Source organism: Macrobrachium rosenbergii, chromosome 9, assembly GCF_040412425.1.
Source record: "Macrobrachium rosenbergii isolate ZJJX-2024 chromosome 9, ASM4041242v1, whole genome shotgun sequence".
Classification (NCBI taxonomy): domain Eukaryota; kingdom Metazoa; phylum Arthropoda; class Malacostraca; order Decapoda; family Palaemonidae; genus Macrobrachium; species Macrobrachium rosenbergii.
In genome coordinates, this window is record NC_089749.1 from 14,623,812 (window position 1) to 14,695,900 (window position 72,089).

At 36.1% G+C, this 72,089-nt stretch overlaps 2 protein-coding genes and 2 long non-coding RNA genes across 6 annotated transcripts; 3 read left to right on the forward strand and 1 right to left on the reverse strand.

The window, feature by feature from the left end:
* Positions 1 to 5,273: 5,273 nt before the first annotated feature.
* LOC136842048 (uncharacterized) lies at positions 5,274 to 7,229 on the reverse strand. Its single transcript, XR_010854159.1, has 2 exons — positions 6,231 to 7,229; positions 5,274 to 5,888 (listed from the first exon to the last, which is right to left on the reverse strand). It is a non-coding gene; the product is annotated as an uncharacterized lncRNA (long non-coding RNA).
* A 7,530-nt stretch (positions 7,230 to 14,759) lies between these two features.
* Positions 14,760 to 17,452, forward strand: LOC136841479 (uncharacterized). Its single transcript, XR_010853961.1, has 4 exons — positions 14,760 to 15,063; positions 15,603 to 15,750; positions 16,033 to 16,204; positions 16,826 to 17,452. It is a non-coding gene; the product is annotated as an uncharacterized lncRNA (long non-coding RNA).
* Positions 17,453 to 32,515: 15,063 nt separating this feature from the next.
* On the forward strand, positions 32,516 to 35,015 carry LOC136841480 (uncharacterized). The gene is made up of 4 exons (XM_067108421.1): positions 32,516 to 32,696; positions 33,242 to 33,413; positions 33,812 to 33,953; positions 34,300 to 35,015. Exons 2-4 carry the CDS (start codon positions 33,243 to 33,245, stop codon positions 34,413 to 34,415), a joined length of 429 nt encoding a protein of 142 aa, XP_066964522.1. The 5' UTR covers positions 32,516 to 32,696; position 33,242; the 3' UTR covers positions 34,416 to 35,015.
* A 7,119-nt stretch (positions 35,016 to 42,134) lies between these two features.
* LOC136841482 (uncharacterized) lies at positions 42,135 to 46,808 on the forward strand. 3 transcript variants are annotated; one of them, XM_067108422.1, is made up of 4 exons: positions 42,135 to 42,501; positions 44,816 to 44,990; positions 45,581 to 45,734; positions 46,133 to 46,808. In XM_067108422.1, exons 2-4 carry the CDS (start codon positions 44,823 to 44,825, stop codon positions 46,216 to 46,218), a joined length of 408 nt encoding a protein of 135 aa, XP_066964523.1. In that variant the 5' UTR covers positions 42,135 to 42,501; positions 44,816 to 44,822; the 3' UTR covers positions 46,219 to 46,808. The 3 variants fall into 3 exon arrangements, with proteins under 3 accessions (XP_066964523.1, XP_066964525.1, XP_066964524.1); XM_067108424.1 differs by having other exon boundaries at positions 42,329 to 42,501; positions 46,136 to 46,808; XM_067108423.1 differs by having other exon boundaries at positions 42,491 to 42,600.
* Positions 46,809 to 72,089: the final 25,281 nt, after the last annotated feature.

A 72,089-nucleotide genomic window follows, 5' to 3' on the forward strand; every position in this document is an offset into this window, starting at 1 on the left:
AGCGAGATCGAAACGCTGTGTGACAGGGCTCTGGACAAAGCGTTCAAGAACATTACTTTCATGCTCTCAGTCATAGGCGACGACGTCAAGGAATACGTAAGAGATTATTACGGCGTCGAACCCCGGCAGAAAAGTAACAATAACTGCGATCAAACGGACCCTGATGAGACGAGTGACGACGACGCCGCTTCGAAATCTTTACTAGAACAGCCCGAGAGCTCTGACACGAGGTCTGACTCTCATTTCCAGCAGCCCGCCTCGGGCAGTTCTCCTTCAGTCGAGATAACCCGCACCAGCAGAGGCATCATCAGACAGAGAATTCTCCGTCGGCTTAACGGAGCAGCACGCAGGCATCGACCCTGTTTTCCTACGGGGGCCGCGGCATCAACCCGCCTCAGGCTGCAGAGAATGGTTATCGACAGGCTGTTGGAACGCGAGATTAGGAAGGCGCTCTTAGACAACCACAGTTCCTCTGAAGGAGGAAGCGTAGCGAGTATGAATACTCAGTTGTTGGGTCACCTAAGTCAGGTTGCTTTCAGACCGGGTCTTCGTTCCTCGGAGGGGGAGTACAGCGAGATCAAGAAGGCACTCCTAAACAGCCATAGTTCCTCTGTAGGCAAAGGAGGAGACGGAGTAGGAAGCATGAATGCAGAGTGTTCAGGTTACCAAGGTCAAGACGCTTCCCCACTGGATCTTAGTGCCTCTGAAGGGCAAGAGAAAGACTGCGGGCAACGTAATAGTGAAGAGAGGTCAGACTGTCGGTTTCAGAACACCTTCGTCCAGTCCTCTTCTCCTGAAGGTGGATCAGAGAACAGCAGAACAGGGGGCGCTGTTGCAAAACGGCCAGATTGCATGTTTCAGAAGATACCAAAACCGTTCAGCTCTCCCGAGAAAAGCACCACTACTGGGATTGCCAACTGGTTGCTTCCGCAGGATTCAAAGAGCGATGACAATTCTCCTGACGGTGACCCAGACAGAGTCATTGTGGAAAGGTTAAGTTACCCGTTCTAGAACGACACTTCACGGTACAGAAATCCGTGTCTATGAACCCTATAACGAGAGTAGTTGTCACTCACATTCTCCTGAAGGAAGGAGAGACATTCTCTTGAAGGAAAGAGATATAAAAAAAATTAAATTTTGAGCACCAAGGAGGTCCCATTTTCAATAGTTTTTTTTTTTATGAAGGAATGGGTCAGCAAAGGAAACAGGACGTCTAGAAGCTATAACGTTTCTATTATCTATCTGTAAATTATAATGTTTACACGACTCTGAAACTATTGTTTAACAGAAAAAAAAAGAAAGACGCGCTTATATTTTAAACTCATTTTTATGCAAGTTTTTTTTGTTTTGAAACCAACTAAGGCCCTTGAAAAACTTCTGAACATTTGTTATTTTGCCCTTTTTAAAGGTTAGAATTAAATTATAAACTATGAATATTCGGATTTATATCACTGTAGTATGAACAGATATTTTTTGATAAGAGCATGATATACCAAACCATTAAACGAATCCTCTGTTGAATTTTGGATCCAGCAGACGTAATTGCCAATGTAACTTGCCAATGTAACTCAACCAGTTCCACTATTAAACCTTTTACAGAAGTTAATTTGCATTTTGTCCTTTGATCCAAGGCCAATTGCAACATCGACTAGACCGAGCTGAGCATGGAAAAACTAACTTAGATTCTTTTAAAACAAGTTCACTCGTGGTAATGATTTTGTTCATGAAACTTGTAATTCGCGTGACCAAGAGCCTTAAAAAAAAAAAAGATTCAATTGTAATGTCCCAGACTCAGAACCTTAAAAAAATTTAATGTTCCAGACCAAGAACCTAAAAGCAAATAAAGTTTAAAAATTGTAATGTTCTAGAAAAAAAATTGTTGCAGATCTGACACTCATTAATGGCTGAGCGCCAAATTTTGTTTATATATTACTTTCCCCCTTATTATATTCTTCGGTTCTTGGCCAGAAAAGAAGTATGGATTATTTATTTATCTATCTATATATCTATCTGTATATAATTGTCTGTGTGAGTTAACAGGTGTCCGAAAAATGACACCTTTTCAGTAATTATGTGTATCCAAATATCAATCGTCAATACTATTGTATCGTGTATAAATAGTGAACGAAGCATATAATTATATAAAGTAATTTTGTGTGATATATATATATATATATATATATATATATATATATATATATATATATATATATATATTGCCTTTTCATGCCGTTAATCAAATCCTCGTTGTGATTAATCGGGACCGAATTAGAATTACTTGCTAGGAAAATATGTAATATTTCGTAACATTATCTTCGTAACATTATATATATCTGGTAATCTGTGCTCATATATATATAAAACATAATTATATCGTTATCCTTCTTACTACCCTACGAGATAACAGCAGTTGACTATAAGCGTAATCATGTTAACGCAATTGTCGCTAAAGCTGCAGTGTGTGTAATGTGTATATATATATATATATATATATATATATATATATATATATATATATATATACATATATATACATATACACTATTGATCGTCAATAAAATGACAGAGAGAGAGATTGTATACTGTAGGCTTGGCCTAGGCCAACCGGTAGGTAATATTATTTCATCTAACGTAAGCAGATTTCTTAGGCCTAGGCCTATCGGTGCAATACGATAAAGGTGTATTACAAACTAACCTAGTCAGCTAGTCACACTCGTTCAAGAGTACCGATTTGCTCATTTGTTCCTCGTAATTAGTTCAAGTGACTGTGGGTACGATATTTTAACACCAACACACCCACTTTCGGCTTCATCAGCCTAGCGAAACTAGCCTACCTAGTATTATCCCGCCATATGAAATTGCTTCATCCTAACATAACCGATGAACGTACAAACGTCAACTGTGCTCCATGAGATTACGAAAGTGGCTTATGGACCGTCTTCGTTTCAGAGCACGTAACGTCCATCCCCCAAGTTGCTGATAATTGATAAAATCACGTATTTTCCATGAACTGCTTAACAACGAACTATAAAGTTAACCAAGTCCTAGAACAGAAAATCTCTATCATCCATCATGCATAACTTTTTCAAATGCAAAGCAGGCCTCCGCGCATGCACGTCTTATAAAGGCTTAAAACCTTAAAATAAGAAAAATGATCAACTCACCTTGGGCACCATTGAGAGTCGATACGCCACGAGTGTCAATATTCGTGCAAGCATCAGTGTTTTTGAACCTTGACGAAGCACATTTTGATATATATTGATTCTCCAGTCCATTATGGAAGCGAAATAAGTACTCGGAAACTGGGAAATAACTCCCAACGCCGCACATTTTCACTAAAAAAGTCAAAACTGTGGAAACAGCGTAGACAACGACGTCAATAGAGCCACTCATACCCTCTCATGCCACGAGACTGCACCATTTCGAAGCTACTAAATAACAAGAATAATTTATAAATGTTATGAGATATCGCAGGAAAAAAATATGTCCTAGGTAAATTCTTGTATTGATAATCATTAACTTTCATTTTAAGGATCAGAAACAATACTGCAAAAACAGTTTTATTTAATACTCCATGTCTGAAAGTTCAACGGTTGACTCCGAGCCATCCTGAATCGAAAGCGTTGCTGTGGCGGCAATGATTTCCCGCCAAATAATGTGACGTCACAGGTTAAAAATGCAATTGCTTCGCTTTGTTTGTACAGCTTTTTTCGGGGCAAATTTATCGTTAAATTGGTATACAATACAAATGTAACCTTATGTAATTAAGTTTTAATGATTCTCTACTTTTTTAGAACAATTAATTTAAAGCTTCGTGTAGTCTACTTACACCCACGGCCTAGGTATATACCTAGACCGTGCTATAAAAATGCTCCTTAGTTTCTGTAAATACAACTTTCCTTCTATCGATTTGTTTTTCCTTGCGAAATTGACATACTTGAAGCTTGAGTCAGGATTCTGAGCATTTTCTCAAGCTAATAGGAAATTGTTTCATTTTCAAGGAAAAAGAAAACTTGCTTTCATCAACCAAATCAAAACTTAATACGGAACATCTCTGGTGATTCGAATAAAAATACTCTTTGGAGACGGTAATTCATTTTAAATGGTGGCTGAGGTATACTGAGGTATTCCTCAGCATACATGGGATATAACGTTATCAAACAACGTTTAAGTCTCCTGTCAGCGTTTCTTGTAGGAAAAAGTATTCAACAATAATATCAATAAGTAGTTACAGTGCCCCGTCTAAACAGGGACTCGAACACTGGCCATCTCGCAGTTGGAACAAAGACCAAGAAATATCATGTCATCAGTAGTACCAGTAATTTTTATTACAAGAAACGGTAGCACTGGTAGGTACTCCTTGCAAAACAAAGAAAAATAGCTGATACCAGATAATGAATGAATTAAAATATTCCACCGCTCGGACATGAATAGAACGCGGGATAATTGGAGTCTCGGGATGTTTCCCGGCTCTGCCACAGCAGCCTAAATTACAGAAGGCAAATGAATTTTTAGATGTTAGGGAAATGACTTCATGAGAGAGAGAGAGAGAGAGGAGGAAATAACAGTAATCCAATTTACTGTGGAAACCAAAGCAGCAAGAGCAAGATGCACTAGACCTATAATGTTATACGGCTTGCAGAGAGAGAGAGAGAGAGAGAGAGAGAGGATGGGGGAATTATTACAATGATATTGTGGAAACAAAAACAGAAAGAGCAAGATACGTTAGACCTATAATGTTACACGATTGAGAGAGAGCATAATTAACTAATTTGCTGAATTATCTTTCAGAGGAGGTTATTACGGTAATTCATTTTTGTGTGTGCTTGGGGGGGGGGAGAGAACGAGAGAGACCAAGATTAATTAATTAGGCTGAATTGCCTCAAGGAAGAGTTTATTCGCTCATTTCTATGGCCCAAATAAGAACTGACCTACAACAAGGTGCAAATGGAGGTTGACGTATTACTCTCCAAGATTAGAGAGGGGTCTCTGGATACGGTTTGGATTAAGCTGGCTTTGCCTTAGGCGGTAACGTATATCAGGGATTAGGAGGCCTGGTGGAACGTTTTCCTTGAGAATTTTCCGCTGAGCTTCAGTGTTTGTTTTCAACGGGATATATGTATATTATATATATGTATATATATCTACATATATATATGTATATATTATATATATAATGTCACTGTTCATTGATATATATCCGGTTTTTTCTTCAGTGGCGACTGTACTTTGCAAAGAAAGTTAACGGAAGACAAATTAATAAATAAAAAAACTTTCTACTCAAACTTTTTATTAATGTATAAATATAAAAAACTGACATTTTTCGACCTATCATCACAAGGTTTCGTGATTACAGCCTTATACCGAGAATTGTAAAAAAAAAAAAGATAAGCGAAGCGTAATAAATATAGATATTTGTGGTAGACCCAGACACAGGCACACACGAAACACGTGTACAGAAAGTAAGACTAGGTTTCCTTCTGACCAGAAATGTGCAACTAAAGTACCAAAGTAAGCGCAGAAGCAGTAAGTACAAATCAAATCTTAAATCAAAACACCTCAAGCAAGAACAGGGAATACAAACACTTTGAATGTCGTAACAGATAGACAGAGAGAATCATTTGACTAGTCTTAGCAGGTAAAAAGTTCAGTCATATTATGGCACTGAATTTGTACTTTGTAATCCTACTGTCATACACACATACACATTTTTTTCTACATCCCTGTTCCCAAATCCAGCCGGGTGAGACTAACGATTAAGAGAATATGTAGAGATGCTTCTGTAGGCTGACTTCAGACAGGTTCTGGTAGAGGCAAGCCCTTGATAAAGATGCCCTTATCTAATGTCAGATCGAGCACAACACAGTCTTCTGCCCGGTTCGATTCGTCTGAAAGTAATAATAATAATAATAATAATAATAATAATAATAATAATAATAATAATAATAATAATAATATTTTTAAATTCATAGACAATAAATAAAAAAAAATAATAGTAATGAAAATTAAAATAATGATAAATAAAAAATAATGACAAAAATTAAAAATTAAAAATAGAAATAATAATAATAATAATAACAATAATTCCTAGACAAGAATAATACTACTGTAGCATCAACAACTGCATCACATTAATGCAAAATATCTTCAAAAACATCAAAGCTAAATCGCTTTGACTGAGCTTTTAAATAAAACCCGCTTTGACAAAAAAAAAAAACAAAAAAACTTACCATTTGAAGCAGACTGCGACGCGGCGTCGGGAGTGCTTCCACCCCTGACTGCTCCCGCCAGAATCTCCTCTAGGCTTCCCAGATTGGCCGTTACTTGTTGCGATGTGACAGGCGCAGACGGCGCATGCGCAAGTGTGACGAGGGGAATGTGATTCTGTGGAAGGAACCGTAAATAATAATAATAATAATAATAATAATATGGTGAAGAAATCCACAGTTGTGTAAATGTAAATATATATTAGCAAGGTCTGTATTATTGGAAATATAGACTGAGAAGGAGACTCGTGCAGATTATCGAAAGTTCTCGTTTGCATATATATTTCTATAATATATGTTTACATTAGCGCCACTGTGGATGACCTCACCGTTTTAGTGACTCTTACTATTATGAGATATTTATGAATAATAATAATAATAATAATAATAATAATAATAAATCTTATTGTTGTTGTGTCTATAGGGGGAAATGTGAGAAACACATCGATAGTTTAGTTTGAACAATAACGATCACTGGACAATAATAGTCATTGCAACGTTTGCTTTCACTGTCAATCTGTCAAGTCTAGGTCGAGTATGGCTGATATGCATATAATTATATTTAAATCATAATAATAATTATTGACGGCAAATGCTTCACAATAGTTTAAATAATAATAATGGTGGGGAATAAATGTGAAAATAAATAAAAGAATGTAAATGAAAAATAAATGAAAATAAACAAATAAAATAAATAAATAGAAATAAACTAAATGAAAATAAATAAATGGAAATAAACTAAATAGAAGTAATGAATAAAAATAGATAACTAAATGAAAATAACTAATTAAAAATAGATAAAAAGAAATAGATAAATGAAAATAGACAAATAAATAAAAATATATATAAATAACAATGAAAAACTAAATGGCATTAAATCAATAAATAGATGAATAAACGAAAATAAATCCATTAAAATAAACGAATGAAAAAATAAATAGATTATAAACAAGCAGGTAAACGAAAAAAATATATACCAAGAAATAAAACAATAATATATATATATATATATATATATATATATATATAGCATATATATATATATATATATATATATATAATATATATGTGTGTGTGTGTATGTGTGTGTGTAAGTATATATGTAACATATAATAATAACCAATATCACTACCCAAAATATCGAATGTTTCTTGAACTGGGCCCGTGGTTCCTTCCTCTTAAACAGCCCCTTGCAGTGTTGCCATATGACGTGGAATAAATAGTACAGGGGGAAGATGGCGAGAAAGACGGAGAAAAAGACCAGAACCACCAACGCTGCGGAACTTCCTTCGGCCATCCTGGAACACAGAAGGAAATCACGATCAATTTCGTTATTATTATTATTATTATTATTATTATTAGTAGTAGTAGTAGTTCAAACAGAGTAGTAGTATGGAGTTCATATGAAATTCTTATTGATGTTGCGGCTCATATCACTCCGTATAGGTCATACAAAAAATAGACACAGAGACATACAGACAGACAGACAGAGAGAGAGAGAGAGAGAGAGAGAGAGGTCATGCAAAATGCAGAGGGAGAGAGAGAGAAGTCATGCAAAATAGAGACGGGCATAAAGAGAGAGAGAGAGAGAGAGAGAGAGAGGATCATGCGAATGCAAAATAGAGAGAAAGGGGGGCATAAAGAGAGAGAGAGAGGTCATGCAAAATAGACAGAGGGGTCATGTAAAATAGAGAGTGAGGGAGGTTCACGCAAAATAGAGATAGACATAGAGAGAGAAAGAGAAGGAGGGTCATGCAAAATAGAGAGAGAGGGGGGCGGGTCATGAAAATAAAGACCGACATAGAGAGAGAGACAGAGAGAGAGTGGGGGTCGCGGAAAATATAGACACACACACATGGGGGAGAGAGAGAGAGAGAGAGAGAGAAATACGGAAGCATTCGTTATTCGTAGGTAAATAACCACAATAATATTCACAAAATAATCCGCACGGATATTCTTATGTATGTCAACATTTGAGTGCGTCATCTATATAATATATTAAAAAATATGGATAAAAAGAAATAATGCATTCATAAATATGGATATACAGAAATCATAGAATAGAGAATAAACACAAGTTTCAAATATCAAGTTTTGAAATAAATCAGTTAGAAGAAATTTTCAGTTAAGCAAATTATAAAATTCACAAAGAAACTGTAATTTAATAAATAAAATCTAAAGTTTGTTTCAATAGAAATATTGTTCAGTCTGGTTAAACCACATATAATAAGAATAATAAAGTAAATATTACTAATTAACATTATCTAAGTCTAAAATGGCAATTATTTAAATATCAAACCGTGAACGCACAGTCTGGAAATGCTGCAATACTGTGACTGGGCTGCTATGTAGTTGGGGGCGATGCCCCCCTAAAGTCACTCGTGGTCCATAACGCAAATTCTTTAGCTACGTACTTGGAATCCAGAGGTCGAAGCAGACTAAGAAATGTAAGCCTGAGTCAGGCTCAAGTCTATGAAAAGCAACATTATTCACTTGACATAAAACGTCCAAACATCAACACCTATCTAGGCCAGGCTTGGAAAAAAACAAGTAAGGTCCGCCTCGACGATGTAAAAAGCGATAGGGACTAGAAATTCTTAAGAATAAGTAAAGTGTAAATCTGTAGAATTATTTAGAAAAGATACGAAATAAAATTTACTGACCTGGAGCACAAATTGGTACGCAGTAGCGACGATGAGTTTTCTCTCTTGTTTACAGAGAACAGCCACAGCTATCTCAGAATCGCACTTTTTTCTTGGGTTATAGCTTATGGCACACAGTCGCTATTCTTGTGAAATAACACTGGTAGATGACAATTCTTCCTGGAGATTCTTCTTCAGTGGGAAAATGGCCCTTTGCTGTAAAATCACTGGCAAGAGATCAAAGCCCTCAGAAACTTGTGTGAAAACTGTACAAGGGATACTCGTAGATCAGAACCAGCACAGACCTTTCAACACTTCACTCAACGAAAGAGGTCAGAGAACTGAATGCTTGTAACACATGACCGGGGCATTTATATAGCAGTGGGTACAGCCCCCTCCCCTGCGGCACTTTCCCATAATAAAATTTTTCTATCCGGTGTCCTAATCCCTTGTTTTAACCCTTCTCTGTACTTGTCCGCGGTGCAACCCATTTAAGGCGTTTCCCTTGATCCATTTCCTTTAATCTCCTGGGAAGGAACACAGAAGAGAAGTACGTATACCGGCACAAGGGCAGCTTAATCCGATAATTTTCTTTTCAAATATTGCCTCTACTCTTCTAGGGAACCATGACAGCTTATTCAGAAGCGGAGTGCAAATTTGGTGCTTTCTCACAAACAAATTATTATTTTTTGTTTCTTTGATGATTCTTGAATCATATTTAAGTTATATGGAAAGTTTCTTCGATATCTTTAAATCCAAATTATTACAGGAGTGAAATTTTAATTTTATCTAAAATACGCCCATCAAGTGAGAGAACTAAAAGTTCATTCACAGTGATTCAAAGCAAAGAAATATTCAAACTATTCCAGAATGCAGGAGTTGGTTTCACTTGGTTGCAGGAACAACAAAGAACAAAACGACGGCAGAAACAATAACACACACACACAGACATATATATATATATGTAAGATATATATATATATATATATATATAGATATATATATATATATATATATATATATATATATATATATATATATATCAATGCAGCATCAGAAGGAACACGTGAGAAGGTGAGTGAAAACCGGGACTTTGAACAAGTCCTTTCTTAGTTTATTCTACATTTTCAAGTTCACACTGAATACAAAAGAAATTGACAGAGATTTATATACAAAAACAGAAGGGGGGGCTGGGTTAATAATATTTTGAGAAATACACTAATTTAGAATAGCCCACCCAGTTCAAACAATATTGTATGCAGTATTCCCTTGCAAAGAATGTAATAAGATTTATATTGAATAAAACATCAAAAGGACTAAAAAGTAAGAAGCCATTTCAAGAGGCTTATCAAATAACGGCGTTGCGGATCATTGGCTTAAGACAGGCCATACGATGAACTGGGGTAAGTCAACGGTTATCTACAAGGTCAACGGCCATCGGAAAAGAAAAAGAAATCTGCCAGAGACTGTGTTCGTTGAAGCTACTTCCACCAGGAACGTTAATCTCCACCCTGGATTATCCCTTGACCCTTTGTCCCTGTCGTTTTTGTTTGAAGAACATGCTGCCCAGATTAACAAACTGTAACCTCCCTTCTGTTTTTGTATATAAATCTCTGTCAACTTCTTTTGTATTCAGTGTGAACTTGAAGATGTAGAATAAACCCCGGTCGAAAAAATAAATACCCACCACCACCCTCTTCAACTAATACTGAGGGAAAGTGTGTTTGTTTCAGTGTTTTGTATTGTTATTGCTGTTGAGTAGACGTGCAATTCTCCCTCTGACACTAGTGGATCCAGTGGGGGCCACCTGGGCATGTGAAATTTTTGAAAAATAATGAAACAAAATGATAATATTGTATTATTGAAGATTTACATAATAATGAGAAATATAAAAATGGGGAAAAATAAAAATCTATTATATATATGTATATATATATATATATATGTGTATGTATATATATATATATATATATATATGTGTGTGTGTGTGTGTATGTATATATATATATATATATATATATATATATATATATATATATATATATATATATATTTATATATATATTTATAATATGAAAATTAGTGACATGAAAAATTTTGAATCCGCTATGCCCTCTGATGATACTGATAATGATAATAAATACGTTCTTATAAACTAGCCAAAAGTTTGCCATTCCACAGAAGGAACTCCAGTTATATGATTGATCAAAAAGAAACAGAAATGGAAAAAAAAATTAGTTCTAGCACAAGACTTTGCTAAATAAATCAATAAATAAGCCAATCAATCAGTAAATGAATGAATTGAGTGCCCCAAATATCTGTTTATACATGCACATTAAATTATACATAACAATAATCCACACATATACACACACATATATATATATATATATATATATATATATATATATATATATATATATATATGTGTATATACCTCATTTAATAATAAAGTGTGTATAGATCCGAATGGCTTTGGCTTTTTTTTACTGAAACAAGTGAGATTTCTTAACATCTCTGCCACAATTCAATTATCCTATTCGTCCTCTCCCCTACGGGTGTATGGAAAACAACTATGCTTTAAAGAATGCCTTTGGAACATAATACCACGTTGTGAAAATTTACTGGAAACGTGTGAATATTGTGCTACCTAATCAGCTTAGTTTAATGAGTCAAGTAAAATCACACCAACTAAATGTATAACCAAGGTCCAAAGACCTTGTATTTAACTTTGTGTACCTTTAGGTAGATTCTAGTAATTTTTTTGTGTTTTTGTTTCTCAAAACTGAATAAAAAATTTTCTGTATTTGATATTTCCACAGTTGATGTTTGAAAAGCCTTTATTTCTCTCCCCAAGTGAGTTTTCGTTGAAAAGAAGTGAAGGAAAAGAGAGTAAGTGCCAAATTACATTACAATCCTGCTCAATCCTTCAGCTCCTCAGAAATAGTAGGAAAGGATCTTAGACCGTTGAAAGTAAAAGTTATAAAGCTCTGCGGGTGTTCAAGTTGAGAGTTCTCCCTGGTTAATGAGTCCCGAGGGCCAAACCAGTCATCCTAATCCCTTTCATACCTTACCATATTTTACGGCCAGCCTTAGGGCAAAGCCACGTGCCAACTTAATCCAGCTTAATCTAAACCGACCACCAACCCAAGGCTAAATGTCCCTTGGATTTTGAGCAAGAGATCCTGAGACCCGTTCTCTAATCTTGGAGAGTAAGGAGTTAAGCTTCATTTGCACCTTGGTCTAAATCAGTTTTCGTTTGGGCCATAATTTGGGTTGAGCTTGGAAAATGGTGACATACCTCGGAAGGCATAAATCTCTCTCTCTCTCTCTCTCTCTCTCTCTCTCTCTCTCTCTTCAAGTAGAGCACAGAAATGAATGAGGAAACTCTCCTTTGAGATAATTCAGCTAAATCTAATTAACCATGCTCTCTCTCTCTCTCCAAGAGTCATACACGTAAAGAACTTAATTAATAGCATCTCCTTTGAGTTAAACCAGCAAATTAGTTAATCATGGTTGTTCCCTCTCTCTCTCTCTCTCTCTCTCTCTCTCTCTCTCTCTCTCTCTCTCTCTCTCTCTCCAAGTCATGCAACAAAAATTAGCCTAATTTATTTCTCTTATCTATTACAACTCCGACAACAAAACATATTACTGTAATTTTGTTTCTCTCTCTCTCTCTCTCTCTCTCTCTCTCTCTCTCTCTCTCTCTCTCTCTCTCTCTCTCTCTCTCTCTCATTATAGCATTTCCCTAACAATCAAAAAGTTTAGTTGGCTTCTTTGTAATCTACACTGCCGTGACAGAACCCGGAAGTATCTGCGATTTCCAATTATTCCGGGTTCTTTTCATGTATAGAGCGGTGGAATTCTTTTGATTTATTATCACGTTTCAGCTATTTTCTATTTATTTTGTAGGGAGTATAGCCTATAACTATTAATACTATTACTTATCTAGAAGAATGGAATGGAAAATAAAATTTAAGCCAAAGCCAAGCACTGGGACCTAGGAGGCTAATCAGCTCTGAAAATAAGGATGAAAATTGTTAGGCGAAGGTGGAAAGTCAGAATAGAAATATGAACTAAGTTACATTAAAAGAAATGAAAGCGGCTGCAGTTACGGGCCAATCCAAGCATAAATTAGGTGAGTAACTGAAGAAAAAAATACAGTAAGTTAATTTCAGATATTAACAGAAACTACGAAAGATGCATGTATAGACTGCTATGCAATATTTGATCTTATAAAGGTTGATAATGATCAAAACTGAATTGCATAAGGTTGCAATTTTTTCAATAAGGGAGCCATTCGAGTCTACTGAAATAGCCTTTATTCTGCGAAACTAGTTCTACCTCGTATCATTTATTTCCTTGCTTATTTATTTGTTTATTCAGTCATTTAATTTTTATCTTTAGCAAAGGCTTGTGCTTAGATCATTTAATTATGCAGCCTTTGCTTCATTTTTTATTCATTTTCGTCTTTGATATAATGGGATTGGTTTCTGTGGAAGCGTTCTAAACCTCTGGGCTGTTCTGTAAGAACACATAATTATTATTATTATTATTATTATTATTATTATTATTATCATTATTATTATTATTATTAGGGGAGAATAACAAACCTGTATAACAACAATAATAGTACAAACACATTCAAACAAACACGCTTGCCATCACTAACCGTTCAAGGGGGTTGCTGGAGTATCTGTTTTGTCGCTTGGGGTCGATACTGGGCAAGCTCTGAGCCTGGGCAAGGACGTTAGACTGACCTTGTTCGATCCTGGGTCACTCGACCCTTGACGGAAATTAGGACCCTCCCACAAATCCATCGGCTATGTAATCCTCTTTTGTTAAGTCTCTGACCGTGTAGGTAAACAAACTTGCTGTAAATACCACAAGCTGTTCAGAGTATTACTGTAAAATCTCGCCTGCAATGAATATGGAACTGGAAAAAACCCATGAAGCATGTTTTGATACTGTGATATACTCTCTCTCTCTCTCTCTCTCTCTCTATATATATATATATATATATATATATATATATATATATATATATATATATATATATATATATATATATATATATCCTGTATATATGTATGTATATGTATAGATATATATATATATATATATATATATATATATATATATATATATATATATATATATATATATATGGCCTAGTGGACAGCGCCCTTGCCTTTCAACTGAAAGACTGGGTCTGATCCTGATGTGAGTCAGAAATTGATATATGTATATATATACACATATATGCGTGTGTGTGTGTGTGTGTGTGTATAAAACATGAACCCTAGATTTTCAGTCTTTGGTTCAGCAACCAAGTGAAACTAATCCCCGCATTCTGGAATAGTTTAAACACATATTTGAAATTCGTGCTATCATTTAATGGGTGTATTCGTGATAACATTTCCCATATGACGTTTTTGAATTTAAAGATATTAAGAACAGAATTTTACCTCTAAGTAAAATATCATTTCAGGAAATCAATTATCAAAAGGCAAAAATAACAAGTTACTTGTATGAGGAGGCAAGAAATTTGCACTCAGCCTGTGAGCAAGCTTTCAGTGTCTAGGTTCCCTAGGAGAGTAAAGGCAATTTTTGAGAGAAAATTATCTGATTAATCTGCCCTTGTGCCAGCATAAGTACTTGTCCCTTGTGTGTTCTTTTAGGAGATAAAAGGGATAAGCCAGCAAAAATTAGCCTTGAATGGGCTGCACCGCTGGCAAGTTCAGACAAGGTTAAAGCAAAGGATTAGAACATCTGTTAGGAATATTTTGTTATGGGAGCGTACCGCAGGGCAGGGAGCTGTACCCAGTGCTATATAAATGCCTTGGTCATGTATCACAAGTATTCAGTTCTCTGACCTCATTTGTCGAGTGAAGTTCTGAAGGACCAGTGTTGATTTTGACATCCGAGTGGACAGTCTTGTTCTGAACAGTTTTCACGCAGTAACTCTCTGTCTCTGCGGACTTGCCAGTGATATTTAAGCAAAGGGGCTATTTTCCCGTTAAAGGACAACTCTCTCAGAAGACTTCTGATTCACCGGTGTTATTTCACAAGGGTAGTTGTCCTGCGCAAGTGATAACTTCAGAAGCAAAAAGTGTAAATCTACGATAACTGTGGCTGGTCTCTTTGTACTCCAGGTCAGTAAATATTGTCATATTCACTTTCTTAATAATTCTACCGATTTGCGGTTTACCTATTCTTAAGGATTCCTACTCGTTTGAGAACTGATCTAAGGCGGATCTTACTTGCACTTTGGCTCAGCTAAAAAAAAATCTTTGCTAATAAAGGATAGCTACACCATTCCTAATTGAAGTCACTATTCCCTAGACACTTCATTTATCTACCTCGCAGGGTTTATAGATTCACTATCCCCTAGAAACTTCATTCATTTACCTCGCAGGGTTTATATTATAGACTTTCACATTGTAGATGGTTATATGATATTATCGAATCTAGCTGCCTGAAATTTCTCTCTCTCTCTCTCTCTCTCTCTCTCTCTCTCTCTCTCTCTCTCTCTCTCTCTCTCTCTCTCTACATTTTACATTTTACATGACCTATCAGAAGTGATGTCACCTATAACAGCAATAAGATTTTCAAACGACTTCTCTACTATTACTACTTCTAATAATAATAATATAATAATAATAATTGATCGTGATTTCCTTCTGTATTTCAGGATGTTGGTGTTTTTGCTCCTATTCTCCGCCTTCCTCGTCTTCTTCCCCCTGCGCTATTTATTTCACGTCGTATGGCAACAGTTTCAGGCTCACTGGAAGAGGAAGAATCCCGGGGCCCAGATCAAGAGGAACATTCAGGGTTTTGTGGTGGGTGCATTGGCTATTAGTATTATTTTATCTATTTCTTTATTTCTGCTTTTTCGTTTATCTGTTTATTTATAATTATTTATTTCAATTTATTTGTCAGTTTACATTTATTTATATATTTCTATTTTTTTTAATTTTTATTTGTTTATTTTTATTTCTTTACTTTTTCCTATTTGTTTATTTTCATTTATTTATTTATTTCTATTTGTTTATTTGCATTTATTTGTTTATATCCACTTATTTATTTTAAATCATTAATGTTATTTACTGCTCACTCAACAGAAGGACCTACCCCTTGCCACGCTTGCGCATGCGTCGTTTGTGACTACCACTTCGTCACGAGTCACCACCCAAGTTCTTGTCACAGCCAATACTGGAATCCTGGAAGAGACTGTGGCGGGAGCAGGCAGGGCTGGACTCTCTATCGACGCCGGGACGCAGACTGCTTCAAATAGTAAGTTTTCGTCAACGTGGATTTTACTTAAAAGCTGAATGAAAATTATTTGCTTTTGGTGCATTTTTAAAAGATATTTAGTATTAATATGATGCGCTTGTTGATGTCTGCTTCAAATAGTGAGTCTCATTTTGATTTTTTTCTTATTTTTTTATATTTTGCATATATGTGATGTAATTGTTGATGTCAATTATATAACGTTTGGTTCCTAAGTTTCTTTTTCGTGCTGGTATTATACTCGTCTGAGAATTATTGTTATTAATTATTTATTATTATTATTATTATTATTATTATTATTATTAAAAAGACTGCCCCTGTTTTAATGAAGTTCGCTGGAAAGAGTTTTCTGCCGAGATATTATTATTATTATATTGTTATTATTATTATTATTATTATTATTATTATTATTATTATTATTGTTATTATTTCTTTAAAAAGAATTGTTTTGAAAGAGCTTTTCCCGAGATATTATTATTATCAATTATTACTATTATTAAAAAGAATGGCCGTTTATTTAATAAAGTTTGTTTAATAGACGGCATTTCCCAAAATATTATTATTATTATTATTATTATTATTATTATTATTATTATTATTATTATTATTATCATATCCTTTCAGACCAACCGGACCGGACAGAAGGCTGCGTTGTGGTCGACGTCGCGCCTCAGGAGAAAAAAAGCATGAAATACTGACATCATCAAAGTCTTGCCTGTTCCAGAACCTGTCTCATGTCAGCCAGCGCAAACATCTACACAGATTCTCTCAATCGTCAGTCCCACCCAGCTGAAATTTGGGAACAGAATTAGAGAAAGTAGAAATAAGTTCTCTGAATCATCAGTCCACTTAGGTGTATTTGGGAAGAAACATATAGATAAAAAAAAAAGAAGTGTGTTTGTGTGACTGTGAGGGTATAGGAATACAAAGTACAAATTCAGTGCCATATTGTGACTTAAGTTGTTACCAGTTAAGAATTGCTGTATTAGAAAATGTTTGTAATTCATGTGCTTGCTTGAGATGTTTAGATGTAGGGTTTAATTAGTACGTAAGACTTATACTTTGATTTCGCCTTCTTTGTATGCGTGTGTAAATGTTTACCTAAGCATTTACACCTGTCTTTAGAACAATGGTTCATCTATGGTATGATTTTTTTTTGCCATTGACTGTATATAACACTGTAAACACGTCAGATCGAAAATTGTAAGTTGTCTATCACGTTCATTAATAAATTTGTTTGAGCTTTCATAATTCTGTTTTGATTTGTCTTCCATTCCTTGTATTTATCTTTTCGGGGAAAATCCTTAATATCTAATTGTTGACATAAATAACGAAATACTAAGCAAGTGAACTACTCAAATAAAGAATGCCAAAGTAAATATGACAATGAAAATAAAACGCGAGATTAACAAGTAAAAATTGGGCCGAAGTGCCTTCGGCGCAATCGTGTTTTCTGTACAGCCGCTACAGCGCATAATCAAGGCCACCGAAAATAGATCTATCTTTCGGTGGTCTCAATCGTCAACTGAGCCGCGGCCCATGAAATTTTAACCACGGCCCGGTGGTGGCATATCCCATATCGTTGCCAGAAGCGCGATTATGGCTAAAGCAAACATTACATAAAATACCACAAAACTGCATTGAGGCTAGGGCTGCAGTTTTGGCATGTTTGATGATTGGAGGATGGATGATCAACATACCAATTTGCAGCCTCTGGCCTCAGTAATTGAAAAATAAGATCTGAGGGCAGACGGATAGACAAAAGCCATCTCAATAGTTTTTTTTTACAGAAAACTAAAAATACAATTGCTGGTGCTATGGATAGTATACTCAGGTTATGGGAAATAAATAACTCTACGAGTTCAACAGTATACTTAAATATACATAGAAACTATAGAAACTACAATAATACATTCTCATGTCATTTAGTTATCTCATCATTTAAAGAAAAAAAATCTCCTTCCAACATTATCTCACAATATAAGCATTTTATCATTTGTCTTTCAAGGGTATCTTAACTATCTTCATTAATTGTTCTTTTCTTAATTCATTCAAATTGTATCTATTAATATTTTTTATTTGGAAAGGGAAGAATTTACAATTGTTCTCAATTTGGAGACTTTTATCCATCTTTCAATATATTGTTCATTCTTTCCGGATTTTTTTTATATTTATTCCCACCTTCCAACCACTTCCCCAACTATTTCAAATGAATAATAATTATACAACCCCCGAATACTTCCTCTTAACTTGAAGAATTTTACATTTTAATGACCATATTCTTCATTTCCATTCATCATTTGTTCAACAGGCCCTATTCATTTTCCATTCAGTACCTACTCCATTTATTTCCATTGGACAATAAGAAAATATAATCTTGAGGAATTTTACCTTTTCTTACGATATTCATCTTAACTTTCCTCAATGAAATTTTCCGTCTTCATTCATCCGAGTGGTATGTATAACCGAATCACGAAAATATGGAACGTGAGTGTATATAACTTGCCCGGGATGCCATGGCTTTACCAAGTTAAATACCCTTTACATACTAATGTATTCCATACCCGTTGCATACTAATGTATTAAAGTTAATAGATTTACTGCGCTACTACTATCTCACGCTCCGTAATCATGCATATTCATATTCATAATCCCCCACCGCCCCCACTTACCTCACGATTAGAAGGATCTTTCCTTCTCCTCTCCTTCGTTCCGTTTCTTGGTCTGAATTCGCTGTAGTTGTGTTCTTTAATAATCATTTTAGTGACAGAATAGAATATGGAATTTAGTCCTAAGGCCAAGCTCTGGGGCCTATGAGGTCATTCAGCGCTGAAAGGGAAACTGACAGTAAGGATTTTTGAAAGGCGTAGCTGGAGGTAAACCTCGCAGCTGCACTATGAAACAGTTGTTAAAGCGGGTGGAAAGTCAAATGGCAGAAATCATGAACGGAGGTACAGTAAAAGGAATGAAAGGGGTTGCAGCTAGGCGCCGAAGGGACGCTGCAAAGACCCTTAAGTAATGCCTACAGTGCACCGTGTGAGGGGCACTGACGGCACTACCCACCTACGGAGATTATTTTTTATGGTGTGTGCCGGGGGAGGCTAGTGAAGGGGTTGGGGGGGGGAGAGTGGACGTAGGGGGGAGGGGTAGGATTTAAGAACTTAAGCCCTCAAGCGAATTAGTATTACAGGGTGAAGATCCAACGCTTCTCCTCTTGGAAGAATAATTTTAAAAATTATGAAAAATCATTTTTAAAAATTATGAAAAATCATTTTAAAAATTATGAAAAATAATTTTTAAAAATTATGAAAAATAATTTTTGAAAATTATGAAAAATAATTTTTAAAAATTATGAAAAATAATTTTTGAAAATTATGAAAAATAATTTTTAAAAGTTATAATACAAAGCTGAGAACTAAACTCCACAAAGGAATTGGTATTACGAAGCTAAAACCCAGGAGTTACTCAGGTAAACCAAGATTAAAAAAACATTGACGATTATGAATCTAAAAAGAAATTCGCGGAAATGCATCACGGGTCTTAACTCATAGCCCCAAAGGCATTTGGTTTTACAAGAAATAAGAACATAATACCTCTTCGTTAAACGTGAAACTCAATCACATGTGATCGAGAAAGGCAACTGGATATTGTAAAATGAATTATTTAAAAAAACAAAAAACGTGTAAAAAAAGAAAGTTAACAATACAAGTAGAAACAAAATTCAACATTTTTTATTACTTTGAAGAATAGAAACATTGTTATTAGTAATTCCGAGGTTATATTTATTTTTAACACTTTATCCTGCAATCTCGGTTGCCAGAAACAAATGAATGTCTTCCATGGAAAAGTAAATAATGTATGCATACAAATAAAAAAGGAGGTCAAAATTAAACATAACAAAAATAATTACATACGTAAAATAAAAAAAAAAACACGAACAACCAATGGCTGATCTCCCAATATATCCTTTGAGATTGGGAAGCGGTTTTTTACTTTTCTGTATAAGAAAACTATTGTGCCGGTTTTTTCTGTCCGTCCGCACTTTTCTGTCACACTTTTCTGTCCGCCTCAGATCTTAAAAATACTGAAGCTAGAGGGCTGCAAGAGTTGTATGTTGATCCACCTCCAATCATCAAACATACAAAATTGCAAACCTCTAGCCTCATAAGTTTTTATTTTATTCAAGGTTAAAGTTAAAGTTAGCCATAATAGTGCTTCTGGCAGCGATATAGGATATGCCATCACCAGGCCGTGGTTAAAGTTTCACGGACGGCGGCTCATACAGTACGCTGTAGAGAATATATAGAAAACTTTTCTTCGGCGCATTTTTTTTTTTTTTTTTTTTTGCACAGCCATGACCTCTGTACCAGATTCTTGTCCTGGAGGTTCTTTTCATTTATTTATTTATTTATTTATCTATTTATTTAGTACTACCCTAATACCATTCTCCTTGTATTTTAATACATTTTTTATCTATTTATTAATCTATTATTTATTAATTTATTATTACTTTTTTAATAAGTGAGATCTCTTCTTTCCCTTTACCTCCTTTTACTTCTACCTAATGAGCACCATATTCTTTGGAAGCTTGAATTTCAAGTCAGTGGCCCTTTAAAAATAGGCTTCATCTTCTGAATAATAATAATAATAATAATAATAATAATAATAATAATAATAATAATAATAATAATAATAATAATAATAATAATAATTTCTTAGCATGGGTGAGATAAACTTTGTTTTTATAAGGACTGTAAATATATAATAATAATAATAATAATAATAATAATAATAATAATAATAATAATAATAATAATAATAATAATAATTATTATTATTATTAATATTATTATTATTATGTGTGTTATTATTAATGTAATATCTATTCTATTTATCTATTTCATCATTTGCTCTATTATATAACATACGAACAAATTTGTGTCGGGACTCACCAGAATTGTCCATTTCCCCAAACGGCCTGTCCTGCCACAATAGTAGAATAATAGAATCCACCTAGGACTCCCGTGAAGGACTCTTGCGAAGGAGTCTGGTATTGGCAGGATTATAACAAAAAAAAAAAGCATGAAAGGGACGTCCTTATATGATGCCCTTTTTCCACGGAGAGCCAAGATCGATGACGACATGGTCAGCGGCCGTGTCCGAATCCTCTGTAAAAAGAAGATAAGAATTTTAGGTCGAAAACGTTCGGTCATTTTGCTGACAAAATGCGTTAATAAACAGACGACATGGTTAGGGGCCGTGTCCGAATCCTCTGTAAAGAGAAGAAGAATTTTAGGTCGCAATCGATCTCTAATATTTAACAACAATATACATTTCGAAGGAATCGAACAAATGATGAAATGTGCATTATTTTGGATTACTTCAGATTACTTTCCTATAATTACTTAGCCTTAGGAATGCAAAATTAGATTGATATTTCTAACACACTGTCGAGACACCATTCGAGATTGTAAAATGTTATTGAAGAAATGTAAAAGATATATTAAAATTTAATCATTTTAACCGCTACAAGCAAGATTATAAGATGACGTTGAAATGTAATATACTGAAGATAATTGCAACACAATAATAAAGATGTGATAAATACCTACACCATATCTTTTAGTATACTGATGACTTGTAGCTTCAAAGAAATACCTGCGGAAATAATAATAATAATAATACTATAATAATAATAATAATAATAATAATAATAATAATAATAATAATAATAATAATAATTATTATTATTATTATTATTATTATTATTATTATTATTATTATATAACAAAATAATAATAATAATAATAATAATAATAAAAAATAATAGCACTATTATTATTATTATTAATATTATTATTATTATTATTATTATGCTATTAGGTGATGTGGGATGAAAAATATCTTATCAATATATTCATTTATTTCTAGCGTCTGTCGTTACGTATATATACAAGTACCTTCTTCATTTCATTCCCCAATCAAACCGGTAGGTTTGTTTGTTGCATTCGATTGCATAAGCTAGCTATGCCACTGCACAGGCTCTTGCTCACGAACAGGCCGTTGTTCTAATCAAGAGCTAATTTCGCTAACACGAATAATAATGGAGATTCGTTCCAATCCCTTTCTTAATTATTACTCGTACGTGGTCGGCATAATCTAACAACAACATCAACAGTATTCTAAGAGTCTTATATTGCAGGCGTTAATTAGCGTATTGCGGTTATAGGGTATCCATACAAATGAGAGCATATTTTTCCCCGTAGATGGGCAGTGCCGTCAGTGCACCTCACGCGGTGCACTGTAGACATTACTTAAGGGTCTTTGCAGCGTCCCTTCGGCCCCTAACTGCAACCCCTTTCATTCCTTTTACTGTACCTCTATTCATAGTCTCTCTTCCATCTTGGAATTCACCCTCTCCTAACACTTGTTTCATAATGCAACTGCGAGGTTTTCCTCCTGTTACACCTCTCAAGCCTTTCTGCTATAGTTCCCTTTCAGCGCTGAATGACCTCATAGGTCCCAGTGCTTGGCCTTTGGCCTAAATTCTATATTCCATTCCATCCATAATAAGATAAAGAATTCGAGAGGGCGAACCCATGGAAAGAAGTTCTAAGGGATAACTTGACATATTATGTAAGGCTGGTTTAATATACAAAGTTAAGTATACCTCAGTCTAACCAGACCACTGAACTGATTAACAGCTCTCCTAGGGCTGGCCCGAAGGATTAGATTTATTTTACGTGGCTAAGAACCAACTGGTTACCTAGCAACGGGGCCTACAGTTTATTGAGGAATCCGAACCACATTATGACGCGAAATGAATTTCTATCAACAGAAATAAATTCCTCTAATTCTTCATTGGCTGGCCGAAGACTCGAACTCGGGCCTAGCAGAGTGCTAGCCCACAACTCTACCGACTCCCCCAACGAGCAACTAGACTTGACGTATTATGTTTAATATACAGTAATATATAAACAACTGATGAAAAGCTAAATCGAAGAAGCAACGTTCGACATAATTTTTTTATAGAAATAAGCTCTTGAATAAATGACTACAACATAATTTATATCTCCTCATTTCTGTAATCTCATTATTATCATTTCTTTAAAACTCAAAGACAACGAATATATTTATTGTGGAAGGCTAAATCAACGGTCATGTAATATTATTTCTTGAATTGTGCTTGAAGAAAAAAAAAAAACACAGGTCGCTGGTCTGACCTGGTTAACCTTTGACCTTCCAGTGCATCTGAATAATTTGCACTCCATAACTGAAGCCGTCAAAGTAGGAAATGAATTAAGACCAAAGTTGCAGCGAGTAAAGGATTTTGATCGGGAATCGATGCCCTCAACCCATGGTGTATTTTCTGTCTATACACACACACACATACACACACACACACACACATATATATATATATACACATACAAATGTACAGTATATATATATATATATATATATATATATATATATATATATATATATATATATATATATATACATATATATATACAAATATATAAATGTGTATATTATATAATACAAACATATATACAATATATATATATTTATATAGATATATATATATATATATCTATATAAATAGCGAGAGAGAGAGAGAGAGAGAGAGAGAGAGAGAGAGAGAGATAATGAAAATACACCCGTCCTGTAGCGTCGAGACGTCAGCAAAGATAATACTGATGTTCTTATCAAGTTATGAGGAAAAGAATATTAATCTTCTTCGAGATCACTCAGTCTGTCTTTCAGGGGAAAAACCTTAATTGAAAATCACGATACAACATTATTAAGAAGGAAATTGTGCTGGCTTTGTGTCCTTGAGAACCATTATGCCAGTAGGAAGAATATTGTTTCTCATGTAATTTCCTTTGTAATGGTTTACGTTCGTAATTACCTTTATCTTCCTTATTTTTTTTTTAATTCTTCTTCTCGCTGATATTATTATAATCTATTAGTAATCTGACATTGGAATGACTGAAGTAAGACCAGTAATGTTTCTCGTGAATTTTCCTTTGTATTCGCGTACGCTTTTTTATCATATTTATTTTGATAATTTTTTTTGGTTTTCTGCAAAAGAAAACTGTTGTGACGGCTTTGTCTGTCCGTCCGCACTTTTTTCTGTCCGCACTTTTCACCTGTCCCCACAAGCTTTCTAAACACTACTGAGGCTGAGGGCTGCAAACTGGTATGTTGATCATCACCCTCCAGTCATCAAACATACCAAATTGCAGCCCTCTAGCCTCAGTAGTTTTTTTATTTAAAGGTTAAAGTTAGCCATAATCATTGCCTCTGGCAACGATATAAGACGAGCCACCACCGGGCAGTGGTTAAGAAGTTTCATGGGTCAAGCTCATAATGGTATTATACCAAGAACAACGCAAAGATAGATCTATTTTCTGTGGCCTTGATTATTCGCTGTAGCGGCTGCACAGAAAACTCGATTGCGCTGAAATCTGACATTAGAAAGGTTGAAGTAAGAAAGATAAGGCATTTCATATATCCTTTGTATTGGTTAACGTTCGTAATTATATTTATTTTTCTAATTTTTTTGTTATTCTTCTTGTCACTGATATTATTATACTCTGTTAGCAATCTGGCACTGGAATGACTGAAGGAAGAATCGTAATGTTTCTCATGTCATTTCTTCTCTATTCGTTAGCGTTCGTAATTATCTGTATATTAATTATTTTTTTATTCTTCTTATTGATATTATCAGACTCTACAATCTGAGATTAGAGAGATTAAAAACGTTTCTTGTAATATTCACTTCCTTTGTGTTACATATCAGCATCTTTATAAATTAATTTCCATTACAGTTGTCATCAATAATGTTATTGTGTTTATTCTGCAGGAATCTGAAGTCGTATTATAACTTTCTTGTAATGCTTTTCCTACAAATATTATTATAATCCTCTCCATTTTTAGTTTTCTGTAAAAGAAAACTATTGTGCCGGCTGTCCGCCTTCAGATCTTAAAAACTACTGAGGCTAGAGGGCTGCAAATTGGTATGTTGATCATCCACCCTCCAATCATCAAACATAATAAATTGCAGCCCTCTGTTTCAATCAGTAGCTTTTTTGATTTGACGAGTTAAATTAGCCCTAATCGCACTTCTGGGAGCGCTGTAGACATCAACAACATAAGTCGCCACCGGACCGTGGCTGAGTTTCATGGGTCGCGGCTAAAAGTTTTAGGGGCCATGGCTGAGGCCACCGCCGAACAGAAAACTCGATTGCGCCGAAGAAACGTCGGTGCATTATTATTATTATTATTATTATTATTATTATTATTATTATTATTATTATTCTGTCAGTAACTTTACCATATCAGATTTCAAAATTGTTCTTATGTCATTTCTTAATGCATCAATATCATTATCATAACGGTGATAGTTTTGCCCTCCTAGTTATTATTATTATTATTATTATTATTATTATTATTATTATTATTATTATTATTATATTATTATCAAATAAGTAAATCCATCTCAGCAAACTTCAAAATGGTCCTTATGTTAATGTCACATCCTTTGCACTGCTTGGTGTTTATTATTATTATTATATTATTATTATTATTATTATTATTATTATTATTATTATTATTATTATTGCTGTTGGATCATTATCATCACGTTAATAGTTTTCTTCGTAATTATTATTATATTATTATTATTATTATTATTATTATTATTATTATTATTATTATTATTATTATTATTATTATTATTATTATTATTATTATTATTATTATTATTATTATTGTTGTTATTACATTGTTGGATTATTATCATCACGTTATAGTATTTTCTTCGTAATTATTATTATTATTATTATTATTATTATTATTATTATTATCTCTGGATCCGGCTGTAGGGAGTGAAGGCGAAGTTTCCTCTTAATGCCTCCGGGATCTCGTAGGATTGAGGAGGATCTCGGGTTCATTTCGCCCTGACGTATTGCAGGATCAAGGATAGTGTTTTAGGATTAGGTTCCGGCGACCAGTAACGTCATAATCGAATGACCCTCTCATTTGCGACGACAGTGAGAGGGAGAGAGAGAAGATCGAAAAGATTCTTTTTTAGCGGAAATGAAAGCGGAGTTTTTTTTTTTAAGCAGTAGTTTTATTTCTGAAGAAATAAAAGGATGGCTTAACGGGAAAATGGTACCGCAAGTCACTGTAGTATTCATCTTGCAATTATTTTGAGTAGAGATTTTCTATGAGAGTCCGTTGTATGTGTATGTGTATGTATATGTATATATATACATTATATATATAATGTATATATATATATATACATATATCACAAAATAGGCATAACTTCACTGTGTATATATATTCATATGGAAGCATAAAACGAATAATATATATATGTATACATGTGTGTGTATGTATATATACATATACATACATATAATTCCCCCCCTCACAAGTTACCCTTATAATCACTCCTTTTTTCCATCTACAAACCTACTTGTGTATAATTTTCCTCTGCTCCGTCATTTCGTTAATTCTCTCTCTCTCTCTCTCTCTCTCTCTCTCTCTCTCTCTCTCTCTCTCTCTCTCATTTCCCTAATTCCTTAAAAAAGACTCTTCATCTTTCGCAGAATTTTTCCTCATTCTTTCTTTTATTACTCTTGACTCCCTGTCTTTTGCGAGGACTCCTTGACCCTCTTTTATTCGATTATTTTTCTGCCCCTTTTTCTGTTCCTCCCCCTTCCATTACCTATTACACTCTCGCTCTTTCCCCCTTTTATCCAACTTCCCTCACTTCTCTTCTTTCGTTCCCGGATGCATTTTCCCAAGATGTAACCAAGTACTGGGACCTTTCCCTGAAAAAAAAAGCGCGACGCCATATCTTAAAAACTAACCATAGAATTTCCTTAAAAATAATCTCATTATGTTTCCTGAACGCAGTTTAATATAACCTAACCCAACTTAACCGAACATTACCTAGGGGCATGGCAAAAAAAAAAAAAACCGGGGCTGGTGCAATACTAGCATACATCTCACGAATTTGCTCCCAGGATTCCTTAATTCGTGGGTATCAGTTTTAGAACCTTAGTTACATTTGGAATATCGTGATTTTTTTTATATTGATGGTGATAGATGAGAGAGTTTGATTGTGTGTGTGTGTTTGTGTATGTGTGTGTGTGTTTCTGTGTCTGTGTTTTTGTGTGGGCGGGTGCGTGTGTTTGTGTCTGTGTATACCATTAATAAGAATTGATAATATCACAGTTAAATATAATAATAATAATAAATAATAATAATAATAATATAATAATAATAATAATAATAATGCAATAGCATTGTCTTCCTTACAGTTGTAACTTAATAATTCGGTAATCCATATAAAACATTCTCTTCATTTCAATTTTTCAACAAATAACATACAGATAATAATAATAATAATAATAATAATAATAATAATAATAATAATAATAATAATAACAATAATAATAATAATAATAATATTATTATTGTTATTGTTGTTATTGTTCAGTAATTCAGAGAGAGAGAGAGAGAGAGAGAGAGAGAGAGAGAGGAGGGGGGTGTTCGTGCAAATACAATTTAGCCTATGTCGCAAAAAGGAATTGTTTCGCAAAATTCAGCTTAACCGCAATAATTATTAAACTGCTGCGGTGGTTTTTATTCCTTTCTTTCAGCTAAGATTCATATTATAATAATATAATAACAGTAACAGTCCTTACGAGGTGCAAAATTAATAACGTGTTGATAAATACAAAGACAAAAAATGTAAAACCAATTTTTTCATGGAGTCAAGTCAAATGTATATTGGACAGTTAAAAGAAAGCGAGTCAAATACAATAGCAAAACGTTTTGAAATAAGAATTTAAATTTAGAGAATTTGACTTAATGCTTCCATTTTCCCTTTATTGCGTTTTCAATTACCTCGACCAGATATAATTACTGTTGCATCGTTTTAATTAAAAGTTCCTCATTTGCTCGCTATTAAAATGGACATTGCGTGGCTCTAGGGCTTTTTAATGCAGGTCTTTTAGATTTTTTTATTATTCACTCACACCCACACACACAGTCAGTATATACAGAGTACATGTGTATACATAAATTTTATATGTATATATATACTGTATATATATATGCTATAATGTGTATAACTGAATCACGAAAATATGGAACGAGATGAATATATAAATAAAGATAACATCAGAGGAAGGGAAACACTGGATGCTGAGGCCTTTGACTCTTTCGTCCTTTACTTAAAGGACAGAAAGAGTCGAAAACCTATAAAACTGTGTTTCTTTCTAAATGAATTTTATCTTTATATATATATATATATATATATATATATATATATATATATATATATATATATATATATATATATATATAAATTTATATGTATACTCACAAGCACACGCACACGTATATATGTTATATATATATATATATATATATATATATATATATATATATATATATATATATATATATATTAAGACACAAAGAAAAAGGAGAAATTAAACACACCCAAATATAAACATACACAAAAACCCAAGTCCTAACATCAGCCGTCATGAACTCTTTACAATCAGCTGGTGGTGTCATTTCCGCAAGCAACCTTCTCGGGTCCAGCATGATCACAAAACGACATCGTCGTATTTGCGTGGGTATATTCGACGTTCTGTGTTTTTCTTCGTTATTATACGAAGTTACTAATATTGCTAAACCCTTTACTCCGGACATTTTTTCAGGACCTTGACATAAACAAATATTTGCATATGTAATAATGTCTGTACCTACAATTATTATATAAATACAGTTATGTTTATTTACATACGCATAACGTTCCTCGTGGTATCCTCAAAGTCCCCGTTTTCTCTCACCTTCTCACATGGATTTTATAATAATACGTGAGCTTAGGACTTTATATATATATATATATATATATATATATATATATATATATATATATATATATATATATATATATATATATATATATATATATATATATATATATATATATATATATATATATATATATATATATATATATATATATATATATATATATATATATATATATATATACAATATATATATATATATATATATATATATATATATATATATATACAAGAACAAGACTGCACGTTCGTTCCTTGATTTTTCTAAATCGGCCTGATTCCTTTGCAGAAAACCCTTCTATTATTCATTTCAAATGCAAAAGCAGATGGCTAACCAGTAACACGTCGAAACATATACAACAAGTAAAACATGCGCCGAAGTTTCTTCCCGGCTGTAATCAGTTACTGTACAGCGTATAATCAAGGCCACCTAGTAGATCTAACAACTGTATCCGGTATAATGTGCTGTATGAGTCGCGGCCCGTGGGACGCAACCATGGCCAGTGGTGGCCTATCTTATATCGTTGCCAGACGCACGATTATGGCTAGCACAACCTGAATGAAATAAAACCGCACTGAGGCTAGAGGGCTGCAATTTGGTACGTTTAATAATTGGAGGGTGGACGGTCAACATACCAATTTGCAGCCCTCTAGCCTCAGTAGTTTTTAAGATCTTAGGGCGGACAGAAAAAGTGCGGACGGACAGACAAAGCCGGCACAATAGTTTTACAGAAAACTAAAAAGTGCATAATTAAACACTTTATCTTTCCTTCACACATAAATAAACTGAATTATATCTTTTGATTTTTGTCGTAAAATGATACATCATCGTCTCAATCTTCAATTATCGGCAAGATACATTTTCCTCTTTCATTATCACAAGCGCCCTCCTCATTGTTTACAGAGAGAGAGAGAGAGAGAGAGAGAGAGAGAGAGAGAGAGATGAAGTCCCAGTTAAAAGATGGCTTATTTCAAAGAGAGAGAGATAGTGAAATGGAGTCCCAGTTTTAGATGGCTTATTTCAAACGACTAAGAGAGAGAGAGAGAGAGAGAGAGAGAGAGAGAGAGAGAGAGATTAGACACTCTCCTGAAGAGCCTCACCTTCCGATTCGGAAGCGATAAAAGATGGAAGGCGGCAAATGGAATGCAAATTTAACGACAGCTTCACCGGGCTGTCCACATAATTGCATCTTAAGAGGTCTATCTATCTATCTATCGATCTATCTATCCGCTATTGGAAAATTCCTCGTTGGACGGGTCGATATCGCTCTCGGCTAGCACTTTGCTGGGCCTGCGTTCGAGTCTCCGGCCGGCTAATGAAGAATTAGAGGAATTTATTTCTGGTGATAGAAATTCATTTCCTGCTATAATGTGGTTCGGATTCCACAATAAGCTGTAGGTCCCGTTGCTGGGTAACCAATTGGTTCTTAGCCACATGAAATAAGTCTAATCCTTCCGGGCCAGTCCTAGGAGAGCTGTTAATCAGCTCAGTGGTCTGGTAAAACTAAGGTATATTTATTACAGTACAGGACAGCTGGCGATATCCCTTACAATCATTAGCAGGCAAGCAAGCAAAAGAATATTTCAAATATCACGGTTCAATTATTCTATAAATGAAGCTCCAATGTATTTCCATCTTTTTTTTCTTTAGTACCTTCCTTTTGCACACAGAAAATAATCCAGGATAAATCATGATTGTCCTTTATATATAAAAGTATATATATCTTCGTATACTTTTGACATATATATATAAAGCAATTTTATTCTGAGAGCACTATTTGCATTTTCACCGCGCCACTGTAAACATCAAGAATCCTTCTTTTACAAATTCCAACCCTACTCCCTGTCACCCCCAGGGGGCCAGGAAGGGCGCCTCCCATTCCCCAGGCCATGGGAGGACCCCTTCCACACCCGAGGGCCGGTAGAGGACCCCTCCTCCTTCCCCTTGCCAGGAGAGTACCCCAACCACCCCCCAAGGACAGGAGAAGACTCCACCCCCTCGCCCACAAGCCAGGATGCCGTCCCATGGGGTCACCTACGCAAAAGCTTTGGCAATATCGCATTTCAACAACGTACTCCCAAAAGTCAGACGCTTTCAAACGCCCATGTATAATGTATATATCAAGAAGTTTGCGTAAGATTCTTGGTAGTGCAAAAGCTCTCGGAATAAAATGGCTTAATGTATATATGTCAAAAATGTATGACGATATAAATACTTTTGTACATGAACAGAACTCTGTTGTTTGCCAGTGTTACAGCTTTCTCTTATATTGAAACTGATAAAACAATGATGAGAAGAGAGAGAGAGAGAGAGAGAGAGAGAGAGAGAGAGAGCAACAGAGGAGAGAGAGGAAATGTTTACAGAAAACAGAAAACAATGATGAACTAGGCAGAGAGAGAGAGAGAGAGTATCGCCAGCACTTCAGATGAGATCATAAAACGAGAGAGAGAGAGAGAGAGAGAGAGAGAGGAGGAGGAGGAGGAGGAAGGGAGAGAGATATAGAGTACCACCAGTACTTTAATAAGACCATAATAAACGAGAGAGAGAGAGAGAGAGAGAGAGAGAGAGAGTACCACCAGTACTTTGATGAGACCATAATAAACGAAAGAGAGAATTATGTTAATATCATTAGTGTGCGTGTAAGCCTCCCCCGCTTTTTTCGAGTACCTTGTTAGAGTCGCGGAATTTCCCCCCCGAAGAGAAGAGGAGAGGGAAGTGCGCGCCTCCATCAAATTGTTTTCACGGTAATCCTCTTTTCCCAAACCGTCTATAATTGACTGGGAGTCCCATAGAGTATCTTGTGGACTTTCTCCCCGCCCTTTCAGTACCCTTTTCCACCCTGAAGGCGTTAGCAATTTTGTGATGTTTCGGTGTTTCCCGTCTTGTTTGTGTGCGTATGTATGTATGTACACATAATTTATATCACAAAATATCTACACAACTCCACTGTATAATATATATTTTACTTTTCGTGTTAGGCTTCAATACTTTAATGTGTAATACTTGATAAATTGTCTTTGTAAATTAAAAAATCTGAACCTAAACCATCCCGTCTCATTGAAACTAAATATGAGCAGAGTACAGTACACACACACACACACACACACACACACACACACACATATATATATATATATATATATATATATATGCATATATATATATATATATATATATATAGATAAGATAGATAAAATAGATAGATAGATAGATGAATGTAAACTGCTCCGAAAGCAGATACAATTTCCTTCAAACAAGTTACAGAATAAAACACAGAAGCAACTGATCTGTAAAAAAACAACCCTTGATTGACGGTTGGTGGCTATTTTACACGACAAGAAATAGATTTGACTTAAAAAAGCTCCTGGAACCGTTATTACACCTCTACATTTGGGTGGCTGTGTCTGTAGTATTCAGTGTACGACCGTCTACTCCCCGAGTAGGTTGTCCGTTCTGTACAGCTACATATTTTAATTTAAGACTCTTAGGTTGGTGTTTGTGGCAAACAACAAATTTGCTGTCCGCTGGTTCGTGAATAACAAGAGGATTAATTTGTATCTGCATTTGTGGTTCGTATATAAAGGTTAGTGTTCCTTTACTTTTCTGTTTCACCCCAAGGCAGTCAGTTACGGCTCATCTTCTTAAGCATTGATTTTAATCCAAGTATGCGATTAAAATTTATGTAGAGGCATTTCTCTGTACTGGTTAACAGAATCTTTCAGTAATCGCCTAACATGGTTCTTGAATGTAATAAGTGGAACAAATAGTGTTCAATCTAGGTTTCTAATAGTAGTATATGTGTTGATCCCTAAAGTCTGTAATTATTTGGGCAGATAGCTGTCTTTCGACAATCCCCGACAATAGTGCTGTAACAAAATAGTTGTTCCTAGCGTCCGATGATCAAGTCTCTGGTAACTAGTACTATAACTCGGACTCTGGTAACTAGTACTATAACTCTGACTCTGGTAACTAGTACTTTGCAAATAGTGCCTGTGTTTATACTTATTGTAGTTTTAGTAATCCTAATAAACTACAGTGTTATCGTCGTAGCGTTTATTGCAATAGGTCAAAAGATTACCACTGTGAACCTGTTGCACCACCAAATAAAACTCGGCCTATATATTTCAGAATGGAAAGCACGACTGGAGTGGTATGTCTCGTCGTTTTCTTGCTCTTCGTCTCCTTCTGTGCTTCTTTCATCGTCTTTTATGTCGCCCACACGAGGTGTAGTGAAAGAAAAAGAGCAAGCAGGAAGAATTTGCCTGGGCAGCTGTTACTTCACAACGTGCATCTGGGCAGAGTGAGGGAGTCATTTTGTAGATTTTACTTTATAGATTTTGATTTGATCGATGCCTAATAGTTAAACGCCTCATTGTTGATTATTCCCTTTAATAATGTGGAGCGTAATAAAACCACTAGGTTAAAAGTTAACCATATTTCGTTCTTGGGTTTCAACGTACAGAATTTGGATCTTTTATCCCAATAATCGTACTGCAATTTGTTTTAATTTATTTCATATCTTGAAATTATACTATTTTTTACTTGTACAATAATAGTTATGAAGTAAAAGATGGAGAATCTGTTGGTTAACTGTAAACTATTTAAGTTGGCTGTGGCTTTTACGTATGTTGTATAATATGGTCTGCTTGTTAATAATATTGATTCTTATACTTCTGTAATTTATATTGTATTACTCAGGAGATGCCCCAGAATGAGGACCACTTACACATGTTCCCAAGTTCGCCCAGCAGTCTCTATCTAAATGATTTAAACGCCATGCTGCTGGAAGTGGATGGTGTTGGCATTCTTCCTGACCAGTCTACCCCTGGCACTTCTGAAGGTATGGATTTACTTGTTAAAACTTATTGTTTTTGGTTTTTTATATGTTTAGTAATTTCATGTGTTATTTAGGTTTCTTGCATATTTCGTGTAGAAAGTTTGGCTTGATGTAGTTGCTGATATGGTTAGTGTTTGTCATAGATTGCTTAGAATTTTATAACTTTAATAGTCTGCGTTTTATTTATGCCATTATCTCATATCATATAGGTTAAATAAAATTTTCATGTGATTGTAGTCTGGCTTTTTATTATTATTGTTGGTATGTACGAATAGGAATCTGCTACGGGGTGGTTTTCTCTGGATCTTACTTGAGTATTTGACTTACCAAGACCTCTAACAAATTTCAGGAAGCCTGGATATCCCAACTAACCGTAGTGTCACCGGACAACCATTATTAACGAGAATTGTAGCAGTCGTCGAAGACAGTGACCCTAATCTAAAACGGCTAGATATCGTGAGATGACAGTGGATGTTTAGTCTTAATATCTTCAGCAGTCGACAGATTTCAGTAGAGTATCTTCGGTTCTCGACGCCACTGTTCAGCCATCACGCCTCTCAGTTGGTCTTTGTGTATTTGCATTGTGACGTCATCATTTGCCTTGTCACGTGATCAGTCTTGACTTTGTGATTTGACCAGTCTCTGCATTGTGACATGATTAACCACTTAAGTCCCATAAGCCTAGAGACTGTTTGAGTAAGCTTCCGGTTGGTCCTTTTAGTGCCTCAAGTGATGTAAGATACTTTTTTTTTTTTTTGGATAAGACACAGGTTACTCGCACGCTTACAGATGGGAATGGTTTATTTAACCTAAAAGACTAGAATGTTGGAATAACTTAAGGCCGGTTAGGTCTAAATTATGAAAAGGTTAACTGACGGCAGCGGAGTGAGTTCTCTTGTCTTACAGCAGTTGTATTCCACATCTATTTGCAATTGTCAGATTATATTTGCCACTTCAGACATGTTGCCAATAGGAGCATATTTTAGCATTTTAATTATCTTAATGACAAGTTTCTTGATGGAGTGCCTTAAATTATTTAATTTATCCAATAAAATCCAACGAATCGGCAGTTGTTTTAACTCTTGTCCTCAGCAGCTTGGTTTGTTACAGTGAAGAAACTTGCAGAATGCAAGATTGACTTTCATGAAGATAAGTTTCTTGAAAGACTCGACCGTAGATTCATGGAATTGAGTTATAATGAAGGGAATTTGTTGTATATATGGCGTTTCCAAAGCTTACTTTGGTTGGGCTGACATTTAAATAACGACGCTTATTCTAGATCTTATTACTGAATCTGTGATGTGATGTCTATTTTAATTTGTATGCTCAATACAATGCTTTAAGTAAGCATTTTTTTTTTACTAAAATGACTATAAAAGTAGCCAATTTGTTATTAAATTTAACTTGTTTATTACTAAAAGTTCTTTACGTCTAGTGTGTTATTCGGGTACATATTTGTGAATAAGAAAACTTTACAATACAAAGGTTGGAAAGAAATTTGAAGATAGAGCAAGGTATGTTAAAAAAAAAAAAAAAAAAAGAGGAAGAGGGTGAATTTTGACCTATGCCAGAACTAGGTTTCTTGATAATTTGAGGGGAAAGCGGTGAAACAAATATTTTCCTAGGTTTTTTTCTAATAAGTTTTAATGACTTCTTGGAACTTATAAACTACATTTTCTCCAGCGGTTAGAAAGTCTTGTCTTCGGTTTTGCTCGGCTAAATGTTGTTTCTGATCAAATTCAACAACCTTTTTTCTTCTATAGAGAGATCGATACAGCATATTTAGTAACCCGGAAAACCTTTTGTAATATTTCCAGGTTAACTTAAAAACATAAGATCTGTAATAAGGGATTATTTTGTAATTTAAGAACTGAACAAATCTCGATTAAAATATTAGGAAACAAAAAAAGGGGGCGGTGGCTGGGGACGGACGCAGAAGAGAACTATCAAGCACTGGAAAGGGATTATCTCCATTCCATCTTGAACACCTGGTCTCAAGGTTTTTAAATATCCTCTTCTCCCTCACCGTTAATCTAAAGCCCCGCCCACCCGACTATAGACTTTGCCTGGGAGATAGACCATTGCCAGACAAAATCAGTAAAGAAACAGTTCAACCATTATTATCGTTATATTATTAGTAGTTGTTGTAATAGTAGAGCAAAATGAAGTAGACTCCAGGGTGCCAACAGAGAAAGCATTCCAGTGAGGAAGACAAGTAAGGAAAGTATTGTGATAACAGGAAAAATTAGCAGAAAGGAAAATGAATTTAAAAAATGAAAATATATTAATGCTTGAAGATAAAGGAAAATATACATAATTTCATATAAATGGCCATACATATGGATTAAACACGTATATATTAGCAAAATTTAAAATATAGGAGTATATTCCCATAGATATTAAGTTATATTTGACTCCAATGATAATGTTCATGTATATTCCCGTACATATTTTCATTCATGTATCATATATTACGTTAGCGATATGAAGATTATTTTTATATGGTTTTCATGCATGTCTGTTTATAATAAAACTAATGAATTGGCTCTTGGCATCAATCTTTGTCACAATCGTATGTCTGGCAGTCGTGTGCATTACTCAACCCACACAGTCTGGTGTCTTCGCTCAAATCAAACAGAAGCGGCGAGTCTGGCAACGGACAAACATATCGCTCTTGTCTGATGACAAACTCATGTCGTGTGGACAGGGCTTTGGATTTCGGTTCTGTTTTACTTATTTTTTTCTTGACATATGTCCCAATCATTGTTATATGAAATGAAAATTGCCCTTTAGGGAGGGAACGATAAATCTTTAGTAAGGCTTTCCAATATTTTCTGGCAAATTTGAAACTTTCGATGTATAAGACGGGTTATTTAGTTAAATACTGAAAACTTCTATATATTAAAATAAGTTCCGGAAAGGGATTGTCTCCAGTTCCTTGGGGATTAGAATATGCACTCGGAAAGCCCTTTACCATGGACACCTGGTCTTGAGGTTTTTAAATCTCCCCCTATCCCCACACCCAAAATCCCCCCTCCCCCTACAATCTCTCCAAGTAGCAAAGAGCCTATAGATTTATGGAGATTCCCTGACCATACAAACCCTTCACTAATCCGTGAGGTAAGGTCAGGCAGCCAGCACCCTGCCAGAAAGATGGTCAACAAGACCTTCGGGAAGCATTGGCGCTTACGGGAATAAATGAACCCCATCGTTCATTGTTATGTTCTTACTTTTCTTCTGTTTGTTTTCCTTTAAGGAAGACACACAAACTCTCTCTGAACCATATACATTTATTTTCGGTTTATAATGCAATAAAGATACAACGGAAATGTAAAAGGCTTAAATTTAGTGAAACAAAACAACCACCAATTTCACACAACTTGGTAGAAACTGAGACTAACTACAAATGAGGGAAACACTGCAGCCTTCCTTCGACCAAATTTCATAAACAACAGTTATAAGATTAACAAACGCTGTTTGTCGTATATCATATATCAAGGCCTGACAGTTTTAGTACTACGCGGTCCAGGCGTTTGGTCAGTACAATAAATCACAGTTACCTAGTTGACCTGCTTAAAAACAAAGTTCTCATCATTTATAAATAAGAATATATACATGTATACATATGTATGTTGTGTGCCAGCATATAGTTAAAATTAACATTACTGGGTATTGGAATGTAGCCTATAAGCTTTGCGTTTGTCTGTTAACTTTGCATTTTGTTCTGAGCAAGCAGCGTCACCGAGAACAGTTGAAGAATATCGTACTTGCCAAGTATACTTTCCCTACTCATTCCCTCCCATCTATGCTCTTTGTTCTTCCTCCAAACCCATCCCCTCCTCTTAAGGAAGTACAGTACACCACCTAAGTATCCATCACCGACTGACCCCATCTGGTAAAAGTTTCACAAAGTACCCAGAAACGGGAATCGTTCTTCTTCATTATCGTCAGTAAGAAAACATGGCTACTCTAAATATGAAGATATATTAACCCTTTGGGTACTGCCGTTGTTTGCAAGCGGATTACGTAAGTGGTACTGTACTTGAATGAGTTAAGTTGAAACTAACATTCTTTGTGCTTGTTCCATGCGAATAGGGTTCATCTACTGAAATAATTATAATAAAAAAATGTACTTAAGTCTGCTGAAGGAAGGCGATTGTGACGTTTTATTCATTACACTATTTATTGCAATAAGAATTATTGTTGAAAGGTGTTGAAAGTGGATGATGTAAACATATTCTACATCTAATGAGAAAGGAGGGTTAAAATGATAGTGACTGCTTTAAAGATCAGAACAGCTTGAAACATTTGTGGTCACTGTACAGTAGTTTCGTTTAGAATTGTGTTATAATTTCGACGGTTCTATATTGTGTCAAATTTTTGAGGTTACTACAGTAGCCTGTTCAAGTGCCTTGGGGATATTTGGTACCAAAAAAAAAATTAGTAGCCGTATCTACACGTGACTCAAAGCTTTTTGTCTGCTTAAACTCCATTTAACTTTGGCCAGAGTTCAAGCACTGCAGTTATTCACCGCACTAAAAATTCTGTTAGAACATAACTGAATCTTTAAAAACCTTGGCCTCTAGCCAAGAGAGCCTCCAAAAGTCTCCTTTTATTTGTTCCTGCCTACATTACTTCTGCTTCATTAGATTTCCGCAAAATCGCAGTGATAAACCAACGCGATGGGTAATTTACCATGTCAGGCGTCCCGCCGTCTGGGCTTCTTTCCCCCCAAGGAAATGATCTGAAGAGCGAGTGTGGTTTATGTAATTATATACTGCGGTTGTTTTGGTGTCGGGAATGACTTTTTTTTTCTAAGGATTGCGTACTTGGATTTGGGGAGAAGGGAGAGAGATAGGACGGGGGGGGAGTTAGCGAGGGGAGGGCTGTTGCATAAGACCAGCATTAGCAACATCAACAATATTGATGGTTTCCTATTTAGCTTCTTTTATTTATTCATATGAAAGGTTATCATACTATGTCATAAGTGATTTTTTTTATTAATAAGAGTATGTGAATTCTTTAAATTTAAAGTGTTAGCATAAGAGATAGAGCACGTACACACAAATATTATATATATATATATATATATATATATATATATATATATATATATATATATATATATATATATAAATATCTTCAGACAATGTCTGGAAGAAAGTAATTTAAACAAGTAACAAAGGAACAACCGTCTCGATGAGAGAGAGAGAGAGAGAGAGAGAGAGAGAGAGAGAACATCTTTATAAGCCCCCTTTTTTTTTTCAAGGCCCTCCTTGCCTCCTAGAACGGATGAAATAAGCCGACTAACTAAATCCTCAGGTCAAAGGTTGCCCCCCAACGGATCGATCCCGTAAACCACAATATCCTTTCGTCCATCAAGGCCGAACGAATTTCTCGATCATGTCGACGTTTTCCTACGGTCTTTCCTGAAGGAGAACGTTGGTTTTTTTTCATTTCCTTTGTGACTTTTCGTGTAGCCATAGGTTTTGATACCCTTGACTGTCTCTCTCCGTACACGCACACACACACACAGATAGATATATATATATATATATATATATATATATATATATATATATATATATATATATATATATATATAATTATCACATTTGTACGTGATTCATTTCATCATAAATTACAGGTGAAAAAATAGAGACCAGCCTAGACCTACAGCCTGTCTCTTATTTTTCACCTGTAATTGATATATATATATATATATATATATAAATATATATATATATATATATATATATATAGATAGATAGATAGATAGATAGATAGATAGATAGAGAATTGATTTATCATAATTTTTGTTAGAACTTTCTTAAAATGTTTAGTTTACAAAGGCTCAGGTATAGAACTTGTTATGTACTATATTATATAGCCAAATAAGATGAAGTATTTATTGCAACAGTGTGAGAGACGCAACAATTTTCCCACCCCCTTACTTCAATAATGTAGTCAATCTAGTTACGAGGATTGATGAAGGTGCGGTCATTCAGATATAAAAATCTAAACACATATATATAATCCTTATGGAAAATGGCAGCTTTAAATCAAGTGCAGAAATGAACTATACTACTTACAAATGGACTGAGATATGGAAGCATGTAAATAATAGATTCATTGACCCACACGATAGACATATATTGTACAAATATTTGCATGAAGTGCTTCCTACAAAAGAGAGATTGCATGTTACGAAAATATCAAGAGATCAATATTGCGTGGAATGTGGAAACATTGAACATATGATGCAAGTATTTTACTTTTGTCCTTTAGGGAAAAACTTGTTAGATTTGGTTTCAGCAAAAAATATTGCGAGTTTGCGGGATTAATTGTGTTGTTTTGCTAAAGCTGATAAAGTTTGACTTTGACCCCATTTCTAGAGAAGACAGAAACACTGCAGTAATAAGTGACCTTATTATTGGACTGTGGCAAGGTTATAAGAATGGGATACTCTTAAATGACCCGAACTCGAGGACTATGATTCAGGAAAGGAGGCAGAGATCCAGATTGATTTTAAATTTTCAACGAGGAGATTCCTTTAAACAATATTTCACGGGGAAATACATGACAAATTTATAAATATTTCAGAATGATTGTAAATTATCTTTCACCATAAATGTAAATATTTGTAAACAACCAATGTAAAGCTTATTTTTGGAAAATAAGCATTTAAAAGCAAAAAAAAAAAAAAATCATCATAATTCCGCTTTTGAATAAATTATTCCCAAGGTATAGTAAATGCGACATTAAAATATATTTGTGGATTAATATCTGCGAATATAAGAAAAAGGTTACGCTTTTATGTGATATATATTCATATGTATATATCTAATATTATATATTTATCTTTCTATATAGATGTATACCTATTAATATATATATATATATATATATATATATATATATATATATATATATATATATATATATATATAATGAATGTCTTTTTACTGTAATACAACGAGTAAAATATGAAGATAAAAATATAAACACTATTTGAATTGTTGCAACCATATATTTCGAAACAGAAATATATGGTTGTTCTATGTGACTTTATTTCATTCTTCATATATATATATAAAATATATATATATATATACAGTATATATATATGTATATATATATATGCAAATATGTACTGCACATATACACACACATATATATGTATATGTATTAACTTTATCACTTAACAATTGTTCTATGCATTAATACAGTTACTAACAGGACCTCATTAAAACTGGATACCATCCAGTTTTAATGAGGTCCTGTTAGAAATGTGTGTATATAGATACACATACATATATGTATACATTTATATCTCGCACAATTGTTCTGTGCATTCATACAAAGTATAACATAACAGGACCTCATTTAAACAGAATCAACTGTCCGACTACCTGACGACGGGGAGAGTTGGTCCTGAAAGCTTGCAATATTGTGAATAAAATCACCGTTAGATACTTTCTTGTTTAAATGAGGTCCTGTTATTCTCTCTTCTTTCCTCTCTCTCTCTCTCTCTCTCTCTCTCTCTCTCTATATATATATATATATATATATATATATATATATATATATATATATATATATATATATATATATTATATAAATTATAATTTCCCTTATACACAAGTATTTCCAGCGTATAGTTTAATACGATATTAAACGTGATATTTCGGCTTGATTGCGATACAAGAAAATGTTTTGCGTGAGACATACACACACACATATATATACATACATATATATATATATATATATATATATATATATATAGAGAGAGAGAGAGAGAGAGAGAGAGAGAGAGAGAGAGAGAGAGAGAGAGAGAGAGAGATTTGTGTTAGTAGCAATGCCCTCTCCGAGAAGGTAAGAATCATAGTGACTAATACAAAAATCCTTATCGGGTAAAAAAATAAAAGTGACCAGTAAAGAAAATAGTTATACCTCGGAAGAACGTGACTCCCGCCGTTGATGGAGGCAGCTGCGTCTATGATGGAAAGCTATCTACTTTATTTGTGTATATTCTTTATGGTAAACGTTTACTGACAGTGAATTCTGTGTAACGCGACTATTATCTATTAAAACTGTAGATAACTGACCCACCATACCAAAGGATAAATCACTGACAGCTACCAAATATCTAAAAAGCTACAACAAAGCGAAAAACGAGACATTAAAGGAGTGAGTATACAGCGAGTGGCATCAGCTCAATGCCAGCTTCTTTGATCCAGATCCCCTGAATGCCTTCTGCTCGAACTATCGAGAACTAGTACTTGTCCTCTGTGAAACGGCCGTTCCTTAAGGACACTATCATCATGACTGTCCATTTTAATTTTTTTTGTGGGAAGTTAGTCCTCCGGCTTGCTGAGACAATGCAAGCCTCGTTCGCTGGCAGACGCAGAGTTCAGTAGGGGTGATCAGCCAGTGACCGGAAGGGCGAGAGTTACGGAGTAGGGGTGCGAGTGAGACTATATTTTTGCGGTGTCGGTCTAAAGGGATTTTAAGGTTCTGGAAACAAATATTTCTACGTGTGACGAAGGTAAGGGATCATCCGTTTGTCATGTTTATTTTCTAGGTTGTTAATACCAGTGCCTGCGAACTTTGTCTCAAGGTTTCTTTGGATTTTGGAAGTTGTATGGTTAGTACTGGTTACCCAGTGTTTTAAATGTTCGTTACTAAAATAAACACTTGTTAGGTCAGTGGTGTTTCTGCAGCTCTGCCTTGTCTGTTTTCTTGGATTAATGTGTCAGACTTGAATTATGCCGAGTAGGTATGCGTCTAGGGATTTCCAAGCCTACTATGTGCTGTGAACAATTCATAGTAGGTATTCGTTATGCGTTCAAGGTTTTATGAGTTGCACTTCGTCTTGAATTATGCTGTGAATTATCCCTAGGTGATCGCAGCGTGGGAGTAACTAGTGGCAATTTTAATAGGTTTACTTCTTTGTAATGGTATTGGATTGGCTTTCATGTGTACTATTTGGTGATGGTGCTTTTATCACATAAGCATGTGATTACCTTTTCCGGTAGATCTAAGTAGTAGCTCCGCGGCGTTACCTTTCAGTTTACTTTTCTAGTTTTTGTCATAATTATGGATTTATCTTCAATTTTGTCGCACGAACGTAATCAACCTGTAATTAACCCTGAAGTCCTCGTCCAACAAGGGTTTCACACGCTACCTCTGGCAAGATATATCGGTATGCCCTAGATCTTGGCACGTCCTCAGATCTTGTTTCGGTGCTGTCTATGCCTCTGGTCCGGCAAGTGCAATAACTTAACGCACCCCGCCAGTCATCAAACATCGTGGCAGTGACATTCCATCCCCTATGCGTATTAAACACGGCGAAATGCATTTAATTCTTCCTGTTAAGAATGGCCTCAGTTTTTCCTCCAGACGGCGCTTCCCAACGAACACGCCCGCTCCATTTCTGTGCTCTCCCCACCCAAAACCCCGAATTCCCACAGTCCCCTTTACTGTTGAGTAGAGTTAGGGGGCAAATAGCAGTTGGCTGACAACAAACAAACTCATCGCCGTATCAGAAGCCCTACAAGTGTAGAAAACTTGTTTCACAGGAAAACAGTGCGGAGTTGAAAATTTGTTCTACCTGTTTTCCTTACAAACATTGTTTGCTTAGAATTATATGACAAGCAAGGAAATAAAAGATGTAGTGTTTTGACGCTCTCTGCCCCCTCCGCCCTTGTCTCTCAAAGTGAACTCATAATTGTATTGTGTAACCTGAATTATATTTTTGCTTCTCTCTGAAAATGAACCCATATATTTTTTTTTAATGAACCCTGGTACTGGATTACAAAACTGAATTATATTTATTTCTCTTCACAAATGAACTACATATTTGAATTTGAGAGACAGAGAGAGACAGAGAGAGGGGGGGGCGGGGGGATTTTGACCAAAGGTCAAGCGCCGAGACCTAGATCATTCAGCTCTGATACTGAAATTGACAGTAAAAGGATTTGAAAGGTGAAACATGAGGAAAACCTCAAAGCAGTTGCACTATGAATCAATTGTCGGGAGAGGAGGGTGGAAAGTAAGATGGAAGAAAGAGATTATAAACGGAGGTATAGTAAAAGTAATGAAAGAGGCTGCAGCTAGGGGCCGAAGGGACGCTGCAAAGAACCTTCAGTAAAGCGTACAGTGCACCGCTTGAGGAGTACTTCCCTCTACGGGGTAATTCGTGGAGTAACCTGTATTCTCTCTTCTTAGTTCGTCACTTCCAATCAAAATGTATTAGTTTTTTGTAGTTTTCTTGGTAAAGGCTCTCAAGGAATATTTTAAAACTGTCGTTCTTATAAGACGACTTTCGTTGATGAAGGTCGTGGAACTGATAGAAAAAAAAAATTAAATTAATCTGCCCTCTGGCGGATGACCTTGAAACTGACAACGCAAGCCCATATTCCTTCAACTCCTGTTCTTATTCTCGAGGCAAGTGGGATAAAGCTGTATATAGCCTTTATGCACAGTGAGTGTTTGCTTCCTCCTTCACAGCCTCCTACACCTTTTATACAGTTTTTAGCTTTTGCCCTCACTCTTTGTAATATTTGGTAAATTTTTTGAAAGAATATAGTGTTATGGTTCTAGTTTTTGCCCATTTTTTTGTCATTGCCCAACTTTAATTTACATTTTACTCTTATCTGGAAAACTTAAGCGTAAAATAATCTAGTGGCCTCAATATATAATTAAAATTGTCATTCAAAATACTTGACCGTAATTGGTTTTACTTCTTCTTAGGCTTAAATAACTTGGGTAGAAGCCTCTGTGAAGCTATATTGATCCATATTTTGATATATTTATCTGTCCGGAGGCGCTGCCTTTTCAATTTTTTAACTTTATTTTAGGATAGAGATGGAAAGCGGGAAAATAGAAGGCGGCGTCCGCCTACCCGAAGCTGACACTTTCGTGGTGTTCATGGTATTATGGGGTTCGATATTTCTAATAACCATAGCCTACCTGTGCAGGCAGACGTATCTGAAACTGAAGGAGTATCTTCCGATATATTTGAAAAAGAGGAAGGTGAGTTGGATGACTTAAATTCTGGTGCTCTTTTTAATGTAGTTAATTGAGACAATATACTGAAACCTTAAACGCTTATCAGAAAATATAATCGTTTAGTGTTATTATTAACTGTAATATTAACGTTGAAAAGTTACACCTCTTACGTAAGCGTTATTTCACGAAAGGCAGTTTCGTGAAACTCGTCCCTGGAGGTCAGTGGTTTTTTGTGACTAGCTGGTAATAATTATTAAATTGTTTTATTAAAATCTGATACGTAATTCTTTCAAATAATTTTTAAATTTGTTCTTAACCTTGTAAGCTTCTCAAATGCCCCTTAAGAGTATAAAATATACATGTAGTGTAGTATTTTAAACTAGAGACTTAGTTTTCACTACTTTTTAAAGCGTTCTTAGTGCTTTAAAACTTTTGCCTAACGTATGTTTTTTGTAAGTTTGTTAATAATTCTTAGTATTTTAAATTTTCATTTTTAAATAGTATTTTAAAACTTAGTCTAACTTTTTTCAAATTTGTAAAAAGTTCTTAGTACTTTAAAACTTGAGGCTGTGTATATTTTTTCAGTGTTGTAAATTTCTTTCTCTGTTCACCAGGAAAACAAATCCAAGAAAAACTCGTTGCCTGTGGCAGACTTGGAGAGGAGTTCGATGTTGGCAGGCCCGTCAGGAGTAGGTGGACTTTCGGGAGCATCCGCTGGTGAAGGTCTTGCCCGCCTTCACTGCCTTCCTGAGTGTAGTCATGAGTTAGGTGCGTTCAGTAAGCCTTTTCGTGATTGAATAGTTCTTGTGATCGGGCAGCCTTTATTCAGTTTCAGTGTTTTCCTGTAATTAAAGATGCTCATTGTTCATCAGTTTCTTTGTAATAAAAGTTTGGTGTTGAAGGCTTTGTCTTATTGCTTTTAAATCTCCACATATATTGTCATATGCCTAGACTATACTATTTTCAATCATTTTCAAGTGGCACATAGCTTCTTGAATACCTTTATAATGCTATATATATTTAATAAAATCTTCAGGCCCAATACCTAGGCTAAGATGAACATGCTCTAGTCTTCAGTTTCCTAGGCTGAGGTAACCTATTCGAGTCCTCTGGTCAGTTACCTAGAGTAAAATAAAAGAGACTTAGGCTAATTTTAAAATTTTCAGAAGGTCCAAACGCTGCTGGCTGCAGTTCGGTTGTTAAAACTCCGTTGGAAGAGTCAACTAACGATAAGGAATCTCCTAACTCCTGATTTGGGCCTGGCTTCCAATCTGACTGTAGTTTGATGACGTCACTTCCAACTACGCATGCTCACTGTGGATTTAGTTTGAGTATTCTTACATAAAGTGGTTCGGTATTTGTAACGTTGGACGTTCCTCCTGAACGTCTGAAGTCATGAAGCATATATATTTAAAATATTCTGATGGTGGGGTGTTAGAAGATTTTACAGAAAACCAATTGTTAATTTTTTTGGACCTCTTCAAGCTTCATGCACTTACGTACTGTATTGTATGTAATCATTAACCTATTCAGATTTGATGGTTTTGCAACCTTGCTAGATTTTCATAGGGGCTGCCACTTAATCATAGTCAGTGGGGTTGCAACTTTTTCAGATAATCAGTGGAACCCCTAATACCGGTAACTTCAGGCATATTTAAAGGTGCTACGACAATTTTGCTTTGTTCAAAGGCCATGTAGAAGTTTTTAACTAGTGACTGAAACTTTTTATGTTGATGGAAATGTACGGCATTCGGGTAAGTTAGGCTTATTTTTTAAGTCTAATAACCAGTGTAGAATTTTAAATGCTCAGGATATAAGCATATTAAATGTGTTACTGTTCAATCGTTGTTTTAATCATTATACCCTGTAAGTTATAACTTAATGCAAAGCACTGTACTAGACTTTGCATTTCTGATCAAGCTCCATAAACTAACAACGCTGTACTGTTATTTTTAATCATATGCGAACCATGGGTTAATGGAACGCTATACTAATAGCTGGAAGTCAGATAACTGGAAAACATTATCAGAACATACAGCAACAATATTGCAGTAAACTGCCGAGTCAGTAAGGGATTGGGACTGCGAAGTAGCCCCTAGGGAAGTAACACTAAGTAGACAAGTGGGTTCGCTGCTGCACTACATATAAAATAAGTGATGAGTTTAGATTTCGCCGCTGAGTATTAAGATACTTGAACGCTGGTTTTTGAATTTATTTACTGAATATATATTATATATATATATATAATGATAATATATATATATATATATATATATATATATATATATATATATACAGTAGCATATAATTTTATATATATTTTGGCTGGGGCTGCAGACTGGTTGTACTTCGGTCGTTGTTAAAGAAGAAAGCCCCTACTGTAAGTGTGGTAGACTAGTATGTTAACGTGTCAAGGATGGTCAGTTTGATGTAGATATTAGCGTCTCTATGGAAAGTATCATCGTTGGATGGTGTCCGTTCTTGCTCATCACAGGCCTATGGTAAGCTATATTATTAAGTGTTCTGGTGGTGACTACTATTGGCAAACCCGATCTTTCGTGGCTGTCCAAGAAGGGTATGGAGAAAAATCTGAAGTCGGGTCTTTTCAAAACACACATTTTAATCATGGCATATGGACAAGAGTCTATTTAACGAAAGCAGTGCTCCACGGTTACGTAACAATGTGGTACAGTATTTTCATCACCGGTAATTACATTTTTTGTTGCTAGGTCAAACTAGCCTTAAGCTAGCATAACATCTTGCTAATTCCATTAATTTGCTAACTATTCACTGCATTAGGTATAGATTGTAAACAAAAATTGATTGTAGACAAAATTCATGTGACTTAATATTAACGAACCAAACAAAGGAATTAAAGCAACAACGAACCTCCCTAATAGTCCCATGCGGCAGAAGTTGATTGTAATCTGCCATGGCATACACAGTATAAAAAAAAGTTAGATCAATGTGCAAAGCAACCACGGTGAACACTATAGGCGCGTTTTACACCGGTGCAACTTTTCGTGCGCACAGGAGGCATGCGCCTATTTCATGGAGAGGCAAGCAGAGGCATGCCTCAAAATCTGTGCGCACAGGGCCAATGTGCAGACACGCACGTAAGCGCAAGTGTCTGGGGAGACGTGCAGCAGTCGCCAGTCGCACGCCAGCCACCATTTGATGTACGTGTGTTTATTCTATTGCCAGTATGGCGGATTGGTCTAACGAAAAAAATATAAACTTTATTGAGGATTGCCGTTCCTTTACTTGTCTGTGGAAGGCTAACTCCGATAACTATAAAGACAGGGTCAAACGGAGTGGTGCCCTGCTGTTCATAAAAGCTAAACATGTATTTCAAAATCAGTTGGAGACATACGTGTGAAGTTCTTGAAAAGCACATTGCTTGCCATCCAAACCTCTTCTACACTCACACATACCCTCCGACGTTCAAGATATTCATTGACCCAGCACCCACGCCTATTCCTTCGATTTCGCCTTTGACTTCAAAATAACACCAGCAACTGCTTGGTCGAGGGCAGACATGTTGACGACTGCTTCACTCTCGGTGTGAACAGAAACAGGCATTCGCACAGAGGCATGCGGCTACGGCATGCGCGAACGTGCGTATTGCACGCGGAGAGGCATGTGTAGCTGCACGGCAACCAGGCGCACCGGTGTAAACGCGCCTTAAGGCTGCGTCCACACGATCGAACTTTGTTCGATGTGACGTCAGAAGCGGAGAAAAGGCGGGCAAAGTTGGACGCAGCCTTATTTTTTCTGTACAAAAAAAGTGAACCCCCTTTTAATTTATCCAGTAGTAATAACAATAGCATTAAGGTAATTCAATATATTAGCTCCGCGCCTGTTTTTATCTTTTCAACTGTTTTTTTCTACACTTTTAGGGGTTCTGATACTGGCGATGCATCTGTTTGTTGGCGGCCAAATGGAATATCCCTTCGCCGTGTTTAACACTGGCCCGGGGGAGGGGTACCCATACGTTAACAAGTTATTGCACTTGCCAAACGGGATATGAACCGTCCGAAAACAGACGTACCCGTGCTCTGTCTTGTGAAGATCGGTGTATGGGAACCCCTTGCTGGATGGACTCTGGGTTAATTAGACTCGAGCGCCAAAATGAAAGGTAACCATAATAGCAACAAAAACTGTAAAAAAAGTCAAGTTATAGTGCCGTCGGCGACGCAGAGCTACCCTATAGTTCTACCAGCATTTTAATAATAATGATTGAGTACAAAGAGTCATCGTGCTTACGTTACCGGCTTCTAGTCGAAATCGCGATATTCGTCGATTTCAAGCTCAGGAAAAGGAAACCCTTCGGACCAATCCGCCCTCCCAGTACCCACCCAGCAATGAGTCGAGAAAGAGGTACTCTCATGGCCTCTCCCGACCACCCAGCCGAACATCCGTATTTAAGAGTGACATTGCAGTGAACATACAAATGAAACTGAGCAAGAGTGAGGAAAAACAGTTTGCCGAAGGACACTCCGGCGCACGATTTGAGGCAGCCTCCGATTTTTTGCGACTGAAAGGTGTAAGGTGAGAAAAAATCATACACTTTTGACTTAAGAATTTAGTAAAACTGGAGGGTTCAGAATTTAGTAAAAACTTGGAGGGTTCAATAAACTGTTTGAGTGTTAGTATGCGCTAATAATTATATTTTATTATAATAGTAAGATAATCCTACGGAGAATTTTAGAATAATAATCGTTTAGCGATGGTGAAACAAATGTAGGGTTTATTGTATGAGCGTTATTAAATGGTGTCTATATCGGCCATCGTCTTTATTCATGACTATGCATAGTGCCGGTTTCTTTGTTTATATATCACATTGATATCAATCATAACCAAACTTGTATGTATAAGCAACCAAAATTTATGCAGCGGATTAAGAATGAGGACTAGGCCAACAGTTCCGGTGTGGGGAGTTGTCATTTAGACTTTTAGCTGGACAATATACGACAACTCATTCGTATTAAAACCTCTAATATTATGAAAGCCATAAGATTATAGATCTATGTATAAAATTATACAAACAAAGTAGCCTGCACTTACTAAATCCACTAAAATATTGATAGATGTTATGACAACTTCTGAGTGGGCGGGGCGGAGCTGGGCTGGTGGGATGACTGAGTCTATTTCCCATCATGCACTTCTCCCGCCAAGGCGCGACAGGAGACAACTGTCCAGCGTCAGCAGGCCTTGCAATGAAATAGATTTTGCGGCTGACGTTTATGACATTTGAATGGTAGTGAACGCAGCTGTTCAAGTGTTTATTTACGCGTGTTCGTATGTTTGTGCAGTCTAAAGAACAGTCGAGAGTTTTTGATGGATTTTAATGAAATTTTGTCAAGGGCGGCAATGGATTGATTAAGAGATGGAATCGGAATAATTTTTAAGGTGATTATTCAGTCCAAACTCGAAACCAAAATGTTCATTTCATATTGGTGGAGGTCATGCTGATCTTTACCGGATTACAAAACTTAGTTAAAAAAATATATCTCCAGAACCTTCTGGTACTTCTTTCAAATGAACACCATATTCGGTGGAATCTTGAATTTCAAGCCAGTGGCCCCTGTGGGCTTGTTCCATTTGAATAAGGTTTATGTTCTGAATAATAATAATAAGAATACGTAAGTTTAATCAACATATTTAATCAATATCCTACTCAATCGCATACGTTTCCGCGTAGTCCAGGGTATTTCCTGCTCTCTGATATCACCATAACGGAACGTCTGGCACCAAGCATAACGGTTTCCCGCGCAAGCTAAGAAAACCCGGATAGAAACAGCCGTTGAAAGGAAGGCCTCTAAAACCAGAATATTTAATTGAGTGCGGAATAACGTTTTGTTTTTTTTTATTAAAAACCACTCGTCATTGGCTTTTTTTTAAACTTAATGCTGTAATAGTGTACTGTTTCAAGTCGACGTAACTGCATCGGCGGTACAATATCTTGCCTCTTGATTTTATTAGTTAAAGATAGGCTAAAATAGGTAGCATGCAGGTGACTTGGAAGGTAGTGCTTATTACTGTATTCCGAAATCCGCATTCTGTCCTCATTTCACCTTTCGGTGTTGCATGTTCATGATTTTTTAAGCTCACTGGGAGTTTTACCAAAAGGAAACGCTCTTGCAGAATGTTAAGTAGTGGAAACGTTAAAAAGTGCTCAGTCATATTTTCAGTTCATAAAAGATGGCTGTGTATTGAAGGATTAGGCGTATATTCATTGTTAACGCCTATTTGGTTTTTGAAAGAGAGAGAGAAAGGGGAAAATATAATTTATTTCGTAATTTTGAACGTAGTCTCAATTAAGATAATCTACTTAAAATCAAGTTGGGAATGGTGAACGAGAGAAAGAGAGTAAGGAAACAAGTATAAATTCCTTGCCTCATTGAAAAATATCCGGTCGGATTCAAAACTAAGACGTTGTACTTTTGTTTCACGGATTGCAGGAAAGTGGAATTCCGCCATCGGATCCTCAGCGATTGACGTCATGAACTGAATCACAGAATGAAAATAAGCAAATTCTTTTTGTGACCTGGCCCCTTTTTTGAAAACACATCCAACTTAATCTTCATCCATCTTCCCACCCAGGCGGGCGGGCGCCAGGTGGGGCAGATGTAGACTTATTCTTTTGTAATTCGTGATTTTAACCATCGTCATTTCTCTCACATGGGCGTGATTATCTCCCTGCTTTCTTTTCTCCGTAGGGGACCAGTGCCGTAAGTACACGTTTACTCATACAAATCCTATTTCTCTTTAGTAGTTCCGTAATTTTATTTTCCATTTTATTTGTTTATATTATCAACCTTCAGTTCAGCCCGTTTGTCTTCTTCATATTCTCTTCCCAAACAAAGTTGGAGAGACTATGTAGACAAAAGTGTCTATTTGTCTGTCGAAAATGTCACCAAAACTTATAGAAATATTTATGCGAATTTTGGATATATTTATGTGGAATTTGGTGTGTGAAGTGGATCTAGAGGTAAATGCAGATGTTGATCCAGACCGTGGATAAAGCCCTAGATACAGATGTCGATCCAGACTTAGATCTGATGTGGACCGAGATCTAGATGCAGTTGTGGATCCAGACCTAGATCCAAAGTTGGATCAAGGTCTGGGAACAGTTGTGTATCCAGTCCTTGATCCGAAATTGGATCAAGATGAGATACAGTAGTGGATCCAGACTTTGATCCAAATAGTGAATCAAGATCTAGATACAGAATTTACCCAGGCCTAGATCCAGACAAGGGATCACATTTAGTTACAGATGTAGATCTCGACTTAGACCTAATGTGGATGTAGGTCTAGATACAGATGTGGATCCAGAACTTGATCCAAGAAGTGGATGAGGATCTAGGTGCAGTTGTGGATCCAGACCTAAATCCAAAATCGAATCAAGATCTAGAAAACAATTGTGGGTCCAGACCTAGATCCAAGACTGGAACATCTATATACAAGTATGGATCTAGACCTAGAGCCAAAACTGGAACAAGAGCTATATACAAATACGGATCTAGACTTAGATCCAAAACTGGATCAAGATCTATATACAAATACGGATCTAGACCTAGATCCAAAGCTGGATCAAGATCTATATAAAAATATGGACCTAGACCTAGATCCAAAGCTGGATCAAGATCTAGATACGGACGCGGTTCCAGACCTTGATCCAAAAAGATGATCCAGATGTGGATCAAGATGCAAAAGTTTAATACGTTGGAGATATTAGCTCACATAATGCGTTTGGTCATCTTCAAAAATGATTTTAATAGCAAAATATCCGTCTTCCATTCATTTATTACCAAATTTCCCTCAGTTTCCTATTTTAGTTTTCTGTAAAGAAACTATTGTGCCGGCTTTGTCCGTCCGCAATTTTTCTCTCCGCCCTCAGGTCTTGAGTTGTTGAGGTTAGGGGCTGCAAATTGGTATGTTGATCATCCACCCTCCAATCATCAAACATACCAAATTGCAGCCCTCTAGCCTCAATAGTTTTTTTAAAAATTTTATTTAAGGTTAAAGTTAGTTGTAATCGTGCTCCTGGCAACGATATAAGGTAGGCCACCACCGGGCCGTGGTTAAAGCTTCATGGGCCGCGGCTCTACAGCATTATACTAAGATCACCAAAAGATAGGTCTGTTTTCGGTGGCCTTGATTATACGCTGTAGCGGCTGTACAGAAAACTCGATTGGGCCGAAAAAACTTCGGCGCGTTATTTACTTGTTTATTTTTGCTTAAACTTTTAAGTAAAAGGTTAAACAGTTGCAGCTCTTTAACTCAAGGCTCAACACCGAACATTTAGATCAAAGATAAAGTAGGCCTAATATAATAGAATCATCGGTAAATATCAAAGCATTTTATTTGAAGGTTTGATGGCAAAAGGCTAAATAATCTAGCATGTTAGTTTAAAAAAATGCTTATGGATTTGCGCAAGAAACTGAATGATAATAACGAGTTGTCTTTGGATAAACTGAAAATTAATTCTTTTGCACAAAAGGCACAATCTAAAACGTCTTGCAAAATCATATGAACCATATGACATTAACGCATTTGTTAAAGCTTTTTCGCCTTGCAATCCTGTTACGAAATGGAATCTGCAGTTTATGAGAAGGAAAATAAGATCTTTTCAGGAGTGTGTGTGTGAGAGAGAGAGAGAGAGGGGTGGGAGAGAGATTGAGGTAGAGAACGAGAAAGAGGGGGAGAGAGAGAGATAGAGGGAGAGAAAGAGAGAGCTTGAGGGAGAGAAAGAGAGAGATTAAGGGAGAGAAAGAGATAGATTGAGGTAAAGAACGAGAGAGAGGGAGAGATTGAAAGAGAGAGAGCTTGAAGGAGAGAAAGAGAGAGATTAAGGGTGAGAGAGACAGAAAGAGATAGATTGATGTAAAGAACGAGAGAGAGAGCTTGAGGAGAGAAAGAGAAAGAGATTAAGGGTGAGAGAGACAGAAAGAGATAGGATTACAAAGAACGAGAAAGAGGGAGAGATTGAGGGGGAGAGAGAGAGAGAGATTGCGGGAGAGAGAGGGTGGGGGAGCGAGAAATAGGAAGATTATGTCGTAAGCACTCTGAAGAAACAATTAAGACTGAGGGAGAGAAAAAAAGAGGGGAGAGAGAGAGAGAGAGAGAAGGGGGTGGGTGGGAAAGGGAGAAATAGAAAGATTATGTCGCAAGAATCCTGAAGAAATAATTGAGGTCAAAATATTATCTTTATGCTTGCTTGACGCAACTTTGTGGGTGCAATACCCTGTTCTAATTGGACAAGAGGCGAATCTTCAGATTTCTTGTCGTCAGTCAAGTGCAGAAACCTCAGTTAATAAATTTGTCTGGTCTTATTACTTGTTGCTTTAAGTTAATTCGATTATGGAAGGTAATAAAGGCATTTTTTTAAAACGGATGACTAGTCTTTGAGTTCTATTTTTTTTATTGAGCGATTGTCGTTGATAGCTATATTATATTATATATATATATATATATATATATATATATATATATATATATATAACGTGACATCGAGTAAAAAAGAGACTGGAGATGTGATAGGTAAAATCAATGTGTTAAAGTTATATATATATATATATATATATATATATATATATATATATATATATATATATATATATATATATATATATATATATATATATATATATATATATATTATAGATAGATATATGTACATATATACACGAGTATGTGTATATATGTGTGTGTAAAACGTTTGACTGAACTCTTTTTCAATCTACTTTTCATCAGAAACAGCTTAAAATAAACAGTATGCTCTCTCTCTCTCTCTCTCTCTCTCTCTCTCTCTCTTAACATTATCATATTATCACGCAAAATCCAATCACTGAAATCCAAACGATATAATATCATAGCCTTTCCATCACATTATCTATGATAAATCACAAGCCTCCGAAGGTATGCGATCTCATCCCTTAGAGGATTTCCGATAAATTCCTGCCCTGTTGCTCAGTTTCCCCCGCCCTTTGCACAAAACGACATGAACATCCCTCCCAGCCAGAAACGTTTCAGATACAAGGTGGGGACAACCAGACTGCGTTTTCTCTCTCTCTCTCTCTCCGGAAACACGGAATCAGAGCCTTATTCCCAAATACGCAGAACCTCGTGCGCTCACGTGCGAAAGTTTAATGGCAGCAACCCTGCCTGACGATCGACCTTCTCTTTTCTCTCTCTCTCTCTCTCTCTCTCTCTCTTCTTGCTTACAAAGCTATACTGCATATATTTCGGGGAGGAGCATAAAGGAACATTTGCCATTTAATGAAGGGGTTTTGCCTGGGTATACACAGTGTGTGTGTGTGTGTGTGTGTGATGTATACCTATCTTTGTCATAAATGAATGTATATGATCAATGACATAATTTTATTTGAAAGTCATACTGATATGCAGTTATTCACACACACACATGTATATACTGTATTTATGTTTGTATATACTGTATGTATATATGTGTGTTTATATGTGTATATATATAATTTTATATATATAATACATTATATATACACACACACACATATATATATATATATGCAGAAAGAGCATATATATATATATATATATATATATATAGAGAGAGAGAGAGAGAGAGAGAGAGAGAGAGAGAGAGAGAGACCAGAAATTCGTAACCATCTGGACTCCCGCAATCAAATTTCATGCGTGTAAGTCTGACAGAAATAACATTTTGGACTTGGCATATTCGCATGCTTCAAAATGACAAAAGTATAATTCATTAGAGAGTCAAATTTCAAAACCTGCCTTTAATGCAACAGGTTCAGGACAATTCCTCTCTAATCAGCACATCGGAACAACGAAGGCAGCAGGACAAATCGAATTAGCCTCGGCCTTAATTGGAAAGAGAGCTCAAGCGACGGCCCTCTCGTTTTAAGGGACCGGCAAGATTGCCGCGACGATTGCTTGAGGGTTGGTTAAGAAGGAGGTGAAGGAGTGAGGGGAGGGGGTGAGGTGGGGAGAGAGAAGGTTGAGGAGGAGGTGTAAGTGGTCGAGGTGGAGGAAGAGGAGGAGGTGGAAGTGGTGGAGGGGTGGAGGGGAAGATGAGGAAGTGTTGGAGGGGATGAGGGAGGAGGTGTAAAGTGTGTCTGAGGTGGAGGGGGAAGAGGAGGAGGTGGAAGTGGTGGAGGAAGAGGAAGAGGTGTATGTGGTTGAGGTGGAAGAGGAGGAGCTGGAAGTGGTGGAGGTGTAAGTGGTCGAGGTGGAGGAAGAGGAGGTGGAAGTGGTCGAGGTGGAGGAGGAGGTGGAGGTGTGGTCGAGGGAGGAAGAGGGGAGGTGAGAGGAGGAGGTAGTGGTGGGTGGAGGGTTTCCAAGTGGGGAAGAGGGAGGAGGGGTGGTGAGGTCGAGGTGAGGAAGAGGGGGAAGAGTGGAGAAAAGTGGTAGAGGAAGAGGGGAAGAGGGAGGTGTATGGTGGTTGAGAAAGAGAGGAGGTAGGTGGAGGAAGAGGTGATGGAGGAGGTGGAAGTGGTGGAGGTGGGGAAGGAGGAGGTGTAAGTGGTCGAGGTGGAGGAAGAGGAGATGGAGGTGGTGGAGGTGAAGGTGAAGTGGGAGGAGAAGGGGTGGAGGAAGAGGAGGAGGTGCAAGTGGAGCAGTTGGAGGGGAGGAGGTGCAGGTGGATTAGAAGGAAGAGACACGTGTCCTTTTGAGAGAGGGATAAGGACGAGATAATGACTCGTTAGACAGGAATCGTTGAGATAATTAACTTTGCGCAATATCTCGTTAGATGCGCTTCAGCGGTCTCCAGAAGTGCCAGCGAATATTACCCGAGTTCATCTCTTCTGTCGAATTCATTTTATTTATATTTGATTTTGTTGTCAGTTTGTTTCAGTTTTAGTTGAGCTGTGAATCTGACTTTCTGTTTATTTATTCATTGCAACTGATCAGTTCTTCGGTGGGCGCGCTGTTGGCTCAGCAGCGTTCGAGTTCTCCTACCGCTAGTGAATAATTAAGAGGAATTTATTTGGTAATAGAAATTCATTTCTTCGTCATACTGTGGTTGATCCCACAATGTTGTAGGTCCAGCTGCAACCAGCTGGTTTTTAGCCACGTAAAATAAATCTAACCTTCGGCCGTATCTCTAGAGAGCTGTTAATCAGCTCAGTTCTGGTTAAACTAAGATATACTTAACGGATCGTCAAACCCTGACTTATGGTTTCCAGAAGTCCATCATCTCGAGTGTCCCTAAATGAACAAGTTCCCTCAGGACAGTGCTGTTGTGCACCACGGGGTGCAACAGGCATTACTTAAAGGCCTTTGCAGCGTCTCTTCGGCCCCTAGCTGCAACCCCCTCATTCCTTTTACTGTACCTCCATTCATATTATCTTTCTTCCATCTTGCTATCCACCCTCTCTTAACAATTATTTCAAAGTGCAACTGCGAGGTTTTACACCTTTCAAACCTACCGACTCTCAATTTCCTTTCCAGCGCTGAATGACCTCGTAGGTCCCACTTTTCCGGTTTCTGGGACGCGTATTGTTTACGTCACAAGACCTCGAGAGAGAAAATAGTACTTGCCATTAAGTGGCGGTTCTTTCGGGCGTCTGTTGACGAATTATTTAATTTTACTTCAATTAAAACATCACATTGACAATTTATTTATGAAGAGGCGGCGTAACTTTCACTGGAATTCTGATTCGTCGCGAAGTCTTAAGTTTACGCCCAATTGCTGTACGAGTGAACAACTATGTAATTGTTGTGCGATTGTTTTCGGGGAGCTGAATGACAGACAACCATTTGACGGGGATATAAGTGGCTGTTCTGGAATTGGGGTGGGGTGGGGGAGGGGGGGAAGGGAGCTGCTGGTCCGTTACTGGCCTATTTAGCTCAGTACTGATATTCAAAGCCCGCCTTAATCAGCGTCTCTTGCAATTTTAGTGTTGGGGTTAACGGCACTGTTGGCTTTTGGGGTGCTAAGATGACAGTTATAATTCGAGCGCTGGTGACGAAGAAAGAAATTTGTTTTGCTCAACAAAGGACTATTCAAAGTTATCCAAAATAATCAGTCTTTGATGAAAAGAAGAATTTCACATAATACGCGTTGGGCTCCTCTATCTAGCTCCGCCGAGGACATAGTGATTAATCATTGCTTTTCTCCAGAATCCTTTTCACACAGGCTTGAATGTCAAAGTGAAATTAGTGAGCAGGATGTCGATGTCACTGATACTAAAGAAGCTGCATAAAGAAAAAAAATAATTGAAAGTGGTCATTTAACATCAGAAGGATAATTTTTTTTATTGAATATGGTGACCATATGACACTGAAAACATCTTGATGTTTGTACAGCCATTTTCGAACCTTTTCAGATCTGGCCTCACGCAGAAGAGAAGAGTGCCCAGCCTCATCTTAACGTATTTCCATGGAGCCCTGAACGTGAAGCTACCAGCCATGGAGACCATTTTCAAACGACCAAGGGCATCGAGGAGCCAGGAACTGGAGGACATTAGAGGGCTAATGTTGCAAACTTCCAAAAAATAGGACACATTATTGCGCAGCACCTGGCTTTTGGTCTTGACAAGGAACACTGTGGTGTCCAGCCTTCCAACCACCGGCCTCCTATGGGAGAGGGAAACAGCTCCCTCCTATGCAAGGTAAGACCAGATAATTATGCAGTTCATCATTATTTTTGAGTGAGGCGTGATGGTTATTGTTATTATTTTTGTAAGGTCTGATTAGTTTAGAGTGGGTTCTTCTTTTTAGGATGAATTGAAGGCTATATCTTATTTTCGGTTTATTTGCAATGATTTCTGTGGTTATTGATGCATTTCAACCCAAAATCATGATATTGCTGAACCCTCGTGTTCTTTGTTTATCGAAGATAAAACGACGTTCATTGAGTAAACAGAAAATTGTCGCTTGAAGTTAATATTCATTTTTTTTACGGTCGCAAAGTTAACTATTTACGCATTATTATGTCATCACTGTAGCCAAGGCATTTCCCTTGAACTGGGGCAACAAAAAAAAAGAACGAATTTGCAGGTATAAGCTGTAATGTGTCCTTCCACGGGCTGTGAGATACTGATTTTTTATGACCTATGGTGACCAGAAAATAACTTGGTCGGATCAGGGCGCGGTTGTTTTTGCTTTACAGTAGCGCGTGACGTCACAGATACACCTGGGCAGACCGCGGTCAGTTTTGGAACGAGGGTGGGTAGACCTTGTATCTCTATAGACCTTGACTGGTAAATTTCTGGAACCCTAAGATTTGTGTACGGTCGATGCTCACTTATCTTTTTGTTAATCAAGCGGTCTTCGAAACTGTAGCTCTGAGCATTGCCATTTGACAGGTGAACATCGACTACCCTTGCGCCCTATTTACCGTCTATCGATGGGAATTTTAAAAGACCCTCCATTAGCCACTCCAACATCTCCTAAAAACATAACAGACACTTCACACGTCTCGACTGTCGACCTAATCCACGCAACAACTGGCTGCTGGGAGAAAGGGCGCGGTGACTGCACAATACATGTACATATGCTACCGGGGTCTAAGCGATGCCAGGCAGGGCAGCCGATCGAGGCTACGGTCGACCCTAAAGCCAACCAAAGCCCTTCAAAGAAGGCTCGTGCTTACCCCCATACAAATGGGAAAAAGCACATTAAAAGAAGAAGATAATTAGATAGGAATGCAGTCTAATACAACCTACCCAAATCTAACTTCACCTTGAACAAAGGATCATATCTTGACTAATGCTGACCTTTCCACCCGAGTCCACCCCCCGCCGCAACCTACGTGACCTCTTCGGCCTTCGGTGCCATACATGGGGGTGTGTGATAATTCTTAGGACCTCATAATCTCTTCTTTATAAATTTGAGGGTATACAGACGTATTCATAATACTGAAGCGGGCGGATAATAATTATATACTTCAACACAGTACAAGATAAAATATTTTGGTAACTGTAAAACCTCTTGAGATTCGCCCCTTTGTATAATAACTCATTTTCGTTCCTTCTTTTTCAATGGCTCATTTACTTTGCTGAAGAGTAAATATTTAACCTGTTATTTTTTTTTTTTCACGGGAAGACAGCCGTAAGTTTGTAATCCCACTTGAAACGCTTATTCCTATTACTTCGACGTTTATACGTTCAATTGGCATCGTATATTGGTTGCTGCTATTATAGCTTCGAGTTCTGGTCATTTATGCCCCGAAGGGCTAGTACTAAACACGGCGTCCCAAGGAGGTTCCGTCATGCCTTCCGGCCTAAACTTCACATGGCCCAAAGCTGTGACGGCCTTACAGGTTCACGGCCGAAAATAATACGGCCTAATCGTCCCGAACTCTTAGCTTCGCTGTCATCATAGTTTTAGGTCTTATTTTTTTTTAAGAAAAAGAAAATTTATTATAATTTATATATATAAAAAATAAACTCTCCTTTTCATTTGCATAAATCGGGCAGTCTTAATATTGTCTAACATTGAACATTTCATAGTATTATTTTATTATGTACATTGCCCGTGAGTTTTTTTTTATAAAAAATATAATTTTTTAATCGCTTAACAGACGTCTACTGCAGATTAAATGTTAACCTTGCCATCAGGGTGACAAAAGGATTGGGGGAGAGAAAAGAATATTTGTTGAGAGAGAGAGAGAGAGAGAGAGAGAGAGAGAGAGAGAGAGAGAGAGAGAGAGAGATCATGATCGCATTTCAGTTTCAGACAAAAATTTTTTTCATCATCGTTTGATACTTTGTTAAGTTCACGTAATGTAAATAACCAGAGAGAGAGAGAGAGAGAGAGAGAGAGAGAGAGAGAGAGAGAGAGAGAGAGAGAGAGAGAGAGAGAGCATTTTGCCTTTCAGTTTCGGGTAAACATGTTTTTCATCATCTTTGTTAACACCAGCCAAGTAAGCTGAATGTAGGTACGCTGTGAGAGAGAGAGAGAGAGAGAGAGAGAGAGAGAGAGAGAGAGAGAGAGAGAGAGAGAGAGAGAGAGAGCGCATTTGCCATTCAGTTTCAGGTAAACATGTTTTTCATCATCGTTTGTTATAGCTAAGTAGGCTAAATATAGGTACGCCGTAGGAGAGAGAGAGAGAGAGAGAGAGAGAGAGAGAGAGAGAGAGAGAGAGATAATAGATAATCCCTTCTTTCGCTACATCCAATCAGTGATCCTAGAAAAGTAATATAAACACCACGTGTCCGTGAAATGAAAATAGCATCTGTTTTTTTATTTGATTTTTTTATAAGTTTGAGATGATTCCAGCAGCCCTGCGGAAATAATAATTAATAATAATAATAATAATAATAATTATTATTATTATTATTATTATTATTATTATTATTATTATTATTATTATTATTATTATTATTATATTATACTAATAATAATAATGCTAATTAGTATTGTTAATAATAATAATAATAAAATAATAATAATAATAATAATAATAATAATATAACAATAATAATTGTTATTATTATTAATAGTATTATAATATTAATAATATATTGATATAATAATAATAATATTATTATTATTATTATTATTATTATTATTATTATTATTATTATTATTGGTATTATTATCATCATCATCATCATTATTATTATTATCAAAGTGATAGCATACTCACCCCATCACACGGACTTTCTCTACATATTATTTTTGATTAATCTCACGGACTTTACATATATATACTTTTATATTTTTGATTAATGAACGGGGGGGGGAGGGGGGACTTGTTGGATTTGATTCCGAAGACCGAAGATTTATCATCCGTCCTTTGCTGGTCCCAATGATTTATACCCTCGCATATTCTTAATTCCTTCGTGTGAGTTATCTCTTCGCCCTCCTGGTGTAATGTGCGCGCTCGAGTTCCTCGTGTAATTTATATCTGCTTACGTTTGCTTCCTGTAATTTGTAACTGTCTGTATTTTCTTCGTGTGATTTGTATCTGTGGTTTTATTCGTGTTTTGTATCTGTAGTTTTTCGTGTTTTGTATTTGTGTTTTTTCGTGTTTTGTATCCGTATTTTTTCGTGTTTTGTATCTGTATTTTTCGTGTTTTGTATCTATATTTTTCCGTGTTTTGTATTTTTTTTCGTTTTTTGTATCTGTATTTTTTCGTGTTTTGTATCTGTATTTTTTTGCGTTTTGTATCAATTTTTTTTCGTGCGATTTATATCTGTATTTTTTCGTTTTTTGTATCTATTATTTCGTGCTATTTGTATCTGTATTTTTTCATGTTTTGTATCTATTTTTTCGTGTTTTGTATCTGTATTTTCTCGTGCGATTTGTATTTATTTTTCCGTGTTTTGTATATGTATTTTTCGTGTTTTGTATCTATTTTTCCGTGTTTTGTATATGTATTTTTTCGTGCGATTTGTATCTGTATTTTTTCGTGTTTTGTATCTGTATTTTTTTCGTGCAATTTTGTATCTGCATTTTCTTCTATGTTGTTTCTCTATGTATTTTCTTTCTGTAGTTTGTATCTATCTTTATTTTCTTCTTTTAATTTGTATATTTAATTTTTTCGTGTAATTTGCATCTACATTTTCTTCCTGTAATCTGTATCGTTTTGTATTTTCTTCGTGTAGTTTTTATTTGCTATATTTGCTATATTCACTTCGTGCAATTTTTATCTGCAATTTTCTTCGTCTAATTTGTATCTTTCTGTATTTTCTTCATCTAATTTTCATCTACCTTTGTTCATGTAATTTACATGTCTGTATTTTCTTCTTGTACTAATTAGTATCTATCTGTACTTTCTTCATGTAATTTGTAACCACATTCTCTTTGTGTAAGTTATTTCTGTGCGTATTCTCTTCCTGTAGTATCGTTATTTTCATCGTTAAATCGATATCCTCATTTCCCTCGTACAATTTATTGCCTTATTGTCCTCTTTCAATAGATATCCACCGTTTCGTGTTGTCATGGACTATTCTTCTAAGGTAATTTATATCCTCAGTTCACATCTTCATTTTCCCAGCTTCCCTATTGCAGTTATGATGCAGATTCACGTTATGTGTCTTTATAATCCTCATTCCTTGTTAAATTTACAGCAATCTTTGTCCTTAATTAATGTTTATCCACGTCCTCCTGTCGGGAATCGCGTTTCCCCTCTCGCATAATTTATTCATGAGTGCAAAAAAACTCTACATAACTGAAACTTTCTTGAAATTGAATTCAGGTTCCCTTTCGATTTTAAATTTCACCACGGAAACAAACAAGTAAAAAATGCCCCGAAGTTCCTTCAGCGCAGTCGAGTTTTCTGTGGAGCGTATAATCAAGGCCACCGAAAATAGATCTATCTTTCGGTGGTCTCGGTATAATTCTGTATGAGCCGCGGCCCGTGAAACTTTAACAATAGCCCGGTGGTGGCCTGTCCCATATCGTTGCCTGAAGCCCGATTATGACTAATTTTAACCTTGAATAAAATAAAAAAAACTACTAAGGCTAGAGGGCTGCAATTTGGTATGTTTGATGGTTGGAAGGCGGATGATCAACATACCAATTTGCAGCCCTCTAGCCTCAGTTGTTTTTAAGATCGGAGGGCGGACAGAAAAAGTAGAGAACTTCCAGTTGTTAGTAAACAAGCGCGTGTAGGCAGACGTCTTCCTCTTCGTACTCCTCCCTTCTTCTTCTTCTTCTTCTTCTTCTTCTTCTTCTTCTTCTTCTAGTATATAGTAAAGTCGCTGGGTTAGACATAGTTTCTTTACGAAGCAAAGCTCCATAAAAGTGGGGTTCGAGACTAAACAAAGTTTACATCTCAGTGCAGTTCTCAATTTTAGGTATGATTATAATTTGTTTAGTGGCAAGTATTATCTTTGGTTATGAAATACTTTTTTTTCCACCATTTCCTGGGTCTTTTTTTTTTTTTGTCTTAATGTTTTCTCACCAGATCGTTCATAGTACCATATAAGTTCATATCAGTCCTGCCAGTTTCACATTAAGAACTTTGTTGTATAACGTGTTTGTTATAATTTATAACTATTTGTAGTTCTTTCACCACAGTTAATTAACTATAGAGGAGATTTTATCCCCTTAAATGTACGCAAATACGCACTGATCCTCACACGCCCAAGCCTCAAATTTCCTATCACCGTCTTTACTTTCCTATTTTCATAATTTAGGACCTATAACTTCTTTGCCGTGTCTATGTCATTCTTCTTTTGTAGAAGCGTCTTCCTTTTTGTCGAAGGCAAGAAGGTTCTTGATGGTACAGAAATTGTACCGTTCTCATTTTGCCGTTGTATCTGACACTCCGTTCTCTAGAATTCCCTCGGGGCTTGGAATCCACTGCAGTTTTACATAATTACATCTGCTATTCATGACAATATGCATCTCACCTTCATTGCGAACATTGCTATCGAGGCCCCTTGCGTCACACGGCGTTCAAGGCAATGATGATGAAGGGGGAGGAGGAGGGGCGAGGGAGGGTGGGAGAGGTGGGGAGAAGGAGGGGTGGGGAGAAGAGGAGGGGGAGGATGAGGAATCACCTCAAATCGCAGATACGTGGAACAGCAAATGATTCCTCACCCAGAAGAGACGTAGAGTGGTTTAGTTTAAAATTTCTGTTCAGATCCATTGACAAGGAGTACTTGCAGAAAAGACCAAATCTGATTATCTTTTTTTTTTTTTTTTTTGGATCCATCATTATACGTCAGAATAGTTCTGAAACTTATCTACCTTTCTTAAAATTTCCTGAATAGATTTAGATTCGAGACACATAATCCGAGTAAACGACCTATGAAGACTTAGAACCAAAGACTGCAAAAGACCAACTATCTGTACTGATATCTTTTTTTTTTTATTGTTTTGGATCCATCATTATACGTCAGAATAGTTCTGAAACTTATCTACCTTCATCTTACCGAGTACTTGAATAGGTTTAGAGATTCGGACGTATGGCACCATAATCCGAGTAAACGACCTATGAAGGAAAATTAGAACCAAAGAAGAAGAATAATGAAAGCTACAAAATAGAAGAAAAATACTTTTCTGCGAATAGTGGAAATCAAAGAGAAAGCAAAAAAAAAAATTATGCAAAAAATGCACACATACTCTTAGAGTTTCCCCACGAAAAAAATTGCAAAAATACAATAGTGGGGAAGAAAATAAATAAACAAACATTACGCCTAATGTGATATAGTAAATTGCATTACTATATCAAATACAAAATCAAGGACTTTCGAACACCTGAACCAAGGCAAAGAGAGACAAGGTCTACCCAGTTGGGTGGAGTCGCCTCCCACACCTGGGGTAACTACGTAGGCGATGACGTATCTTAGAGGTACCTGCTCATCACGGCAGTTCACCCGATGACGCAGTAAGGAGGTAGACAAAGCTCCGCCTACATGGGGGATTTTGGGGGGAAGTGAACAGACCTCCTCTTTCTCTTGGCCTTGACCTGAACGGTTTTCCTCATCAGTTTTTACGTTAAGATACAAATCGAGAGGGCAGTTTTCCCATGGGGCGCGGGGCGGGACGATAACAACCCATCACGAAAGTACGGTTCGGCTGTTGCTTAGGTAATTCCGAATGCAGCCGGCAGTTGCGCCAACCTCCTTCATCTTCTGACTTGCGATGTTACAACTACCTGTGCTGCATGAGTGCCATAGTCGGAAACATACACTGGGACGTCGGCTATCTGAGAGAGAGAGAGAGAGAGAGAGAGAGAGAGGAAAGTTGGGGAGCATGATTTTACGACCTCTTTTATCTAGTTCCTCATTCTACCTCCGTCCAGTTCGGTCTCTCTCTCTCTCTCTCTCTCTCTCTCTCTCTCTCTCTCTCTCTCTCTCGTAGTGAATATCACAGCCAAGCAGAGCTTTGTGAAATAAATGTACGTATGTACATTTTGCTCCAAATTCTCTCTCTCTCTCTGTCTCTGTCTCTCTCTCTCTCTCTCTGTCTCTCTCTCTCTCTCTAAGATGGATACTGACGAGTACTTGCCATATTTCTCAAATATTCTCTCTCTCTCTCTCTCTCTCTCTCTCTCTCTCTCTCTCTCTCTCTCTCTCTCTCTCTCTCTAAGATGAATGCTGACGAGTACTTGCCACACTTCTCAAATATTCATCTCTCTCTCTCTCTCTCTCTCTCTCTCTCTCTCTCTCTCTCTCTCTCTCTCTCTCTCTCTCAGCTTAGCAACTAGGCACTTCCACGCCACCCCATTCTGATTAACAATCCAGCTATTCGACCTCCGTGAAGGACGAACCAAAAATAAAATAAAAAAAAACTCCCAAAGCATTGCTTCGAAAGACGCGACATGACCTTGGCGCCTAATGCATTTGAATGAGAGGGAATCTGTCCTCCGAAGGGGATTACCATAGGGCGCTGTGTCCCTTTGATCGCCGGGGTCCCCCGACGACGCCTGCGTCAAAGGTAATGGGTTTCTTAATTGATTTTCATCTCGCTGCGACAAAAGAGCGACAAGAAATGGGGGAAATGGATGCGCCTTTATGTTTGTGAGAACTCGGGTCTCCGAAGGCTGTTGTGCGACGTATTATTAGGCGGCGTTATTCATCCTCTGTGGGATCGGTCCTGTTACCATTTTTTTTAGATGAGCGTTATTTATTGGGCTATAAATAGCTGGCATTGAAGTTTCAATCAGCGTTATTATTGGGGTATAAATAGCTGGCATTGAAGTTTCAATCAGCGTTATTTATTGGGGTATAAATAGCTTGCATTGAAGTTTCAGTCAGCGTTATTTATTGGGGTATAAATAGCTGGATTGAAGTTTCAATCAGCGTTATTCATTGGGGCATAAATAGTTGGCATTGAGGTTTCAGTCAGCGATATTGGGGCATAAATAGCTGGCATTGAAGTTTCAAGCAGCTTTATTTATCGGGCTATAAGTAGCTGAAATTGAAGTTTCAATCAGCGTTATTTATTGAGGTATAAATAGCTTGCATTGAAGTTTAAGTCAGCGTTATTTATTGGGGTATAAATAGCTGGCATTGAAGTTTCAGTCAGCGATATTGGGGTATAAATAGCTGGCATTGAAGTTTCAATCAGCGTTATTCATTGGGGCATAAATAGTTGGCATTCAACTATTCAAGTCCAAAGAATTCATATCCTAGTTCTTTTGGAATTGAAGTTTTAGTCAGGACTCAATCAGCGTTATTTTCTCTGTGAAATTTGTTGAAATCAGCGTTATTTATCGGACTATAAACAGCTGGTTGTTTCAATCAGCTCGTTCAAATTTTTCAATCATTCTTTCAATATCTTTATTTATCGGGCTTAAACAGGTAAATTTCAATCTTCTGTAAATTTCAATCAGCTTTTATCACCTATAAGTTTCCATCTTTCAGTATCTTTGTATTTGATAAATTTCCATCTCTGTATCATTTTCTCCACTGAAGTTTTAGTAAATTTTGCCATCTCTCATGTATCATGATCTCAGTAAAAACAAACATTGATTAATTTCCATCAGGTGCACTGTATGCATTTCAGGACCTCTGTCATTTTCTTTGCTGTACCTCGTCTTATTCTCTTTCTTTCTTATGAAATAAATTACCTTAATGCAAGCAGCGAGCAAGTAAAAATGTTGTATTCTGTTCTGAATTTTCTTTTACCACTCAAACGTTTTTGGGGTCTTCCTTTTCGAGTACCTACTGTTTGCATTTGTCATATAACCAAGGACCCATTTTCTCTGTGAAATTTGTTGAAAGGTCTGAAAACAATTTTTCTTTCAATATATATACCTATATTTCCATCTTTCAGTATATATATATATTTCTCCCATATATATATATATATATTTCCATATATATTTTCGTTCATAAATAAATACCTTAATATATATATTTTCTTCATATATATATATATAACCAAGGACCCCGAAAACAATTTTATATATATATATTGTGTATATATATATATATATATTGTGTATATATGATATATATAGAGAGACAGACAGACAGACAGACAGAGAGAGTGATACGTACCAAACACAGCTATAATTAAGTCATGGACATTTCCCAATAATATAATATTAAAATAATATTTCAAAGTTTCAGTTGGGCATTTATGAGAAACTATTCATCAATGAATGAATACGATAAACATTTGCTGCATTTTTCAGAATATTAATAACAACATCTTTTTCTCTTTCTCTTTCACTTTCACTGAATTCAGCGGAGCCTTGTACAGTAGATCAAATAAGACCGCAGCCGAGTCGTGGATATTTTTCCCGTCGATGTTGGCAGTAATTTCGTGGCTTCTGAGTTTCCGTTTGGTATTCATGAGAAACATTGCATCCGCTGATGAAGGACAATGAATAATGCTTGGCACATTTCTCAAATATTAATCTCTCTCTCTCTCTCTCTCTCTCTCTCTCTCTCTCTCTCTCTCTCTCTCCAAGATCTTTAATTTCTCTCTCTCTCTCTCTCTCTCTCTCTCTCTCTCTCTCTCTCTCTCTCTCTCTCTCTCTCTCTAAGATGAATGCTGACAAGCATTTAACTTTCTATTAATCTCTCTCTCTCTCTCTCTCTCTCTCTCTCTCTCTCTCTCTCTCTCTCTCTCTCTCTCTAAGATAAATACTGACAAACACTTGACACATTTCTCTAATATTAATCTCTCTCTCTCTCTCTCTAAGAGGAATACTGACAAGTGCTTGAAACATTTCTCATATTAATTTCTCTCTCTCTCTCTCTCTCTCTCTCTCTCTCTCTCTCTCTCTCTCTCTCTCTCTCTCTCTAAGATGAATGCTGACAAGCATTTAACACATTTCTCTAATATTAATTTCTTATTAATCTCTCTCTCTCTCTCTCTCTCTCTCTCTCTCTCTCTCTCTCTCTCTCTCTCCAAGATGAATACTGAGAAGTACGTACTTGAAATATTTCTCAAATATTAATCTCTCCCTCTCTCTCCCCAAGATGAATACTGACAAGTACTTGATATATTTCTCAAATATTAATCTCTCTCTCTCTCTCTCTCTCTCTCTCTCTCTCTCTCTCTCTCTCTCTCTCTCTAAGATAAATACTGACAAATACTTGACACATTTCTCAAATATTAATTTCTCTCTCTCTCTCTCTCTCTCTCTCTCTCTCTCTCTCTCTCTCTCTCTCTCTCAGATGAATAGTGACAAATACTTGACACATTTCTCAAATAGAGAGAGAGAAAGAGAGAGAGAGACGTCATTCAATTTCACCATGGATTCAGAGAACAAAAGTTACAAAAAAGAACGAGAATCGAGTAGAAATCAAAGGAACAGGCTTAATATTATGCTGGATGAATCACACATCATGTCTTACAAATCGATACAACATACATCACAATTTATACAATACAGTGTACATCAAATACAACATCCATCACAATTCATGCACCATATATCCTAAATTACATAACATAGTAAATCGCAAATCTCATACATTTTACGGAGGGTTTTCGTGACTCAGTTTCCGTATTTTCTTCGAGAGTTAATAACAGCGAGATCCTTTCCGCCCTTCTGATACTGTTATGCATGACGGGTAAGGAGATCCTTTATCATTTAAATGCAAAGTGACAAGGGACATGCCATGCATAAATTGAGGCAGAGAGAGAGAGAGAGAGAGAGAGAGAGAGAGAGAGAGAGAGAGAGAGAGAGAGAGAGAGAATAAAAGCTTAAATATAAATGCTTAGTATCGTTTTGGAAATTGGAGAATATTACAGAAATGTCATGTGAGAGAGAGAGAGAGAGAGAGAGAGAGAGAGAGAGAGAGAGAGAGAGAGAGAGAGAGAATAAAAACATTAAGTACAAATACTTAGTATCGTTGTAGAAATTGAAGAATATTACAGAAAAATGTCACGAGAGAGAGAGAGAGAGAGAATAAAACCTAAAGTACAAATGTTTAGTATCGTTGTAGAAATTGGAGAATATTACAAAAATGTCACTTAAGCGAGAGAGAGAGAGAGAGAGAGAGAGGAGAGAGAGAGAGATGAAAGAGAAAGCCCCTTAGAGAGAGAGAGAGAGAGAGAGAGAGAGAGATGAAAGCTTAAAGTCCTTATGCTTAGTTTCGTATTGGACAAAGAAGAATATTACAAAAGCGTCGTCTCAGAGAGAGAGAGAGAGAGAGAGAGAGAGAGAGAGATTCTTTCATCTTCGGCTGTCCGTGACAGCTTTGGTAAACCAAAATTGATGACTATAATGAGAAGAGAGAGAATAAAAACATTAAGTACAAATAGGGCCACATTCGACGGTGAAGAAGATTTTCCTATGAGGGGAACGTAAAGGATGAAGCTATCGTGTTTACTGTGCGAAAAGAAAGACGAAAAGTAGACAGTGGGATGTGATATATATATATATATATATATATATATATATATATATATATATATATATATATATATATAATATATGTATGTATGAATATACATATTTATTATTTACACTCATACAGAAACATATATTGTATATATATATATATATATATATATATATATATATATATATATATATATATATATATATATATATATATTAGAATAAATGTATGTATATGTATATGTGTTTTTGTAGTGTGTAAATATATTCATACCACCTCTTCCAGCATTATTCTTATACATGACAAAGATAGCTACACTAAACACACACACACACACACACACACACACACTCATTCATGAGAGACGACCAACTCCTTGTCAATAAAACCGCTCATGTTCATCCCTCCCGCAACAAATAACGCTTCCCCGAAATCTATCTTTTGCAGAGCAATAATAAAAGCAACAAGAAAAGGTCGCCTGAGGCCTGGGCATTACGCCATTAAACTTTCACACACACACACACACACACACACACACACACACACACACACACACACACACACACACACAATTTTAGCATTCGGGGAACAATGTTCTCATTTTCGTTTCTGGCAAATGGGGTTAAACATAGCCACGTTCACTTTCGTCTTTTACTACCTCACGTTGGGGGAGGATGCAATGCAGTTTTACGGTGGGGGAGGTAAACAAAAGACCGGGGGAATTATGGGAGGGGGAAAACGTAAACAGAGCCATGAAAGTCTATCGGATTACATCGTGTAATTTTCAGAGGTTCATGATGCGACGGTGAACGTGATTAGACTGGAATGGTTTACGTCGTCGTATATTTTCTGAGGTTGATTGTATGTCAGCGATTAGGTGGGGAGAGAGAGAGAGAGAGAGAGAGAGAGAGAGAGAGAGAGAGAGAGAGAGAGAGAGAGAGAATGAATCATGAACTTCATACCAGAGTTACGATAAAAGTAGATTTTAGGGGGGGAGAGAGAGAGAGAGAGAGAGAATCATGAACTTAATACCATTGTTACGATAAAAAAATACCAGAGTCACGATAAAAATAACAGCTTTTAGGAGAGAGAGAGAGAGAGAGAGAGAGAATGAATCATGAACTTCATACCAGAGTTACGATAACAAAATTGATATATTTTTTTTTCTTTATTTCCTATTACCCTCTGTTACTTCGGCTTGTTCCACATGACTAGAGTTCATCTGAATAATAATAATAATAATAATAATAATAATAATAATAATAATAATAAATAATAAGAAGAAGAAGAAGAAGAAGAAGAAGAAGAAGAAGTTTAATCAAGTAAAAATGATACCGAGTCATTCAAGTATTCTGATAAAATATGATGAAAATTAGAATGAGCGGCTTCATACGTTTGTATTCCAGAATGCATCGTCATCATGAACGGAATCATGGGTTTCTTTATGTTGGCATACCTCCGTCTTCCACTTTGGAATGTAAATGTGGTAAAAAGTATGCAGTCGCCCATGAACACACGGATGCACAGACATACACTCATGCACACACACACACACACACACACACACACACACACACACACACACACACACACACATATATATATATATATATATATATATATATATATATATATATATATATATATATATATAGACACAGGCTGTATGAATGCTGCATGTGTATATGCAATGACACTGTTCAATGGAAGAAGCTACCACTACATATACAATATATATTCCTGTATATTTGTAAGAATGTATAATATATATATATATATATATATATATATATATATATATATATATATATATATATATATATATATATATATATATATATATATATATATATATATATATATATATATGGAAAGAGAGAGAGAGATTATAAATGTTATCTATCTATA

Coding starts and splice junctions, on each gene's coding strand:
- LOC136841480 (XM_067108421.1), top strand. CDS start 33,243: ATGGAAAGCACGACTGGAGTGGTATGTCTCGTCGTTTTCTTGCTCTTC. Junction 33,414..33,811: donor ACAACGTGCATCTGGGCAGA/GTGAGGGAGTCA, acceptor TGTATTACTCAG/GAGATGCCCCAGAATGAGGA. Junction 33,954..34,299: donor TACCCCTGGCACTTCTGAAG/GTATGGATTTAC, acceptor AACAAATTTCAG/GAAGCCTGGATATCCCAACT.
- LOC136841482 (XM_067108422.1), top strand. CDS start 44,823: ATGGAAAGCGGGAAAATAGAAGGCGGCGTCCGCCTACCCGAAGCTGAC. Junction 44,991..45,580: donor TATATTTGAAAAAGAGGAAG/GTGAGTTGGATG, acceptor TCTGTTCACCAG/GAAAACAAATCCAAGAAAAA. Junction 45,735..46,132: donor TGAGTGTAGTCATGAGTTAG/GTGCGTTCAGTA, acceptor TAAAATTTTCAG/AAGGTCCAAACGCTGCTGGC.